We start from the raw sequence: 72,089 nt of genomic DNA on the forward strand, positions 1-72,089 counted from the left end.
TTTCCCAAGAGTACAAAATTCCCTATTTCTTTCTGACCTCTTTTTGAAAAGTTCTAGCATATTATTCCCATTCTTTACTCTCAAAATCCAAAGATCTCTCCAATTTATGATAGATTGGGAATTTACAGCAGAAAAAAGAAGCCTTTGCATGTTTTTGTTTCATTACTTATTCGTCGATTGATCCCAAATTCATCAACTTCTTTGGATGAATAAAAATCCCTGTTAGTGTTGTTCACACTCATAAAAGCTCCTACTTTGAATTCTCAAATGTCAAAAAACAGCAAGGGGGAACCAAGATAGCGAAATACATTTTGTACTTGTAAATATTCCTTGAAGAGATGAAGACTGATTCTTCTACCAAAAAAAAAAAAAAAACGGATTCTTCTTTCAGAATCCTTACAGATATAAAGAATGGTTTTTAGAAAAGTATTTTCTTGAGGAGTGGAGGAGTGGTATAGTAGCAGGGAAATCCTAAAACTACTCTGAATGTCCTTCCAAACCGATCTTATTAATCTTAATTTCCTTACTTCTAAAATCTACCACTACAATAGGCAGAGGGTATGGTATTAAGCTGTTTAGGAAGATATGTAAAAAAAATTGGTGAACGAAGATTGTACTAAAAGACGTGCAAACGAAGAGGTAAAATGGGGTAAATCAAACCACATAAACAGGCACATGGGGTAGGGGAGAATATTATTACAAGAAGGTGTGGAGGATGAGGGTGGTGACAGGTAATAAATACTTAAATCTTGCTCTCAGCAGAATCAGTTCAGAGAGGGAAGAACAGCCAGATTTATTGGGGTATAGAATCCTATCTTACCCTCTAGAGAAGTAGAAGAGTAATAAGGAAGGAGAGTGTGAGGAGAGGAGTAATATAGTGGAGGGAAAAGTTGAGGGGGGTTGATTAAAAGACATGAAACTGAAATAGGAGGGGAATAAGAAAGGAGGAGATGGAAAAGGGGAATAAAACAAAGGAGAAGAAAATGGAGACTGATTAAAAGCAAAACACTGATGTGGAGTGTAATGGTGGGGCAACAGGGATGTTGTTATTATTATTAAAATGTACCCTAAATGGTTTGTGGGTTCACATTGGGTTGAAGGAGAGACAGGATCAACCAGGATAGGGAGACCAGGGTTTACTGCCAAGCTTTTTTTTTTTTTTTTTTTTTAATATATTTTTTAAACCCTTAACTTCTGTGTATTAGTTCCTTGGTGGAAGAGTGGTAAGGGTAGGCAATGGGGGGTCAAGTGACTTGCCCAAGGTCACACAGCTGGGAAGTGTCTGAGGCCAGGTTTGAACCTAGGACCTCCCATCTCTAGGCCTGGCTCTCAATCCACTGAGCTACCCAGCTGCCCCCTACTGCCAAGCTTTTAACTGAAACAGGAAAGGCAGTTGGCCCAACAGTCACTCAGCCACCCTAGGCCAAGGTTTATGGAACCAGCAGGCAAAGGTAAAAGTTTATACAGTTTAATTGAGGGAAATAATAAAAGGACGGGAATAAGGGATTCTATACTTGAAACCTAAGGGCAAACCACAGGGGGCAGGGAAGGACTTAACTACACTATCCTATTGACTTAAGCCAGGCAGGGCCCAAAGGAAGCAGTACTAAAGTCACAGGAAAAACTCCTTCAAACCTGGTTTGGTCAGCTCAGCTAAAGGGCCAATTGGGGTCTCAAGGTAATCTAAGGATGGTCACAGGATGCCAAGAGCCAACTCTACCAGGTGTGATCCAAGGTACCCAGGTAGGGAGAGTGAGTTTGCAATTCTGTCCACCAGATCACAAATCACTTCCCCACGTGGTGCTGCTCTGCAGGTCTGTTGTCCACTTGCTGAAAGCCTTCACCTCTCAGGATCCCAGGGAATCTGCATGCAGTTTTTCCCTAATTCTAAGATCTCCCAGGGTTAGCAACAGTTATGTCCCCAATCACTAATGGAGTCTCTCTCAGAGCACAAGCCCCACTTTCTGCTCCTTCATTCCATTTTGGAATCCAACAGCCCTTTCTGCTAGGTCCAACACTAATACTATATTAATTGCTAAATAACCCTCACAGCAAGAGGGAAAGAATAAAAGGAGAAAGGGCAGGATTAAAAGAGGTAATCAAAATGATAGGGGGGAGTACATAAATAGTAATTATAGCTGTGAATGTGAATGGGAGGAACTCATTCATATAATGGAAGCAGATAGCAGAGTGGTTTAAAAACCACAATCCCACTAAATGCTGTTTTCAAGAAACACACTTGAGGCAGATAGACACACACAGGGTAAAAGTAAGAAACTGAAGCAGAATTTACTGGGCATCAACTGAGAAAAAGAAGGCAGGAATCTCTATCATGATATCTGAAAAGCTAAAGCAAAAATAGTTCTGATTTGAAAGAGATTTGGAAAATAATTACATCCTGATAAAAGGCAGTATATAGACAATGAAGAAATAGCAATACTCGACATGTATGTACCAAATGGTATAGAATCCACATTTTTAAAGGAGAAACTATTGGAGCTTAAGGAGGAAATAGATAGTTAAATTATACTAGTGGGGAACCTCAGCATTCCCCTATCAGATCTAGATAAATCTAACCAAAAAATAAATAAGGAGGAAGAGAAGTGAATAGATATCTGGAGAAAAATGAATAGGAATAAAAGAAATATACCTTCTTTTCAGCAGCACATGGTACTTATACAAAGATTGACCATGTACTAGGGCATATAAACTTCATGAATAAATTCAGAAAAGCAGAAATGATAAATGCAACTTTTTCAGATCATAATGCAATAAAATTATAATTAGTAAATGTTCAGGGAAAAGGCAAATTAAAAATTAATTGGAAATTAAATAATCTAATTCTTCAAAACTGGTGAGTTAAAGAACAAATCATAGAAACAATTACTGATTTCATTGAAGAGAATGACAATGAAATGACAGCATATCAAAATTTATTAGATATAGCCAAAGCAGTACTCAAGAACATTTATATCCCTGAGTGCCTATATCAACAAAAAAGAGAATAAGGAGATCAATGAATTGGGCATGCAACTAAAAAACTAAGAAAAGAACAAATTAAAAACCCTCAGATAAAGACCAAATTGGAAATCCTAAAAATCAAAGGAGAAATAAATAAAATTGAAAGTAAAAGAACTATTAAACTAGTAAAAAAGACTGGAAATTGGTATTTTGGGGGGAAAGAAAAACAAAATAAAGTATTGGTTAATCTAATTTTTAAAAGAAAGAAAAGAATCAAATTAATACTATCATGAATGAAAAGAGTGATCTCACCTCTAATGAAGAAGAAAAATTGAGGCAATTATTAAGAGCTATTTTCCCCAATTATATGACAATCTATGTGAAGTGGATACATATTTACAAAAATATGAAATGCCTAGATTAATAAAAGAGGAAATAGAATATTTAAATAATCCCATATAAGAAAAAGAAATTGAACCAACCATCAAGGAACTCCTTTAAAAAATTCCCAGGGCCAGATGGATTCACAAATGAATTCTATCAAACATTTAAAGAACAACTAATCCCAAAAAGAACTGCTTTTTGAAAAAAACTATTTGACAAAATAAGCAAAAATTGAGACTTACCAAATTGTTTTTATGACACAAATATGGCATTGATTCCCAAGCCAGAAAGACCAGAAATAGAGAAAGAAAACTATAGACCAATCTCATTAATGAACATAGATGCAAGAATCTTAAATAAAAAACTAGCAAAAAAATACAGCAAGTTTAAAATCACAAGGATTATTCACTATGACCAGGTGGGATATATACCAGGAATTCAAGGCTGGTTCAATATTAGGAAAACCATCTGCATAACTGACCATATCAGCAACCAAACTAATAGAAATCACATGATTATCTCAAAAGATGCAGAAAAAGCCTTTGACAAAATACAAAATACATTCTTATTGAAATTACTAGAAAGTATAGGAATAAAAGGAACTTTCCTGAAAATAATAAGGAGTATTTATTTAAAATCATAAGCAAGTATCATCTGCAATGGGAATAAGTTAGAAGCCTTCCCAATAAGATCAGGAGTGAAGATTATCACCACTACTATTTACTATTGTGCTAGAAATGCTAGCAGTAGCAATTACAGACAAAAAAGAAATTGAAGGGATCAAAGTAGGCAAAGAGAAAACTAAACTATCACTTTTTGCAGATGACATGACGGTGTACCTAGAGAATCCAAGAAAATTAACTCAAAAGCTAGTAGAAATTAATTAATAACTTCAGCAAAGTTGCAGAGTACGAAATAAACCCACATAAATCATCAGCATTTTTACATATTTCCAACAAAACTCAGCAGTAAGAGTTAGAAAGAGAAATTCCATTTAAAATCATTCTAAAAAATATCAAATATTTGAGAATCTATTTGCCGAAACAAACTCGGGAATTATATGAACACAAATACAAAACACATTTCACACAAATAAAACTAGATCTAAACAATTAGAAAAATATTAATTACCCATGGGTAGGATAAGCTAATATAATAAAAATGACAATCCTACCTAAATTAATTTACTTATTCAGTGCCATACCTATCAAACTACCAAAAAGCTTTTTTTTTATATAAAATTAGAAAAAAATTATAACAAAGTTCATCTGGAAAAACAAAATATCAAAAATATCAAGGAAACTAATGAAAAAAACAAGAAGCATGGTGGCCTACCAGTAAAAAATCTTAAACTGTAATATAAATCAGTGATCATCAAAACAATGTTACTGGCTAAGAGATAGAAGGGTGGATCATTGGAATAGACTTGAGTTAAATGACCTCAGCAAGCTGGTGCTCAATAAACCCAAAGATCCCAGTGTTAGGGACAAGAACCCATTATTTGAAAAAAACTTATGGGAAAATTGGAAAATGATACTGTTTTCTAAAACTAAATCTAAAAAAATTAGGTTAAACCAACATTTCACACCCTATACCAAGATAAATTCAAAACGGGTAAATGACCTAAATATAAAGAGGGAAATTATAAGTAAATTAGGGGAACATAGAATAGTATACCTGCCAGGTCCATAGGAAAGTAAAGAATTTAAGACCAAGCAAGAGATAGAGACCATTACAAGATATAAAATGAGTGATTTTTATTATATTAAATTAGAAAGTTTTGTATAAACAAAACCAATGCCACCAAAATTAAAAGGGAAGCAACAAACTGGGGGAAAATTTTTATAACAAAAATCTCTGACAAAGGTCTAATTTCTCAAAATTATAAGGAACTAAGTCAAATGTACAAAAAAATCAAGACATTCCCCAGTTGGCAAACGGTCAAAGGATATGAATAAGCAGTTTTCAGATTAAGAAATAAAAACTATCAATAACTACATGAGAAAGTGTTCTTCATCTGTCCTGATTAAAGAAATACAAATCAAAATTACAAATCAAAATTACTCTGAGGTACCACCTCACACATTGCAGATTTGTATGACATTAAAGGAAAATAATAAATGTTGGAGGGGATGTGGCAAAATTAGAACACTAATGCATTGCTGGCGGAATTGTGAATTGATCCAACCATTCTGGAAGGCAATATGGAATTATGTTCAAAGGGCTTTAAAAGAATGCATGCAGTTTGATCCAGCAATACCACTACTAGGTTTGTACCCCAAAGAGATAATAAAAAATTGTTTTACAAAAATATTCATAGCAGCACTCTTTGTAGTGGCAAAAAAAATTGGAAAATGAGGAGATGTCCCTCAATTGGGGAATGCCTAAACAAATTGTGGTATATTATGGTGATAGAATATTATTGTGTTTTAAGGAATGATGAACTGATTGAGTTCTAAATGAACTGGAAAGACCTCCATGAACTGATGTGGAGTGAAATGAGCAGAACCAGGAGAACATTGTACTCAGTAACTGAAACATTGTGAGATGATCAAATGTAATCAGTTTTGCTACTAGTAGCAATACAATGATCCAGGACAATCCTGAGGTGCTTATGAGAAAGAATGCTGTCCACATCAAGAGAAAGAACTGTGGGAGAAGAAACACAGAAGAAAAATATTTATCACTAGTTTATATGGATATATGATTTGTGGCTTTGGTTTTAAAAGATTACTCTATTACAAAAACAAACAATATGGAAATAGGTTATTGAGTGATAATACATGTGTATAATCCAGTGGAATAGATTGTCAGCTCTGGGAGGAGGGAGGTAAGAGGAGAGGGAGAAAGCATGGATCATGTAACCATGGAAAAATATTTTAAAATAAACAAACAAACAAATTCTAAAAAAGAAATACATTTTCCTAAAATGCTAATTTGCTATTTTAAAATTAGAATTTACATTTAATGTTTTTATTCTTCCTATTTAAGGGAGGCTGAAGGAAATGGAATTGAAGAGTCATCAGACAGCAATGGTGAGTTTCTTCAATTTCAGAATATGTTCTGAAGAAATCCCATTATAAAGATCTATAATTCCTAATCCTAATTAATCTGCAATTTAGGAATATTCAACAATGGAAAATCCAAAGTCCACCTTATTCTCTTAATACTACAACCCTTCCTCCCACTTGACACAAGAGTTTTTTCCTACTCAAGCCATTCCAAAACACCCCTCACAACACAGCCCCAATCCCCCAAGAAGCCACATTACCAACAACCAAGTTTCTATTTCCCTTCTTCCCTTTTCACAGGACTTGGTGTCCAAGGTTACACTGAAAAACTCCTCATCAGCAACACTATGGACTGAATTGATTTTTTCTGTTTTGCTCAGAGAACTGTCATTTCTATCATTTTTTAAACAAGTAGAATGTTAGCTGTTGGATGAAAACAGTTGTTTCTCTATTCATCTTTCCATAATTCATTCTTCCAGTAGAGAAGTTTTACACATATTTCTGACAATGATTTGAGTTCAATCAAGGAAATACACCAGAGTTCCAAATAGATGATACTGACACTTTCAAATTTCAGCCACTTTTAGTCAATATTTATGCAATTGACTTATTACTCATATGAACTGATCATAAATATTTTTAGAGTTGAAGAGGTTCTTAAAACCAATGTTTGCCATTAGTGTAAGAAACCTCCAGTTGCATCCTTTTCCATGGAATTAGCAAACTCACCGGAAACTTCTTTCCTTAGAAAATTGTCTGACTCCTAAAAATTATCCCTTTAAATACTTTTTGAGTATATATTTATACTCTTTGCATTTATAGATGAAGGGGGCATCTGGTTCACAGCACGAATGACAACATCAACAAGTAAATATCATCCAGGGTGAGCTTCCACTTCTGACCATACTTTTCTCTGTAGTGGAGATCTAGATAAGTTTTGAATACATTTTACAAAGTGGCACAATTCAGGAAAATATCTTATAGAAAGGATCTTTCTAAATAACTTCAAAAACATAGCTCTAAGCAACTAGTGTTTAAACTTTACTGGACACTGCTATACAGATACCATTTGCATATTTTATCCAAAATATTCTCTCTTGGTTTTTTTTTTCTTCTTACACACTTATTACATTGTTTGTTGATTTATGTATGACTAAATAGTAGAAGGCCTTGCCTACTATAAGTCACTCCAGGGAATCTAATTGATCTGCTTTGAGCTGTTTCTACAGTGTTTTGATTTCACTGAGGATATATGGAAACCATATATGTTATTGAATCTATTTTATTAGGCCAACTGTGACTTGGGAAGAAAATGTGTATGAGATGATAGAGGGTTAATTTTACTCCTTAACCAGTACTTAATTAGAGAATGGATTGACCAGAGAGGACACTTATAGATATGGATAGTGAAGGGAATTCAGTGTGATTGCATTAATAGAAGGAACTCTATCAGATCAAGAAAATTCCTCTATTGATGCAATTTGGGCAGTTTCTCATCATATTCTAATGATGGCTATCTATCATGTAGATGGCTTCAGGGACCAATACAGCATTTAAGTAGCAATATGTATTAGATTTAGAAATTTCTTTTTTCTTATTTATCAAGATGTTGACTCTCATTACCCCAATATTTTTGATTGAGTTATTCTACTTCTCTGAATTCCATTTTCCCAGGAATACAATAAGAGCATGAGATTAGATAGCCTCTTTCTTTCTGACCCTCTTTTCTAAAACCCCTTGCATATTATACCTATTATGAATCTCTCAAAATCTGAAGTTCTTCTCACTGTAACAGAGGGGAACTTCACAGCAGAAAAACAAACCTTTATCCTAGTTGTCATGTTTTTGTTTTGTAAGCTGTATTTCTTGGATTCACCCCAAATGTGTTAATGTCTTTGAATTTCTAAAAATCTCTGTTAGGGTTGTCTACACCCATAAAAACTCCTACTTTAATTTTTCACATCCAGTGGCAATCTAGACATGTGAAATATACTTTTAATGTGTAAATAATTTTTGGAGAGATAAGTATCAAGTCTTCTACAATAAAGTGGATTTCTCTTTTAGGATTCTTACAATGATTTTTAGAAAAGATTTTTTCCCCCAAATTGCCAATTTGTTATTTTACAAAGAAGATATGTAATTAATGTTTTTATTCTTTCCATTTAAGTGAAGCTGAAGGAAAGGGAGACAAAGACTCATCAGATAGCAGTGGTAAGTTTCTTCAGATTCAGAATGACATGCTTTGAAGAACTCTTGTTATAGATCTATATAATACCTAATCCTAAATAATCTCCAATTTAAGAATATTCAACAAAAACTATTAATGCAATAGAACATCCAAAGTCCACCTTATTCTCTTAATACTACAACCCTTCCTTCCACTTGACATAAGAGTTTTTTCCTTCTCAAACCATTCCAATACATCCCTCAAAACACAGTCCCAATATCCCATTGAGCCACATTACCAACAACCAAGTTTCTATTTCCCTTCTTTCCTTTTCACAGGACTTGGTGTCCAAGGTTACACTGAAAAACTCCTCAACAGCAACATTATAGACTGAATTGATTTTTCTGGATTGCTCAGAGAACTGTCATTTCTATCATTTTTTAAACAAGTAGAATGTTAGCTGTTGGATGGAAACAGTTGTTTCTTTATTCGTCTTTCCATAATTCACTCTCCCAGCAGAGAAGTTTTACACATATTTCTGACAATGATTTGAGTTCAATCAAGAAAATATACCAGAGTTGCAAACAGATGATATTGACACTTTCAAATTTCAGCCATTTTAGTCAATATTTTATGCAATTGACTTATTACTCATATGAGCTGATCATAAATATTTTTAGAGTTGAAGAGGTTCTTAAAACCAATGTTTGCCATTAGTGTAAGAAACCTCCAGCTGCATCCTTTTCTACGGAATCAGCAACTCAGCAGAAACATCTTTCCTTAGAAAATTGTCTGGATCCTAAAAATTATCCCTTTAAATACTTTTGAGTACACATTTATAATCTTTGCATTTATAGATGAAGGGGGCATCTGGTTCACAGCACGAGTGACAACATCAACAAATAATTATTATCCAGGGTAAGCTTCTATGTCTGCACAAAACTTTCTTAGAATTAACTCTGCAGCAAGGACCTAGACAAGTTCTGAATACATCCATTTTACAAAGTGGCACAATTCAGGAAAATATCTCATAGAAAGAATATTTCTAAATAACCTCAAAAACATGGCTTTAAGCAACTAATGTTTAAACCTTACTGGGCACTGCTACACAGTTACCATTGGCATATTTTATCTAAAACATTCTCATGCTTTTTTTAAAGGACTTACTACAGTTTTCAAGTAGGCCACGGCTACTATCAGCCACTCTAGAGAAACTAATTGTTCTGCTTTGAGTTGTTTCTAGTGTTTTGATTTCATTGAGAATGTTCGAAAACTATATGTTACTGAATTCAATGTATTAGGTCAGTTGTGACTTGTGAAGAAAAGTGTATGATATGATGGGAGGTTAATTTTATTCCTCAAGCAGTACCTAATTACAGATTAGAATGACAAGAGAGAACACATATAGAAATGGATAATGAAGGGAATTTTTCAGTGTGATTGCATTGATAATAAGGAATTGTTCCTGAAAAGGAAATATGATTTGGGCAGTTTCTTATCAAATTCTAATGATGGCTATCTAACATCTAGAGAGTTGCAGTGACTGATTCAGAATTCTAGGGGCAACTATATACATATTCTATTCAGAAATGCCTTTGTTCTTATTTACCAATATGTTGACTCTTATTATCCCCTCTGTATTGAGTTATTTTACTTCTCTGAATTCCATTTCCCCTGGAGTTTAACGAGAGAGAAAATCAGACTAAATGACCTCTTTCTTTCTGACCTCTTTTCTAAAACCCCTAGCATATTATGCCCATTGTGTATCTCTCAAAATCCAAAGCTCTGCCCACTATTCACAGCAGAAAAACAAGTCTTTGTGTTTGTTCCCATGTTTTTGTTCTGTAAGTTGTATTTCTTGGATTCATCCTAAATTTCTCAACTTCTTTGGATTTCTAAAAATCCCAGTTAGTGGTCTCCATACTAATAGAAACTCCTACTTAGAGTTTTCAGATGTCAAGAACACCCCTAGAGGCAGAGTAGTAATGTGAAATATACTTTGTGTAAATATTTCTTGGAGAGACAAGTACCAACTCACCTACAATAAAGGGGATTCCTCTTCTACCATCCTTGAATGGGTTTTATTTTTTTAAATTTTATTCATTTAATTAATTTAGAATATTCTTCCATGGTTACATGACTCATGTTCTTTCCCTTCCGCCCTCCCCTTCCCATAGTCAATGGGTTTTACATGTGTCATTGATCAAGACCTATTTCCATATTATTAATACTTGCAATTGTGTGATCATTTAGACTCTAAGTCTAAAGTCAGTGATTCCCAAAGTGAGCACCACCGCCCCCTGGTGGGTGCTGCAGCAGTCCAGGGGAGCGGAGATGGCCACACTTTTTTTGTATTACATTCTATTCCAAGTTCAATAAATAGTTTCATAATTTCCAGGGGGTACTAAGTAATATTTTTTTCTGGAAAGGGGGCAGCAGGCAAAAAAGTTTGGGAACCACTGGTTTAGAGTCTACATCCCCAGTCATATCCCTTAGAATGGGTTTTGGAAAAGTCATTTCCATAAATTGCCAATTTGCCATTTTATAAAATGGGCATGAACATTTAATATTTTTATTCTGCCTATTTAAGAAAAGCTGAAGGAAAGGACACCGAAGTTTCAACACAAAGTGCTGGTGAGTTTCTACAATTTCATAACAACATGCTTTGAGGATGGATATTCCTAAGCCTACTTAGTCTCAAATTAAGAATATTCAAGGAAAAAAATCAACATAATAGAGCATCCAGAGTCTACTCTGTTTTCATAACACTTATAACCCTTCCTTCCAGTTGATTTGTTGCTACTCAGTCCATTCATACACAAATTAGCAAGGCAACTGTTCCTAGGCTTATAAGACTTGGAACCAAAGAACCCAAATACTTGTGGATAAGCAACAATCTGAACAAATGATGCACTTCCTGCTGTCATTTTTTTTAGGTTACTTACAACTCTAAGAACCTATTTGGCTATTTGAGTTTTTGTTGATGAGTGGTTTGATTCTTCCAATTCAAGTTTATTGGTATTAAATTGTCCCTGGAGAGGGCAAATGTTGCCTTGAATACTATTCAAAGCTGGGTTTAGCTCCCCTCTCTGCTTATTTGTATAGGTGAGGAAAATAAATAACCAAGAGAATAATTTATTAGGTAATTACCCAGCTAAGCTGTTTTCAACTATTTCCTCCCAAGGTCCAGTCCTCATTTTTGAGGAAGGAGTAAGTCCTGCTTAATCTCCTTGAAGCTTCAATTTTTTCTCCAGCAAATAAATAGTCCTTGTGTATTTCCTTAAAGGCATTTACACACACTAGGATCTAATTTGTTTATATACCAAAGGATTAAACTGAAACTCTTCCTGCCCTATAATTCTTATGTGGCTTCTTGTTGTGGGTAGGTAACAGTTTGAGTCCATAAAATGTAATTCTCAGGGACTATCAGTAGTAGCAATTCTTATTTCCAAAGAATCCAATCTGGCATTCCAAGAAACTTAGAATGATTTATCAGTGCCTTTCTTCCCTATGTTTGCTGAGTTACCCTTTAAGACACAAAAGGAAGTTCTTGCTCTATAAGTAGATCATTCAGATTCCCAATAGTTCCCAAACTAGCCCTCAAAGCTGTTCATCTCTGAAAATCATTCTGGAAAAGTGTTGGGAACAAGAAGAGAGTATAGAAATCAACAATGTACCACCTAGCCACATTAATGAATTGTTGAGTTCTACCTGAAGTCTAGTAGGTGGTTTATTGGAGTGGCATCAAGTTTTGTGACTGGACCCTGGTTAAACAATATCAAAACAAAACAAAACAGAGTAGAACCTTCTATTTAAGAGCAGAACAACTAGGGCAGTGAAAGAAGGATTCTGGGAGGTCTGAGGTCTATTGTTAATACTGGAATTATTCTATCTAGGTTCAGTCCTTTGACTCTGATTCAATTCCTTCCCTATGAATTGATTTCAGTGTACTGAATCTAGCTAGTAAGCTGGGGTATGGGGAAGGTGAGGAGAGGGTGATAAATGGACCAGAATTAGTCTAGTTATCAAAGATGTCAATATACTGAGACTTCAGTTCTCTTGGCTCCCAATAAAGATATATTACTTATCCATCTCAGTGTTTGGTCCATGACAGAAGTCAGCTCCAAGAAGCTGCTGTCTTTTGCAGATACCATTAGGACATTTTTAGTGTTTCACACTTGAAATTATTCTTATTCCTAGACTCTATAAATTATGGTGGGAAAAATAACAGGAGGAAAAAATTTTCTTTCTTCAGGTAAGTTCTTGCTGAATAAAACAATTTTCTCCCTACTGAGTTTTGATAGTTTGGATACCTGTAAAACCATACCATTTCCCCTCTTGAGCATAAAGCACTCTTAGTCATAGGACGATTCTTGTATGTTTTCTTTTTTTTTTATGTTGCAGCTCTCTCTCCCTCAAGTTGTTTCCCTCCCTCTCTCTCTTTCCTTCTAAGTCTCTGTCTCTTTTTTTCCTCACCCTTCCTTCTTCCTCTGCACCCCCAAACACACATTCACATAAAACCATTTATAATGTGTAGACTTCCCTATATTCCTTTTTTAACTCTAGTTAGTAGATTAGATCTATCGTTTATATCTACTTTTACTTTTTTTTACATAAATTCAAGAGTGCATACTAAAATAATAAATTCTTTTAATTCACCTTGAATTTCAGATGTTTCCAGTGGATCTCTAAAAAAAAGGGGAAAAGCACTAGAAGAGAAGTTGGTGGTATCAGTTGCCAAAAGGTATTTTCATATTTATTTGTGGAATGTTAACATTACTTTTGCATTTTGAGGTTTTCAATGACTTCATAGCCATTGAACAATCACATGGATTTGTTTGGAAAATAAACATTTCCTACTTATGGAATACATACATGCATTCCTCTCAGATCTGTGAAGAAATACGTCTACAGAGGTGTTTTAGATTTTTGAAGTTGATGTCAGATTTAAAAGAAATAGAAGTAAACTAAATGATTGAACTATTATCAACATTTCAAGTAACCAAAACAATTCCAAGGAACTCATGATGAAAAATGTTATTCACTACCATAGAAGGAACTGAGGGAGGTTGAATGCAGATCAAAGCATACCATTTTCCACTTCATTTCCATCATGAGTTTTTTCTTCTTGTGGGATATTTGCCTACTTTCACACCATGATAAATATGGAAATAACTTAGAACATGTATAACTTATATAAGATTACTTGTCATCTTGGGGAAGAGAGGAGTAAAGAAGGGGCCAAGGGAGAGAGAAGTTGGATTACAAAATGTGAGAAAATAAGTATCAAAATTTGTTTCTATATGTATGGGAAAACTACAAATATATCTAGCAGGACCAGTATATCTATATCTATATCTATATACATATATAGCTATATATATATATAGATCTCAGAAAATAGTATACATGGAGGAGGGATTGTCTGCCCAGGCCTAGGTTGGCTATAGTTGGTGAGGGAGAAACACACACACTCCTCTCAAAATTGCTGTTGATATGCCTCTACTCTCTGACAGGCTTAATTGACTACGCCTGTCAGTTGTTCCCTTCTAACAGTTTGCCCAGGCAGGGAACCCGAGAGGAGGGGTGGATGGTTAACCTCTCTAGGTCCCAAACTGAGGTTGGATTAGATGTTGATAAGGGCTATTGAATGGCTATTGGAAATGTTATCTGACTGCATATTGATCTCCCCTTCCCAAGAGTTTTGGTATAATAACCACTCAAAAAAGATACTTGTTGGTAAAACACTACTATATTGAATCTATTGATGGGGTAAGGAAAACAAAGTAACAAGATTGAGGATCTAGTGGAAGGAGGAAAAAGGGGTTTTATGGGTTCAATATATTAAAAGGTGGTCGCCAGGGGAAATTTCCCCAATTCAGGAATAATCTCAAGTAAAAATTGACTTTTATGGGAGTTTATTTATTTACAATTAGGAAGGTTGAAGGTAGGGAGATTGAGAGAGAGAAACTCTGGCCTGGACCAGGTAAGAATTTAGAGACCCAGCAGAGGGGCACAGAGGTTAATTAAACAAGGCTTCTAGCCACAAGGCCTCCTCCAACAAGAGAGGCCTCCTTAAGGCTAGAGCCTCCAGAAACACGAAGGGAAGAGAGAGTGTCAGCCTAACTTACCCACGTGACAATTCAAAGGGAAGCAGTCAGAGGTCCCACCAGTCTCAACATTCCAACACTCCTCCATGAACCAGAAGAGGTCCTCACTCGATGCTGTCTTCCACCCAATCCCCCCAGCTGACTGAGGATCCTCTCCTTTTAAAGGGATCACTTATGTATCACTTCCTGCTCCTCCCTCCTAATTCACATGTCCAATCACAATAGACGCTTTCTCATAGAAAGTGTAGGGGGCGTTGCCTCAATTTTGATTGGTTACTCACTCGAGCACATGTGGGTGGGTTAGGACCTCCCAGAATTGGAAGGTGCTCTCACCTTTGTGCAGACTTAATTTAATTATCACAATAGGAACCCTATTGCTAATTGATTGGCTATTAATCTAATTGTTGATCAAGTCTGGAGATTGCTAGGCTTGTAGAAACTGGAGGTTCTTCACCCTCTCACTAACTCTGACCTGACTTGGCCACTGCCAAGCCAGAGATTAGGGAAGGCTATTGATGTTGTTGATAGATCAGTAAACTCTCTCAGCTCTAATATCAATGGTGTTGATTGATCACTAGCTCCCTCAGTAGGATAACAGGTCACAGGTTTCAGGCCTACCCTTCACCCTTCACCTCCCAGCTTCCCAAGTCCCTGCTCCAAAAGGAGCCCACTTGACTTGTCTCTTGTGGGTATTTATGGGGCTGGGACCAACTACTTTTTGCTCCTGGCTCATGACACCTGGGAACATTCCAAGCTTCTCAACTGCTGGTCCTGTCATTCAAAGTGGCATCCATCTTGTCCCAGATAATGATTTTAACACAATACAATACAAATTCCAAATATTGAATGACCACAACACAAATTCAAATAAAGATAAACCCACACATGCACCCACACACAATACTGAAAAAAAAAACCTATCCTGTTTCTTATACCTTTCCCAAAATTTCACAGGGAAACATGTTCTCACCATAGCGTCATCCTGACGTGTTCTTTGTTCATTGAAAATCTTAAAAGTTATGAAAATCTGTGCAATGTTTGTTATTCAGTATCATTCTGCATCAGAATAGAAGTTATTTTTTTCCTTATTTCTTTCTCTGAACCAGGAATGAATCAAGAGCAAATGTTGCAGAACTCACAACATCAAGAAGATTTTTGTATTCTTTTTTGTATATGTTTTACAAAATCTAAAAAGTAAAAAAAAAAATTGTCATCATGAATTTAACATGAAAATTTTATCTTGTGCATTTCATCCTCCAATTAGTCAGTCAATAAACACTTATTAAAGGCCAACTAAGTGCCAAGCACCATGCTAAGTAATTGCTGGTCATGTAAAGAAAAACAAAAAATAATCCCTGTCCTCAAGAAGCTCACAATATTAACCTGAACCCAACACACAATGATGAATGAAGAGACTTTATACAGGAAAAATGAGAACTACTTCACTGAGGGGAGGTACTAGATTTAAGGGCCACAAGGGAACGGGTTTCCTGAAGAAGAAGGTGTGCTTTTAGCTAGGGCTTGAAGGAAGCTAGGGAAGTCAGGTAGGAAGGAGAGGTGAGGAGAGAGAGAGCATTACAAGAATGGGTAGAGACAATCAAAAATATCCCAACCAAGAAGATGGATTGTCTTGTTCAAGGATATTGCAATTGCTGAGGCAAGAGGAAATGAAGGCCTTCATCATGGTGGGTCGGACAATATCTCAGAGGGGAAGAAGAGGCCATGGTATAGAGACATTGCAAAAATAGAGTTGACAAGACAACAACAGATTAGATTTTGGGGTAGGAGGTAGTGAGAATTTGAGGATGGCACTGAGGTTATGAGCAGAGGAGAGACTAGGAAGATGGTGGCACTCAGGACAGTAGTAGAGAAGTTTAGAGGGTGGAAGTGTTCATTTTTATACATGTTGAGTTGTAGATGTTTACAGGACATCAGATGCAAGACTCGAGGTCAGCAAAGAATTAGAATTAGATATATATGACTTGAGAATCACCAGTGTAATTGAATTGAATCCATGGAAACTGATTAGATCACTAAACTTATAACAGAAGAGGGCCCAGAGGGACACAAAAAATTATTGAGTATAACCTAGATATGATTGATGGTGCAGCAGAAAGAGTGGTCAGATTGGAACAGAACCAGGAAGGAATCAAGAGTCCTCAGTAAAACTAGAACGGAATATAGAAAAGGTTGTTAAAGGCTGCAGAGGGGATAAGAATGATGAAGTCTGAGAAAAAAGCCAATGGATTTGGTCATGAAGAGATGCCTAAGAAGCTTAGAGAAAACAGTTTCGGTTAAATGACGAGATCAGAAGCCAGACTATAGAGACATAAGAAAAAATAGTGAAAAAAGAGGAAATGAAAGTAGCTGTAGCCTGTTCAAGGAGTTTAGACACAAAAAGCACACTAGATAATGGACTAAAGTTAACAAAGAGGAATAGATTTGAGTTTTTTTGAGGATGGGGCACGGTGGTAGGCAACAAATCAGCCAGTAGAATGGGAGATTTTGCAGGTGAGGAGAGAAGAGATACTAAAGAGACCAATCTACTAAGACTACCTGTGGCCTGGGGAGGACTTGGGCAGGTAGAGGGGTCTGCCTTGGAAATCTTTGCTCACATTTTTATGGGAGATGTGAGTGGCAAAAGAGGAGACAAAGTGGCAGAAGAGTGATATGAGATGAAGAGGAAAGAGGAGGACCAAGTATGCAGAGATCTCAATACAGTGGGAGGACTCTAATTCCTGTGATATTTAAGTCAGGAGCAGCTTCTACAAAATTGTCGAGTAGCCAAAGCCTTGTTCTGACCAGTTTCGCCTGTCTTTGAACCCCTCAAACTCAAGGGGATTACTGCCTGAGTAGAAAAGGCCACTCCCTTTCCCCACCTAGGCCCCTCCTACCCCACATGCTTGTGACATCTAAGAGAAGACTTTCCTGGGTACACAACTCCTAGACTGATTCCAAAAAATAATTTCAGGAAAGGTTTATTTGTTTGTTTTTCATTCTATGCAGGATTAGGGGGAAAAAACAACTTCTAATGTCAGATTGGAACCTTACCTTTGGAAAATACTCCAAGGGAAAATTTAAGGATATACATTTATCTTCTGTGATGTGTGACTACGAATAATATAGAGGGGAAGGAAGGGGAGAGCAAAGCAGGTTTTCTTTCCAGGGGAAAGGTGCAATGTTATCTTTACAGCTTTGCTAAGTATGGTTAAGAGTAAATCAGTCCCCACATTTAGCCACTTCATTAGTCTTTCAACTGAGAATTTAATTTCCTGAACAGTAAATATCATTTATTAAAACCTCTACGCATGTAATGGGCATCACCTAGGCTCAATCAACATTAGTTAATTAATGGTGACCCACCCAGTTAAACTTCTTGGTCTTCTAGGGAGGAGAAGGGTGAGGGGCTAACGTTCTGAGGTAGATTTTTTTTCTCCCAATTTCTCTACAGGATGTCCCTTCATGCTCTATTTCCTACAAGTTTTAGCTAAGTGAGGAAATAAATTTTTGTTTTAACTAGAAGACAAAACAAGGGCTCTTCATACTTTGAAGATTAACATTTTAACTAGAAAATTATTTTTAAAAACTTAAGTTTGGGACACCGGGCACGCGCTCAGGGAGAGAGGGGAGCCCCGGAGACCGGGACGAAGCCCGAGGGGGCGGAGCGGGTTTGGACTGGGACGCCGCTCTCACTCTCCTCTGGTCGCGCGCAAGTCAGCGGCGAACCCTCACCGGAGGGTACGTAGTCTTTGTCTTCCTTGGATGACGAGAAATCCTCTGAGTCGTAACCATCCGTGGTGTCGCGACCCGGAGCCTGCCTGCAGGACCTAAGGCGCCACCACCGAGAGGCCGAATCCCAAGGGAGGAACCATAGAGAGAAGGGGGAAGCGCGTAGCTAGAGAGGCTTGGTGAACTATGTGCGTGCGCAGCACGAGCTGGAGTCGTTCCGATCGCATCATTTCCGGAGCGGAAGCGGATAGTCTGAGCGGTGCTGGAGGGACTATATTTGTGAGTTCTAGTGTAGTGTTTACCCTGCAATTTGTCGCCCTGTGTGGGTAAGGAAGGGGAAAAAATGTCAGGAGAGCACAGGTTTATGTATCGGTGGGCAACGTGCGTCATCTCCTTGGGCTTGATTGATCTAGTATGGTGCCTTCTTCAGGAGAATTATGGAGCATGCCACAGCCTGCCATCTACACATAACCCGAGTTAACTACTTAAAAAGCTGGAGGTGAAATTGGGCAAATAATAGGGGCTGAGATGGACCTGTGATTTCATTAGATGTAGAGGCCCCCCCCCCCATAGAATGCACCTCCAATTCATCCTGAATTGGTTCGGACATGGTAATTTTCTGCTGACTTTTCTGTGGTTTATAATCTCACCTAGGGCACTGAGAAGCAATTTGACCAGGCACTGTGGGAATACAAAGTAAGGTTAAAAAAGGAAATAGTCCCTGCCCTGACAGTTTCCTGTGAAACAGTGTGTAAACAATATACAAACTAGATAGAGACTTACGTTGTGTGTAATCTCTGAGGGAAGGTAGTAAGATTAAGAAAGACCAGAAAAAAATTTTTTTTTAAAGAATAAATTTAAATAAAATAAAGACCCGGAATGGATTAAGGAGCCATAGGTGGGACTTCCACCTAGATTTTCCTTGCTCCAAAGCAAACTCTATCCATATCATGTTAACTGATCACATAATATATAATTGAAATTTGGAATAAAAAGAAGTCCAGACCCATGATTTAAAACTGCCCATAATCACAAAGCAAGCTTGTATCAAATGTAGGCCTTGGAGCCAGGGCTTCTTTGACTTGAAGGCAGAACCTTTACACCTGTTCCTCCTGGAACACTCACAAGAGTAAGCTCAAACCCCATCCAATTTAGACCTTTTCCTATCCTCTAGCCCAGTGATGATAAACCTTTTGGAGATGGAGTGCTGTGCCCACCCATGGCCAGAGACAAGTGCCATGCCCCTCCCCCACAGAGTGCCAGATGCACCCTGTTCCCCCCAACCTACATAGGGGAGGGAAAAAGTCCTCCCATTGGGCTGTTGGGTAGAGGTGAAGTAAGGAATGTCCTCCACCTGGGTGGAGAGGAGGAGGAGGGGAGTGGTCCCAGCCCTCCACTTCCCTGGAGCTCGGCTGCCCTAGAGGAGCCCACCTTCTTTCCCCGCCCACTTTCTTTCGCCAGTGCACTCCCATTGAAAAAATGTCATCAGGCTGGTTGGAGAGGGGGAAGGAAGCAGCTCTGCCCTAGTCTCTCTGCCTTTCTACTAAGAAACTGGGGGAGAGGGAGGACAGCCCCGTGTCCTCAGAAAGCACTTATCGCCATCTTTGGCATCCATGCCATCACTGCTCTAGCCTCCCCCTACCTCTTCCCTCTGAGATATCTGTCCAGTTACATTGTATCTATCTTATATGTACATTCTTATTTGTACATTCTATCATTAGAATGTGAGCTCCTTGAGATTACCGAGTGTTTTTGCTTCTCTATCTCTTCGTGCTTGTTAACTGTCAGTATCCTTTGTTTTTAAAATGTTTTGATAATAACATAATAAATGTTTGCTATATGGGCAAAAAACAAACAAAAAAACCCCTTAAGTTTGTAAATTAGTCTAGCTGGCTTATAGAACATTTTAACACCCTTTTATTCTTATGCCTATATATCTCCCCTGTGAAATACTGGGAATCAAATTTCCTGGGAAGATTTAGGGGCATCCTGCTTTCTGACATCTTGTTAATAGCTCACCCAATACTTGAAATCAAGATCATTTATTTCCAGCTGCAAAGGTAAGCTTTCTTCTTTAGGGTATATTTGCATAAGCATATATACTATATACGTATTTGTATGTGTAAGTGTACATGTATACATATGTGTGTATACATATACATGCATACGTATAGGATTAGCAATTAAACAGGTAAAAGGAAGGAAAATTTTCTGTATCTCCCTCTCTCTCACCATGGAAGCAAGCAAGAGAGTAGGGATATAGACACATTCTTTGGGTGAATAATGATAAATTTATTCAGAAGTAAACTGGTAATCTGCATGGAAATTTTATATCACTGAGGAAAATATTGGTAAGCAACTAAATTTTTTAACATCATTTATGGACTAAATTTTTAAAAAATATAATTTACATTTAAGCAGAGGGTGAGATATGAATAGAAAGCAAAAAAAAAAAAGGAAGATATGGAAAACTGAAGCAGAAAAAGAAGCAGTTTAGCAGAAGAAATAGTGAAGGAAATAAGACAGGTGAGGCTTCAGGGCTACCTGAGGAATCATTTCAAAATTAAAGGAGAAAGTTATATTAATAGTTACATTATCTATCTCTTGTTTGTTCACAAATTCTTCCCTTATCCATAGATCTCAGAGGTAAACTATTCCATGTATCTTTAATTTTCTTATGACGTCATCTTTAGATCTAACTCAGATACCCATGTTGACCTGATCTTGGTATAGGATTTGAGATGTTGATCTATTCCCATACTATTTTCCAATTTTCCCAACAGTTTTTATTAAATAATGAGTTCTTGTTCCCAGAGGTTGAATCTTTGGATTTATTGAATACTAAATTACTAGTGTCATTATACAATAGATTCTGTGTAGCTAATCTATTCCACTGATCCAAAACTCTGTTTCTTAGTATCAGATTGTTTTGATGTTTTGATTACTGCTTTGTAATACACTTGGAGATCTGGTGCTGCTTAATCACCTTACTTCCCTTTTTTTTAAAATTGATTCCCTTTATCTTCTTGAACTTTTGTTATTCCAGAGGAATTTCATTCTTCTTCTAGCTCTATAAAATAATCTTTGGGAGTTTGATTGGTATGGCACAGAGTAAATAGATTGGGGTAAAAGTGTCATTTTTATTATATAGGCTCAGGCAACCCATGAGCAATTGCTATTTTCCTAATTATTTAGATCTTTTTGTGTGAAAAGTCTTTTGTAACTGTGATTGTAGTTTCTGGATTTGTCTTGACAGGTAGACTCCCAAATATTTTCTGTTCTTTACCATTAATTTAAATGATTTTTTTTCTATCTCTTGCTGTGGGGCTTTGTTGGTAATATATAGAAATGCTGATGATTTATGTGGGCTTGTTTTATACCCTGCCATTTTGCTAGAGTTGTGAATTATTTCAACTATTTTTTTTATTCTCTAAGTGTCTCTAAGTATACTATAATATCACCTGTGAAATGAAATGGTTTTTTTCACTGCCTATTCTAATTCCTTCAGTTTTCTTTTCTTCTCTTATTGCTATTAACTAAAATTTCTAGTAAAATATTGAATAACAGTAGTGATAATAGGCATTCATGCTTTACTCCTAATCTTACTAAAAAGGCTTCTAGGTTATCCCCCTACAAATAATACTTTTACTGATGGTTTTAGGTAGATACTACTTTTCATTTAAAGCAGTGGTTCCCAAACTTTTTTGGCCTACCACCCCCTTTCCAGAAAAAAATATTACTTAGCCCCCTGGAAATTAATTTTTTAAATTTTAATAGCAATTAATAGGAAAGATAAATGCACCTGTGGCCATCACCACTCCCCTGGATCACTGCAGCAACCACCAAGGGGTGGTAGTGCCCACTTTGGGAATCACTGATTTAAAGGAAAGCTCCATTTTGTTTATGCTCTCTAGTGTCTTAATAGGAATGGGTCTTGTATTTTAGCAAAAGCTTTTTCTGCATCTATTGAGATATTCATATGATTTCTGTTGGTTTGGGTACTGATATAGTCATTTGTCCTGATAATTTCCTAATAATTAGCCAGCCTTGAATTCCTGGTATAAATCTCATGGTCACAGTGAATGATCTTTGTGATATATCACTATAATCTCCATGCTAGTATTTAATTTAAACATTTTTATCAGTATTCATTAGGAGAATTTGTCTCTAGTTTTCTCTAATTTTGTTCTTCCTGTTTTTGCTCCATATTTGTGTCATGAAGGGGATTTTATAGGACTCCTTTTTTGCCTGTTTTTTCAAATAGTTTATATAATATTGGGATTATTTGTTCTTAAAATATTTGGTAGAATTCACTTTTGAATACATCTATCTGGCTCTGGGGATTTTTTTCTTGGGGAATTCATTGACAGCTTGTTCAATTTCTTTTTTCCAGGATGGGATTGTTTAAGTATTTTCATTCTTCCTCTGGTAATCTGGGCAGGTTATATTTTGTAAATATCCATATTTAGCTATATTTTACAGAACATTATAGAGATCTTTTTAAATCTCCTTGTTTGCATGAGAGTCATAACAGCAAGTGAAATCTTATCCCCTTCTCCATTATAACTACTCCTTGATTAGAGAGAATAATGAACAAAGTGGAGATTATATCGGAATTGCTTATCTTACAGATCTATTTTATTGTGAATTGTGAACTTATATATGTAGTGCAATTATACTTGGTAACTATATGCATATATAGATGTCAAGACAAAAATATCTAGTTATGTCTACATATAGTCTGGATATTTATAGCAACTAGCCAATATATCAAGTTTTGAATAAGCTATAATAAATATATTCTCTCTTTATGGGAAATTCCATTATTTATTGACATCTATAGATAGATTTTATACCAGGATGTGCCTAGCTTCCAGTAGAATGTACGGATAAGATTTTAAGGCCTGGTAGCTTTATTGTTGCAATGCTATGTAAGAAAAAATAGTTTAGCCCTCTGAGATCAAAATCATCAAGATTCTTCCGAGTCTGATTTTCTAGGTATGATCATCAAGAATCACTCCAAAATCAGTGATTCCACCATTCCTTTCAGATGATATCTGTGAACTGACAGTAGTGGAGTCCTGTCTCAAGGGAAAAGCTGGGAGAGTTATTTTGGCATGGGCTAAGGTAGGACTCTCTTGATTTCCATGATACAACATTTTTTCTGTAATGAAAAATATTCTCTACTAGCTCATTCTGAGTTTAGTTTATTGAACTTTTGCTTGGAATTGACATAAGGCTAAGAGACCACTTCTCCCTTACTAAAGCCATTCCACTCTTTTTTTCATTTTATAGCAACTTTCTATAATCAGGGCAAGTGGTCAATAAAAGGAATTACTACAATATTAAATCTTTAATAGACTAAGGTTGAAACACATTTAAAGCCACTAGTCCCTGATGACAAACCTATGACATGCATGTCAACACTGAATCACGTAGTCATTTTCAATGACACATGGCTGCATGCAGCCTCATACGGAGAAGTATGTTATTTAAACTATAAATATCAAAAAATTATGCTTTTTTCCTTCAAAGTGACACATCACCTGAGCTATGCTCGGATTTTTGGTGAATTTTGACACACCAAGCTCAAAAGGTTGCCTATCACTGCACTAGTTTGTGAGATCTAAACTATTCACCATGAAATTATAGCTCTTTCCAGACCCTAGGTCCAACTAAGTGGATGAACATCTGGACTTGCTATTTGCAAGTTAATTACATATACATTTATAAAGAAACCCTTCAGATATCTCAGAATGTATAGGAATAATTAGGCAATGAAATGACAAAATGTAAAACTAGGACACAATTCTACTATTTAGTCAGGTTAAATAAGAAACATTTTGTGTTGTATGTTAAAATAATTTTTGTACAGTGAGAGTAGAATGATTTTTAGTCTTATCTTTTGTTCTCTCCAAGAGACATCTAATTCTTCTTAAGATCTGTTATTAGACTAAAATTTGTATATAGGATATATTCTTTAATGTAAGCAAATTACATGGGGGTTTGGAGAGGATCTAAGAGCAATAGTCCATGTGAGTATATTATCTAATTTATCGGAACATGGTTAGTAATTGAACATATTTTACAATGGATAACTTATTTGATACAATGTGGAATAAATTGTCTAGGCTTTTTACATATCCCATCCTAAATCTGTTTTTACATTATGAGGTAAGCAGCATGTGGCCATCAAGTCCTAGGATAGCTAGATTGAATAGTTGGGGGTAGGTACCCATTACCTTCATTTCTTTCCCATGTGCCATTGTTTTGTTTTGTTTTTTATTTGTAAGACCCTCTTTACCCAGAGAACTATAAAACTCTTTCCTTAGACCCTACAGTATTAATGCTGGGTCTATTTCAAACTACAGAGATAAGGGGAAAAGGAAAAGAATCTGTATGCTCCTAAATATTTTTAGTACCTCTCTTTGTGGTAGCAAAGAAACAGAAACCAAGGGGATATTCATCAATTGGGGAATGGCTAAAAAAGTATGGTACATGATTGTGATGGATTATTATAGCTCTGTAAGTAATGATGACCAGATTAATTTTTTAACTTGTAAAAAACTAAATGAGATAATTAAGAGTAAAATAAGTAGAATCAATAGAACATTATGTACACATTATGATTTAACATTTGGGAAAATGCTTGTACAAAAATATTTAAAGCCTCTGAGGTGGCAAAAAAATTGTAAAATGAGGGGGTGGCCATCGATTGGGAAATGGCTGAACAAGTTGTGGTATCAGAGGGTGAAGGAATATTATTGTGCTGAAAGGAATAATGAACTGGAGGAATTCTATGTGATTGATCTCCAGAATGATCTCCAGAAATTGATTCAGAGCAAAATGAGCAGAACCAGGGGAACATTGTACACAGAGACTGATACACTTGGGCACAGTTGAATGTGGACTTCTCAACTAGCAGCATTGAAATGATCCAGGACAATTCTGAGGGACTTATGAGAAAGAATACTACTCACCTCCAGAGAAAGAACTGTGGGAGTAGAAACACAGAAGAAAAATACCTCCTTGATCACATGGTTCGATGGGGACATGAATGGGGATGTAGACTCTAAATAATCACTCTATTGCAAATATGAATAATATGGAAATAGGTTTTGAACAATGGATACATGTATAACCCAGCTCCTGGAGGGGGGAAGGAAAAAGAAAGTGGATGGAAAGAACATGAATTATGTAACCATGGAAAAATATTCTAAATAAATTAATTAATTAAATTTTAATCAATAAATACATTTCAACTTCTTCAAAAAAAGATTTAATATTTGAAGAATAATTTGTGAATGTTCACCTCCAGAAAATGAAATAAGAGGTGGAAATGCTAATGTTATAATCTATATTGTTTTCCAGATGATACTTTCAATGATGTGATGAAGGTAGCGGACAGACTACATAGAAAAATTAAAATGAAAAAATACACCCCCTTGTCTGAGAAGAGTGTCGCCAAATGGCTCTTTTGTCAATATATCTATCAGTCACCTTTTATCATCATGTTAAAAGCATCCATGTCTCATGGTTAAACCCTCTGTGAAACATATAGTACTTTCATGTCTATTTGGATTCTGGTGAGTCAATCCTGAAATATATAAATGACAAATCTATTGATAATTCATTGAAAAGACTATGTCCCAATGAATCAGAGGGTAAAAGAGAAGATCTATTTCTAGCTTTAAATTGAATTTAGTATCTGTCCTTCAAACTTCTTTCCCCATTCCTTTGTTTCCAACATGGAATGCTTTCCTCATTGCCTATACCAGAGTATTTTCTATTTTAGGGACATTGAAAAGTGGGTTATGTCCTACCTAATAAATAAAAACCGGGTTGGACCTGGTGTGTTTACAGGCAGCAGAAGAATGTGTTCAAGTCCTACATTGGAGTGAATGGACAATGTTACTCTCAACTGGGTATGATCTAATTTCTTCTTAATGACATTGGAAACCTAGGACAGCACATGATGGGATTTTTCATCTTCATCAAGGAATTGGGGAGGGACTGAATGTTGATCCACACCTCATCATTAGGTATTCATCAAACAGAGACCTTAACAGGAGAGATGAATAATGGGCTTCCAAAATTGTATTTAATGACCCAAAAAACTATATATCTTTGATTCTGATTCCCAAAAGAGATGACTGGTCAATTAATTTGCTACTTTATTGCTAGCCTCATAAATGGATTTTCTCACCCAGAACCCAGTCTCTGGGAATTTTTCATCGTTATTATTACCTTCATCCCACTGCATGGCTCTCACTGGCAAGGAGTATTAAAAAAAACAGGAATGGGAATGGTTCCCATTTTGCAGTATCCCACTCTTCCCAAGGATTCAAATTCCCACTTACCTCTGTGGCCAAATTTTTTCAGTCTTTCGAATCACGATTGACTCTTCTTGACGCTTTTTGGGGTTTTCTTGCCAGACATAATGGCAGTTTGCCATTTCCTTCTCCAGCTCATTTTAATGATGAGGAAAGCACACAGGGTGAGGCAATTGGCCCAGAGTCACACAGCTAGTAATTGTGTCTAAGGTCAGATTGCAACTGAGGAAGATAAGTTTTCCTAACTCTAGCCCTTGTACTCTTTTTACTTCACTACCTAGGTGCACCCTGTGATTCAAAGCCTCCCCTTACTGCTGGTGGAGGCTAAACTAAATAGAAACTGAAAAAGAATAAATTAGTATCTTGAGTTTAATAGTTTCTTCCAAAAGCATTATGTACAGTGATATAGACAAAATCAACAGACTTAAAAACATTCATTATAGCACGTGCTCTCTGCCCAGATAAGGAATCTAACATTACCATGAAATCGGGAAGCAACATTTTTCACCTGGTTGGAGCCATTTGTTTTAATGAAGACTTTAGAGGTAACACTAGTTCTCTGGTTTGGAATTCGTGGTAAACGAATCAAAACAAGCCTGAATTTTTGGCCATTTCATTTTCTTTTTTTTAAGATTTAAATGTTTTATTTTTTTAGAAAAATTTTCCATGGTTACATGATTCATGTTTTTACTTTCCCCTTCGACCTCCCTTCATCCCCCCTCGTATCCAAAGCACATTTCCACTCGTTTTAACATGTGTCATCAATCAAGACTTATTTACATATTATTGATAGTTGCATTGGTGTGGTCCTTTCAAGTCTATATCCCCAATCATGTCCGCATTAACCCATGTTTCAAGCAGTTGTTTTTCTTCTGCGTTTCCACTCCTGTACATTTTCCTCTGAATGTGGGTAGCATTCTTTTCCATAAATCCCTCAGAATTGTCCTAGGTCATTGCATTACTACTAGTACAGAAATCCATTACATTCAATTTTACCACAGTGTATCAGTCTCTGTATAAAATGTTCTTCTGGCTCTGCTCCTTTCACTCTGCATCAATTCCTGGAGGTCTTTCTAGTTCACATGAAATTCCTCCAATTTATTATTCCTTTGAGCACAATAGTATTCCATCACCAGCATATACCACAATTTGTTCAGCCATTCCCCAATTGAAGGGCATACCCTCACTTTCCAGTTTTTTTACCACCACAAAAAGCGTGGCTATAAATATTTTTGCACAAGTCTTTTTATCTATGATCTCTTTGGGATACAAACCCAGCAATGCTATGGCTGGATCAAAGGGCAGGCAGTCTTTTAGAGATCTTTGGGCATAGTTCCAAATTGCCATCCAGAAGGTTGAATTAATTCACAACTCCATCAGCAATGCATTAATATCCCATTTTTGCCACATCCCCTCCAACATTCATTACTCTCCCCTGTTATCATTTTAGCCAATCTGCTAGGTGCGAAGCGGTACTTCAGACTTCTTTTGATTTCCATTTCTCTATTATAGATTTAGAACACTTTCTTATGTGCTTATTGATAGTTTTGATTTCTTTATATGAAAACTGCCTATTCATGTCCCTTGCCCATTTCTCAATTGGGAATGGCTTGATTTTTTTATACAATTGGTTTATCTCCTTGTATATTTGAATAATTAGACCTCTGTTAGAGTATTTAGTAATAAAGATTTTTCCACAGTTTATTGTTTCCCTTCTGATTTTGGTTGCATTGTTTTTGTTTGTACAAGACCTTTTCGATTTAATATAATCAAAATTATTTATTTTCCATTTTGTAATGTTTTCTAACTCTTCCTTGGTTTTAAAATTTTCCCTTCCCTATAGATCTGACAAGTATACTATTCTGTGTTCACTTAATTTACTTATAGTTTCCTTCGTTATATTCAAATCATTCACCTATTCTGAATTTATCTTAGTGTAGGGTGTCAGATGTTGATCTAAACCTAATCTCTCCCATATTGTTTTCTAATTTTCCAACAGTTTTTGTCAAATAGTGGATTTTTGTCCCCAAAGTTGGGCTCTTTGGGTTTATCATACACTATCTTGCTGATGTCACTTACCCCAAGTCTATTCCACTGATCCTTCTGTCTCTTAGCCAGTATCATATCATTTTGATGACCGCTGCTTTATAGTATAGTTTAATATCTGGTACTGCTAAGCCACCTTCCTTCACATTTTTTTTCATTATTTCCCTTCATATTCTTGATCTTTTGTTATTCCAAATGAACTTCGTTATAGTTTTTTCTAATTCAGTAAGAAGTTTTTTGGTAGTTCTATAGGTATGGCACTAAATAGGTAAATTAATTTGGGTAGAATGGTCATTTTTATTATGTTAGCTCGTCCTACCCATGAGCAATCAATGTTTTTCCAATTGTTTAGATCTAGTTTTAATTGTTTAGAAAGTGTTTTGTAGTTGTGTTCACATAATTCCTGTGTTTATTTTGGTAGGTAGAGTCCTAAGTATTTTATATTGTCTAGGGTGATTATATTTGTTTATTGTTATTATTATTATTATTATTATTATTATTATTATTTTTAAAACCCTTAAATTATGTGCATTGGCTCCTAGGTGGAAGAGTGGTAAGGGTGGGCAATGGGGGTCAAGTGACTTGCCCAGGGTCACACAGCTGGGAAGTGGCTGAGGCCGGGTTTGAACCTAGGACCTCCTGTCTCTAGGCCTGACTCTCACTCCACTGAGCTACCCAGCTTCCCCTGTAGTCTTTTTGCTAATATTCTGTTTAAGATTTTTCCATCTATGTTCATTAAGGAGATTGGTCTGTAGTTTTCTTTCTCTGTTTTTGATCTACCTGGCTTTGGGATCAGTATCATATTTTTATCATAAAAGGAGTTTGGTAGAAGCCCTTTGCTTATTATGTCAAATAGTTTGTAAAGTATTTGAATTAGTTGTTCTTTGAAGGTTTGATAGAATTCATTTGTGAATCCATCTGGTCCTGGGGACTTTTTCTGAGGGAGTTCTTTGCTGGCTTATTCAATTTCTTATTCTGATATGGGATTATTTAGGTATTCTATTTCTTCTACTGTTAATCTAGGCAACTTATGTTTTTGTAAATATTCATCTGTCTCACCTAAGTTGCTATATTTATTGCCATACAATTGTGCAAAATATTTTTTAATGATTGCCTTGATTTCCTCTTCATTAGCAGTGAGGTCTCCCTTTTCATCTTTGATACTAATGATTTGGTTTTCTTCTTTTTTAAATTAGATTGACCAGTACTTTGTCAATTTTGTTGTTTTTTTCGAAGTATCAGCTTCTAGTCTTATTTATTAATTCAATAGTTCTTTTGCTTTCAATTTTATTGAATTCTCCTTTAATTATTATAATCTCTAATTTGGTCTTTAGGTGGGGATTTTTAATTTGTTCTCTTTCTAGTTTTTTAATTTACATGCCCAGTTCATTTAATTAGTTCCCTTTCTAGTTTTTTAATTTGCATTCCCAGCTCATTGACCTCTCTAATTTTGTAATACATGCACTCAAGGACATAAATTTCCCCCTGAGTATTGCTTTAGCTACATCCCACAGAGTTTAGTAGGATGTCTCATCATTGTCTTTCTCTTCAATGAAATTATTGTTTCTATGATTTCTTCTTTAACTAACTGGTTTTGGAGAATCATATTATTTAATTTCCAATTTGTTTTTGATTTGCCTGTCCATGTGCCCTTACTAATTATTATTTTATTGCATTATGATCTGAAAAGGTTACATTTATTATTTCTGCTCTTTTGCATTTCTTTGCAATGTTTCTATGCCCTATTACATAGTCAATCTTTGTGAATGTACCATGTGCAGCTAAAAAAATATGTATTCCTTTCTGTCCCTATTTATTTTTCTCCACATATCTATTAAATCGAATTTTTCTAAGATTTCATTCACATCTCTTATCTCTTTCTTATTTATTTTTTGGTTTGATTTATCTAGATCTGAAAGAGGAATATTTAGATCTCCCACTAGTATAGTATTACTATCTATTTTCTTCTTGATCTCTGCCAGTTTCTCCTTCAGGAATTTGGATGCTATACCATTTGGTACATACATGTTGAGTACTGTTGTTTCCTCATTGTCTATACTGCCTTTTATCAGGATGTAATTACCTTCCCTTTCTCTTTTAATCAGATCTATTTTTACTTTGACTTTGCCAGAAATCATGATCGCCACTCCTGCCTTCTTTTTCTCAGTTGAGGCCCAAAAGATTTTGCTCCAACCCTTCACCTTAAACCTGAGTATGTCTACCTGCCTCATATGTGTTTCTTGTAGACAACATATAGTAGGATTTTGGTTTCTAATCCACTCTGCTATTTGCTTCCGTTTTATGGGCGAGTTCATCGCATTCACATTCAGATTTACAATTATCAGTTGTGTATTCCCCAACATTTTGGTATCCTCTCCTAGTTCTACCCCTTCTTCTTACGTTATTTCCTTTTAAACCAGTGGTTTGTTTTAAACCAGTCCCCCTTGTCCCCTCCCTTAATTTACTTTCCTTTCCACCCTCTCCATTATTCTTTTCCTATTTTTATTTTTAAAGGCCTAATGAATTCCCTCTTCCCATTCCTCCACTCCTTTTTTTTTACCTCCTCACTCCCCTGCTTCCCTTGGTTTATCCCTTCTGTAGGGTTAGATTTTCTCTTTCTCAGTAGGGTTAGATAGAATTCTATACCCCAATGGATATAGCTACTTTTCCCTCTCAGGGTTAATTCCACTGAGAGTAAGGTTTAAATATTACCTTTTAATGCTCTCTTCCTCTCCTTCTTATAATAGTATTCATCCCCTCCCCTTCCCATGCCCTCTTTTTGTGGTATAGAGTATCCTATTTTTCTTATTCATTCAAGTTTCTCTTGGTGCCATCTACTATTGACCCTCCGCTTTTCTTCCCCGCACCCCTTATCATCTTAGACCATTTAATACTCCAACCTCTCCCTATGAATAATTCTTCTAATTACTATAATAGTGAATACAGGTTTTGAAAATTACACATAACCTTTCTCCATATAGGAATACAAATAATTTGATCTTATTGAAGCCCTTAAAGAGGCAAATTTAAAAATAAGAGTTTTCTTTCTTTCTCCTCTGTTTCTTATTTATGTTTTCATGTTTCTCTTAGTTTTTGTGGTTGGATATCAAACTTTCCATTTAGTCCTGGTCTTTTCTATGCAAATACTTGGAAATCATCTATCTTGTTGAATGCCCATACTTTCCCCTGGAAGTATATAGTCAATTTTGATGGGGAGGTGATCCTTGGTTGTAGACCCAGTTCTCTTGCCTTTCTGAATGTAATATTCCAAGCCTTTCAGTCTTTTAGTGTGGAGGCTGCCAGGTCCTGTGTGATTCTGATTGCTGTTCCTTGATATCTGAATTGTCTCTTTCTGAATTCTTGTAAAATTTTTTTCTTTTACTTAGAAGCTCTTGAATTTCGCTATTATATTCCTGGGGGTTGTCTTTTCAGGGTTTAGTGTAGAGGGTGATCTATGGATCCTTTCAATGTCTATATTGCCCTCTTGTTGAAGAACTTCAGGGCAGTTTTATTGGATAATTTCTTGTAGTATGGAGTCCAAGTTTCTATTAAATTTCTGCTTTTTCAGGAAGACCAATGAATCTCAAATTGTCTCTTCTAGACCTGTTTTCTTGATCTGTCAATTTCTCAGTGAGATATTTCATGTTTTCTTCTATTTTATTAGTCTTTTGACTTTGCTTTATTTGTTCTTGCTGTCTTGAGAGATCATTGGCTTCTACTTGCCCAATTCTGGTCTTTAAAGACTGGTTTTCTGCTATAATCTTTTTATTTTCCTTTTCAATTTGGTCTATTCTGTTTTTCATGGTTTCCTCCATTATCATTTCATTTGATTTGGGGGCATCTCTCTCTAATTGGTAGTTTCTGTCTTTTAACCTGTTAATTTCCTTTTGAGCTATTTCCCACTTTGATTGCCAAGTCTCTTCCATCTTTCTCATGATCTCAGATTTGAACTCTTCAAGAGCTTGTGACCAATTTTCATTTTTGGGGGAAGATTTGGATGTGATTTTTTGTTCTCCTCTGCTGTTTGCTCTGTTGTCTGGATTTTTCTGTGTAAAAGTTGTCGAATGTTAAAGATTTCTTCTTGATCTTTCTCTTTTGTGGTTCTTGTGCCTGGCTTGCCATTATTATTATTCTTTCTCAGTAAGAAGTCTGGATGAGGCGACAGGCTCTCTGCCTATCCTATGGAGTTGTGGAGCAGTTTTCACCTGAGTCACAGTGCCATACGCCCTCTCAGCTTCATCCTCATGCCCAGGGTTGGTCTGTGCTCTTTAGGCTCCTGAGGTCTCAAGTCTAGTTGTTCTCAGGGTCAAGCCACCTGGTGGTCCCCTTGCTTTCTCCTCTGCCCAGAATTCCTTTAACAGTCTCAGGGTGCTGCTTTCACAGTTATGCACCCCTCTGCACTGGGTCCCCACCCAAGGTCCGCGCCTGCCCTCAAGGTCCTAGTCCGTGCCTGCACTCAATATCTGCCCCTGTGCTCAAGGTCTGTGTTCAAAGTCCAGTTCCTTAGCCTCTTGGGGTCTTAAGTCTTGCTGCTCTCAGGAGCAGATCGTGGTGATCCCCAGGAAGCTGCCAAGAACTTAATGAATTCTCCAAACTTGCTCTATGACTCGTGCGCTGGCTTTGGCACTATGGGTGGTGTGGGGGGAGGGGGTTGTTCAGCTCACGTTTTAGCGAGAGCTATTTCACCCCCTTATAGCATGGAAATGCCCCAATCCCACGTATCTTCAATGCTGTACCCTGTTATGGGGTCCCTTTGTTCATCTGGATTTGTTTTTATGTCTTCTTTAGGAGACCTATATGTATGGGTTAGGAGAGGTTAAGCACTGCTTCTACTCTCTGGCCATTTTCAAGATGGAATTTTCTGTCCATTCTCAACAATCTTATTGTACTTTTATAGACTGTCGATAAAATACATTTCTCTTCCTATACACATAGTTTTAATCTCATCTCACTTCAGTTCATATTTTCAAGACATACAAGCTCTCTGAAGAAACCCTGTATCTTGGAACAGCTATATAGCACAGTGGACAGAGTGCCAGGCATGGAGTGGGAAGGATGTGGGTTCAAATATGACCTCAGGCACTTCTTAGCTGTGTGACCCTAGCCAAGTCACTTCACCCCTTTTGCATAGCCCTTGACTTTCTGTCTTAAGAGTTTTACTAAGACAAAGTAAAGGTCAACTAAAAAAAAGCCACTATATCTATCATTTTGTGATCTGTTCCAATATGCCATGCCTGTAGACCTAAATATGAACTTTTATTGAAACAAAATAAACTCCTATTTTGGGCCTGGATTCCCCAATGTTTATTTTTTTGGAAATACAATCTATCCACAAGCAAGCGAATTCCTTACCACCTTGAAGTACATAAAGCTATTGTTTTGATTTTAATTGAAATTTTTCTTAAGAATTTTCTAGAATGCTATCCACATCCAGAGAAAGAACTGTGGGAGCATAAACACAGAAAAAAAAATCATAGGATCTATCATATGGTTGGATGGGGATATGATTGAGGGTTTGGCATTAAAAGATCACTCTACCACAAATATGAATAATATGGAAATAGGTTTTGAACAATGATACATGTATAACGCAATGAAATTGCTTGTCACCTTTGGGAGAGGGGAAGGAAAGGGGAGTGGATCGTAAATCATATAATCCTGGAAAAATATTCTAAATTTAAAAAATTAGTATTTTTTTAAAAAAAGAATTTTCTTGTTACTCCTTAACTAAACACAAGGCATTTTAGAGTATCTTCAGTAGTCTCAGAAATAACTGGTACAAGTGAGGGAGTTGATTACAAGTATTTATTAAGTACTTATTCTACTATGATGCAGTCACTGGGGGTACAAAGACAAGGTGAACCAGTCCCTGCACTCAGGTAATTAATTCTCTAACTAAGGGAGACATTTAATTATTGTGCTCTTTGGGATCCCATTTTGGGTTTTCTTAGCAAAGATATTTTTGCCTCCAGCTCATTTTATAGATAAAGAAACAAAGACAAACGGGGTTAAGTGACTTGTCCAGGGTCACAGAGCTAGTAAGTGTCTCAGTCCAGATTTCATCGTGGGGAGGTGAGTGTTGCTGCCTGCAGGCCTGGCACTCTCTCACTTGTGCCACCTGGTGTAATGCAGGATTATACTGGCTGCCCTAAAGTTGACATAGAAGTCTTTCAAACTAGAGGCAGATGTTGTTCCATGGTTAGAGCACTGGGCCTGGCATCAGGAAGATGTGAATTCAAATCTAGACATTTCCCATCTGGGTGAGCTGCGGCAAGTCACTTAACCTCTGACTGGCAGAATGACCCACTTACTACACTTGAGAAGGAAATGTGAAACCACTCCAGTATCCTCCCCAAGCATATCCCATGGAGAGCAATAGTCCAGAACAGTGATGGGCAAACTATGGGCCATGGGCCAGATGAGGCCCCCTGAAATGTTCTGTCAGGCTGTGCAACATTATTCCTAATCTGATGAATACAGTGAGTAGGTTACAATACAACGAAACTTCGAAAGAGTTGCCTTGGAAACAGACTGACAGACGAGCATTTCCTTTACTTTGACCCCCTCTTTAAAAAGTTTGCCCATCACTGGTCTAGAGAATCACAAAGAGTCAGATAAAACTGAGAAACAACAGTTTTCAAAATCAATACAATGCTATTTTATTGGAGGGAGTGGGAAGGATGGGGAAGAAGGCACTAGCAGCTAGGCAGATCAAGAGTTCAAGAAATAGATTTTGAGCTGAGCCTCAGGTCAGAGGGTTGGGACATTAGAGGCCATAAGAAGTCCAGTTTGGATAATAAAAATAATGATAACATCAGTACAGCACTTACCATAGGCCAGACTCTGGGCTAAAAGCTGTGTAATTCTGTGTTTATGCCTCAAAGAGATCATTGGGGAAAAGACTTATACAAAAATATTTATAGCTGCACTCTTTGTGGTGACAAAAAACTGAAAAAGAGGGGATACTCTTCAATTGGGGAATGGCTGAACAAATTGTGGTATCTGGTGGTGATGGGATACTATTGTGCTCAAAGTAATAATGAACCAGAGGAATTCCACATGAACTGGAAAGACCTCCAGGAATTGATGCAGACTAAAAGAAGCAGAACCAGGGAGAACATTATACATGGAGATGGATACACTGTGGTAAAATCAAATGTAATGGACTTCTCTACTAGCAGCAATGCAATGATCCAGGAAAATTCTGAAGGACTTCAAAGAAAGAACACTATCTACATCCAGAGAAAGAACTGTGGGAGTAGAAACACAGAAGAAAAACAACTGCCTGATCACATAAGTTGATGGGGATATGATTGGGAATATTGACTCTAAACGATCACCCTAGTGCAAATATCAATACTATGGAAATAGGTCTTAATCAATGACATGTAAAACCCAGTGGAATTGTTGTGTAGGCTATGGGAGGGTATGAGGGGAGGGGAGGGATAGAACATAAATCCTGTAACGATGGGAAAATGTTCTAATTAAATAAAATTTCAAAATTAAAAATAAATAAAAGCTGTGTAATTATGATTTTATTTGATCCTCACAACAACCCTAAAAGATAGCTGTTATCCTTATTTTACAGATGAGCAAACTGAGGCAAACAGACCAATAGTGGCATTTCCAGGGTCAGAGGGAGTAAAAATCTTAAGTAAAATTTGAACTCAAGTCTTATTGACTCCCTGCCCAGTGCTCTATCCACTGTACCGCCTCACTGCCCCCAGGCTTAAACATTTGTGTATGTGAATGGAAAAATAATATGGAGAGAAGAGTGGACGTGGAGGGGGGTGGGTGTCAAAATCACATTGTGAAGGACTTTCAAAGGTTTCTACTTGTTCCTAGAGGTATTTAGAAAGCCACTGGAGTTCCCTGACTAAGGGACATATTGGAAATGGGAATGATCCCTGTTTTTCAGACTCAGGTGGCTCCATAATGCTCTCTTTTGTGACTTTTGGGGAACCACTTAATTTTTCTGAAGTCTCATGAATCCAACAAGGGTATCAGATTCAATGGACCAATTCTGACATCAAGTCCAACTCTAGCACATCATTTCTATTATTCTGTCTTTAAAAATCCAAAGCTCTCATTATTCAATGACACACTGTTAACTCATCACAGAAATACCTTTTTTAATTTTTTCCCATGAGTTTGTTGGTGGTTAAAAGGCCTTCTTTGGATATTATTACATCATCAGGCCCAGTGGATTTCTAAAATCTCAATTTGTTTTTGAAATAACAGACAAATGCAATATTTCCAATGTAATGGACATCTACATAAGATATATGTTGAGAAGTAAAAATCATTGGTGGAGACATAGGGAAGGATTCTCTCCAAATCAACAGTATACCTTTGGAGCAGAATCAGGAGAACATTATACACAGAGACTGATACACTGTGGCGCAATCAAATATAATGAATCAAATATGTAAATAGATCTTGATTAATGATACATGTAAAACCCAGTGGAATTGCTCATCGGCTACAGGGGGAGGGGTTGGGGGAGGAAAAGGATATGAATCGTGTAACCATGGAAAAATATTCTAATTTTTTTAATCAAATTTAAAAAACAGTGTACCTTTGTAAGGAGACTTTGAGAGGTAATAAGGGAGATTTATGTAAAAGATCCTTATTTCAAATATTAGTATTAAATATATACTCTTTTAGGACAAGGATTTACATTTAGATGTTTTGGCATTTTATTCCAAGGCACATGTCTCTGAGGAGACAAGATCAGAAAATCTTCGTCAAGACTTCAATTTTCCAACTAATTGTGAGTTTATTGAAATTATTTTAATTTTATAACATATAGCTATGGGAGAAAAGTGTAGATTAATTTATGTCAGAGAAACAGATTTTTTTTTTTACCATCACTAGCCCAATTTTTAAAATAAAACCTTTTTAAATGGTTTAGGATCTCCCCTTGCAAATGAATAGTAGTAGATAATGCTAGCCTCCAATTAGCCTCCAAAAGGTTAAAAAAAATTTAAAAAGAATAATTTATACACTAGTCTAGTGACTAAACCCTTCAAATTCAAGCCATACTGATATCAGGAGAACCCGTCCCAGTTACTCAAGGAGGAGTGTTGTGATGCAGTTCCTGATCCACACTAGGGGCCAAAACTACCACTTTCAGAGCCCTTGTTTTCCACTTTACTTTATAGAATCAGTGGTGTCCTAGAGAACTGTACATAATTATAAGGAACAATATGGATCAAGAAAAAAATGTGTATATTCAACACATTCTTATTTATTCCTTTTTTGTGCCAGTGGAGTAAATAGTGTTTGATTACAAAGGCTATGATCCTAAAACATTGTTCATTCCATACCTTCCCTGACTACAAATGTAACTTGTCAATATTTGATAAAGGTAACACAGTGATAACATAAAAAGTTGTAGATTTCTCAGTGCTCTCTGCATACTGCAAATTGCTTGATTGAATTTGCACTCATAATTCATGAGAAATCCTTTCTTATTACTAGTTTTGATCTTTTCTTAAAGACATTGAGGGATATCAATGTAAACAACTCCCAGTATGAAAAATTCCTCTATTAATTCATTTAATGAATGAACAAACCTGTGCAACAACCTTAGGAAGTGGCCTGAAATTTCTTATTTCTTTAACCAAGTTTGAAGAATACATTTAAACTCTATATCATTATAGATGATCATATATTGGGAAAGTCTCCAATAAAACTGATAAGGACCACTAGAAAAAAAAGGTTTTTTGCTAAAGGAGGCAGTTGGTGATGGGGATGATTATGTATGGTGAAATTCAACGTTAGACTATAAGTAAATTTGAACTAAATTCAGAAGCCTGAGATATATATCATTTGTGGCCATTTTATACAGGGTATAGTTATATCATGCAAAAAAATTAATTAAAAACACAAATCTGAAGTAAATATCTAAGTGAATTCATTTTAAAACATCAAATAGTGGGAAAAAACATAACTATCATTTAAAATTGAATAATCATTGCTGCAAAAATAGCAAATGACACTTTACTCCATTTCTTTCATACTCTTTCAAAATTAGCCTCTGTTTTCCTATTGAGCAATTAGAAAAACTTTCCTATTGTCAGTTTCTTCATGCATTCAATCTGTTCTGTGTCAAGTTATTTTCAAAGTACTTTGAGTGTTCAATACAAATTTTTAAGATTCATGTCACTCAGAGCATTGATTGAATCAAATGCTCCATAGATGGGCAGGCTGAGGAGATGAATAGGCTAAAATTATGTTCCTGAACATTATATTCAAGAAATACTATCTACGTGGAGTTACTATACAACATCTTGAAACATCTGCTTTATAAAGGGTTCCATGTAACATTCCCCCCCAAAAATATTCATATAATCTGGCTATAAAGATATTTAGAGGTTACTGTACACAAGGGACATGGATTGAATTATTGTTATTTTATGTTGATGTTCAAGAAAGCATTCCAAACCCATTAAAAGAAAATCACCACTCCCCAAGTTTGGTCAATAGAATAAGTCTTTGAAATGCAAAAGAAAAACATCATGAACCCTGATCTTCTGTTCTCTAACTTTACATCTGAGCTCCAGATTTATCCCAATTCTCAAGTACTAAAGGACCTCTTCCAGAATTGTTACTCCTCTTGTCTTCTTAAGTCTTTTTGCTACCTTACTCTGATTGATGATATACATTTCAGCATAGAAGTTACTGAAGATTTCAGGATCTTTAACCTTTAATTGGTAGAGAAGTATCACAAAGTCAAAGTATATTGCAAATAATTTTTCTCGATGTTTGCTGATTCAGGATATTTTTCATCATCAGTACCATTGTTTTTAAGAAGTCAAAATCACTGAGTCCTGCACACTTTGTAGGAGTGGACGGGTGATCTAAGGGGGGAAAGGTCTAGGTACTGAATCAGTTGTGTCAAAAGAAAGGAGGAGCTTGGCAACCAAGAAAAGGTAAAAATTTGACTGAAGTGGTCACTTGTAATACAAAAACTAGTAAAGTGATAGCCATGATATCAGGAACTCCCAGATCAAGAAATTCCTTCAACCTGTGTAGTTTGGACATCTTTTCTCTACATGACACTGAGAGACCCCTGAAGCACAATACAGGTGCAATGTTGAAGCATCAAATGTGCCTATTAAGATTCAGGACTGCCCTCTGTTCTTCAAAATTAGGAAGTTGACTATCGCTTCATTCTTCTGAGATACTGGATGTGTGACTTAAGTTTTCTGAGCTTCAGTAGTCTCAAAAGTCCAACTGAGGCATTTAGACTGTGTGATAATGAAATTAAATCTGCCCTGCCCATCCTTAATCTAATCACCAAAGGTGAGAACATGCCCACTTAACTCACAAGTTGGGAGTGATGAATCAAAATCTACTGACTGTCCCCTGGGCAGTCCTAAGAAAAGCATCTGTTGTGATTGGACACATAAACTAAGAGGAAGGCACAGGAAGTGACAAAAGAAGCCCCTTTAAAAGAGAGAGACAACTTCCAGTGAGTTGGAGTTCAGTTCAGTTCAGCTCTCTTCAGCCTGAAACTGGACCTGAAGAAGCTCTGGTTAGGACCTTGGACTTGGTGAGACTGTTCTTAAATCTTTCTCTTAGAACTACACATGGTGAGTGAAGTAGGCTGACTACCTTAGCCTCCCTGGAGGTACTAGCTTCCTGGAGACTCCCTTAATTAGGAAAAGCCCTCATGGCTAAAACCCCTTGTTAATTGACAAAAGGCTCTCTGGCTGGGACCTCTGGAGCCCTCCCAAAGTAAAGCCAGGGATTGAGTATATAGTCTAGTTCTTTAAGCTAGCTCTCTTACTCTACCCTCTTATCATCTCTCTACTTCCACTCTCTTATATTTTGTAAATAGATTACTAAAATCATTTTAGAATTGAGATTATTTCAATTCTTGCCAACCACAACTTTAAATATTAACATCCAACCAAAAACTCCCCTTTTTCCCTTTTACATTTGATGGCTGACCACTTAGGTTGTAAGGAGAATCCTCTATCTTCTTAAATTTTCTTAACTTTCCTTTACTTTTGCTACTATCCCCAAGTCAGCTTTTCATAGCTTGTTTTGGGTCATTTTTTTTTCTTTTTCTTTAAAATAATTAGCACACAACTGTTTTAATTTTAGCAGCAGGGCCCTAAAGCCCCACCTGGGGAACTGTTTCCAAATGCCTTAGGTGAAAAAAACATCCCAAAATTAACCAACCCTTGGGTTTTTCACCTGGGGAAGGATTGGCTGGTTTACCTTACCATCAGCAAACAAAAAATCTCCGGAGAAACTGGAGAAAGTCACTGACTTAACTAGTGTTGCTTTTAATAGAGAGAGTGGTTAAGTTGAAATTAACTAAGTATTTGCCTTGTTTTACTCCTAAAAAAATGAGTTTCTTTTTTCCAAGCCCCACGTGTCTCTAGAATTAGCTTAAGTGAGAAGTGAAACCTAGGAAAATTATCAGGAGAAAAAAACTCATACTTTTTACCCTAAACGGCTTTTAGAGCCCCCAAAAAGAAAAAAGCAATTTATAAAAAACTCCTTTTGCTCTAGACCTAGAGCACCTACATCCCCAATAATATCCCCATCAGTACATGTGTTCAAGCAGCTATTTTTCTTCTGTGTTTCTACTCCCACAGTTCTTTCTCTGAATGTGGATAGCTTTCTTTCTCATATGTCCCTCCACATTGCTGCTAGTAGAGAAGTCCATTATGTTCGATTGTACCACAGTGTATCAGTCTCTTTTCATAACGTTCTCCTGGTTCTTCTCCTTTACTTTGCATCAATTCCTGGAGGTCTTTCCAGTTCATATGGAATTCTTCCAGTTCATTTGAGCACAATAGTATTCCATCACCAACAGATATCACAATTTGTTCAGTCATTCCCCAATCAACGGCTATCCCCTTATTTTCCAATTTTTTTGCCACCACAAAAATTGTGGCTATAAATATTTTTGTACAAGTCTTTTTCCTTAAATTTTTGGGGTGAAAACCCAACAGTGGTATGGCTAGATCAAAGATTAGGTAGTCTTTTAAAGCCCTTTGGGCTTAATTCCAAATTGCCATCCAGAATGGTTGAATCAATTCAAAACTCCACCAGCAATGCATTAATGTCCCTATTTTGCCACAACCCTGAAAGAGGAAATTATTGTAGTGACATATGATCTCTTTTCCCCCAAAATTATTATAGCCTTTTCTCATGGTCTATTGTAGGTGATAAAATATAATTATGAAAAATGTTCCTTATGCCAAATAATATTATTGCATGTATATAATTATAAAAAAGAACTTTCTATCCTAGGGATGATCATGATGATACTCCTATATGTGAACAAAATGAATGATTTTTTTATGCCTTATTATGGTGAGTATATTTACCTTTAATTTCTTTTTATACATGACATGGCATATGTTATCTTAAGAGCAGTGGTGAGATACAACCATATTAACATAACCAAATCCTTGCCAATCTAAGACCAATAATGAAATATGTTCACAATGATATACTGGTGGAAGTCCTTTTTCAGAGCACCAATGTGTAAATAGATTCTATGAGAATCATCCAACCATGGGAACTTCCAGATGTCACTATCATCTATAAGAGGAGAACCCATCCTGGGTGCTAAAAAGAGAGTTATCCAATCTCTAATCTATCCCAGTGGCTCAAACTTCCATCAAGAGAGTTCCCTTTTTCAACCCCACTTTTCATAGCAAATGTTGTCCAAAGTAAACGTCAATTATTAATATGTAGATATGGTGTGGATTGATTAAGTAGACCTTTGTTGGTTTGGCAAGAGTTAATGTAATGATTCATGCCACACTATAAGAAAACAATTTACCAGAGAACATAGATTATGTCTATAATCTTTTCATATTCATTATCATTCATAACCAAAAAACAACAGTTGTTGCTATTCAGTCCTTTCCAATAATACTCAAGCCTACCAACAAACCTCCATTGGCCCCAAATAATCAACAATCAAAATTCCATTTGTCCTCTCCCATTTCCCTTGGACTTGATGCCCAGAGATACATTGAACACAATTTTTAAGCTATAGAAGCAATTGGATTGTCTGTTTTGTATTACTTGGAGAACTTTTATTTGAATCATTGAGTAGAAAGTTAGCTGCTTGAGTACAAAGCTTGTATCTTTATTCATTTGTGCTTACTTAGCATATATCTGGTAGAATGAACATGTTTGATTTGACACATTCAATATGAATCGATGTTCATTTAAGTAGAGAAAATGAGCCTGAATTATGTCATGGAAAATTTAGAATTTCAGATAATTTTTTTATTCTGGGAATTTTTATGTATCACTTTTTTACTTATAAGAGTTGGTGATATATTAACCAAGGGTTATACAAATATGTGCCTGCTCTGGTGAAAGGAACTTGGAATCAGAACCTTCTCCACTGATTCATCACATCAGAAAGTCATTAGAAATTTTGTTTCTTACATGACAACTTGCAATTTTAAAATGAGGATTTACTAAATCCTAGTTAGTCTCCAATTTAAGAATATCCAACAAAAAATTATCTATGTAATGGAACATACAAAGACTACCTCATTCTTATAACCTTTCATTTCAGTTCACAAAAGAACTCAGTCCATTCCAACACACCACTCTCACCCCTCCCCAGTCCTACTTTGAACCACATTACTGACAACCAAGCTTCCATTTCCCCCATTTTTTTTAGGGACTTGGTGCCCAAGTTTGCAATGAGTCACTCCTCTCCATTTACACTATGGATTGAGTTGGTTTTTATGGATTACACACAGAACTGCTGTTTGTATCAATGAACAAGTAAAATGTTAGCTCCTTAATGCAAAGGTTGTTTCGTTATTCATCTATGCATTATCAGCTCACCCTGCAGAGGAGAAGTTATATACATATTTTCTGCAATAATTTTAGTTCAATCAAGGAAATACACTAGAGGTCCAAATGGTTGAAACAGAGACCTATAAATTTCAGCCTAGTTTTACTTTGGGAGTATTTGGGCAATTGACTTATATGGCCTGATTATCGATAAATATTTTGAGAGTTAAAGTGGTTCTTAAAATCTGTGTCTGCCATTAGGGTAAAGTTATTTCCAATTCCATTACTTCTCCATGAAATCAGCAACTCCCCAGAAACCTGTTACATTAGAAAATTGTCTCACTCTTAATAAATGATCCCTTTAAATGACCTTAAGTAGATATTTAAATTCTTTGTATTTACAGACAAAGGTGGCCTCTGGTTCACTGTTTGGGTGACTTTGCCAGGAAAACATGAACCATCTAGTGGTCACACAAATCAGTATCATCAAGATTGAGCCCTTCTTCTGCCCATCCCTTCCTTAGAATTACCTCTGGAGTGAAGACCTAGACAAATTTTGAATACATCTATTTTACAAAGTGGTATAATCAAGGAAAATATCCCTTTAAAGACTCTAAGTAACCTCAAAAACATGGCTCTAAGCAACTAGTTTTTTTTTTTGTTTGTTTGTTTGTTTTTTTAAACCCTTGTACTTCGGTGTATTGTCTCATAGGTGGAAGATTGGTAAGGGTGGGCAATGGGGGTCAAGTGACTTGCCCAGGGTCACACAGCTGGGAAGTGGCTGAGGCCGGACTCTAAGCAACTAGTTTTTAAACCTTCCTGGGAACTACTACACAAATACCTTTGGCATTTATCATCCACCATATTCTCTTATGTTTTTGTTGTTGTTTTTTATAGGAAGCTACTACACCATTTATTGATTTATGTACTGACCAAATAGAAGGCATTGGCTAGGCTACTGGCTGCCAGTCCAGAGAACCTAATTATTCTGGTTAGAGTTCTTTCCATTGTGTTTTGATTTTAGTGAAAATGTATGAAAGACACATATATTACTGAATTCAGTATATTAAGTGAACTCTGACTGGGAAGAAAAGAAAAATGTTTGAGATAGTTGGGGTTTAACCATGCTCCTGAACCAATACCTAATTAGAGATTAGATTGAACAGGGGAGACATATATAGAGGATCCTCCTACGTTTTCGTTCTGTGTTCCACCAAGAGTACACCACTCCTATGCTCACTGCATTCACCAGGGCAGCTCAGGACAGCTGTCTTAAAATTGCAGGAGCAGGACAAGATGTTTCAAAAGAAGGGGACAAGAATTCGCTTAGGCATTTCTGATTGATTTCCTACTCCTCTCATGGCTAGAAAGGTACCAATTTAGGGTCCTAATGAAGCAGAATCCTAAAAAAAAAAAAGAACTTGGGAAGCAGAGAAATGGGGCAGGAATAGGCCTGAGGAAAAACATCCTCTGTATCAAAGTAGTTCAGACACCTTTCCAAAACAGTGGCAGATACCTAAAGTAAAGAGAGGAAAAGTGACACCTCAGTATTCAACCAGCAGATGCATGTGCTGAGTGGACTTGAGTTTTCTCATGATTACAATGGAGGTCATCAGACTGGGTTATCCCTTCCTGGCATGTCTGAACAAACAAAACTCTTTCCAGTCTCTGACAATGATATATTCCTGGGATCACAAAGGGTCTTTTCTTTGGTTCCATCCTTGTATATGGTTAGTTGTACTTCTTGGGCTATTTCCACATTGTCAGTTTCTTCAGATTTTAAAAAATCTTAATATTCTTCAACCTCTTTTATCTTTAATCTGTCTTTCTCTGTCTCTTTCTCTCTACCCTCCTCTACCTCATCATGCAAACTTACATACATGTATATGTCTGTATACTGATTATACAACAAATTGCATTTTTTTCACATTTTCATGTTTCATATGTTAAGGACAAGTCCGATGGAAGGTTGGGCTTATGAGATATACTCAGAAAGTGAGAATGATTCTTAGAGATTTATAGATTGACTTTTCCACCATCAACTAGATTCCTCTTCCAGGGACTATCCAGATGGAAAGAATGATGATGGAAAAAGTCATTTTCAGAAATTTCATATTTATCCTTTTAAAACCAGGATTCAATTTTAAAAGTTTTTATTTGCTATTCTAGGCAAGTTGCTAGGGCTTATGCAGATGAAAATGATGTTTTGTTGAAGGACAAATGTGAGTGTCTTCATTTTATTTTGGTTCTTGCTGATTTCTTTAAATCTACTCATAGGAATTTATGTACATACATATCGATGTTATATAGATATATACAAACATAAAACAAATATATATCATTATTAGAGGAATGATGAGGTTCAACCCTGTTTTAGTGAAAAAGATTTTTACCAACAGCAGCCTAATTTAGAGAATGTTTTTTTAAATGGCATAATTTGAAGAAACCCCTTCATTAGCTAATAATTTTAATTAGTCTGTGATTTAGCAATATTTAGCTACTACAGTCCATGAATTGGGACCTCTAGAGGCTACTCTAGTACCATACCAGTGGATCCTTCCCTGCAGCTGACACCAGAGTGACTGCTATACTATTCTCAGTTTGATCTGACAGATTAATTAGCCAGGCAACTGTACCTAGGCTTTTAATGCCGGGACTAAAGAAGCAAATGCTGGTGAATAAGGAATAGTATGAACACAAATTATGTACCACCTTGGCTGGTATATCTATCTTTGCATCATTACTATGACAACCATAAAACTAAAATTAGGCTGCTTGAGGTTTTGCTGATTGAAAAGTGTTTTATTTCTTCTTGTTATCCAGCTTTATTGTTGTTCAACTGCCCTTGAAGAGGGCAAATTTTTTCTTGAATATTGATCAGAGCTAGATTCAGCTCCCCTCTTTGCTAATTTGCATAGGTAAGAAAAATACAGAGCGAATACACAGCTAGCTAGTCATCTCTCTGAGTCTTCAGTTCTCCTGGCTCCCAATACAGGGATATGGCTTCTCTACCTTAGTTGTTGGTACTTAACAGAAGCCAGCTCCAAGAAGCTGCTGTCTCTTGCAGATACCATTACAATATGTTTAGTATTTCATTCATGAAATTATTCTTCCTCCTAGACTCTATAAAAATGCTGAAAAAAAGAGAATATTTTCATTCTTCTGGTAATTTCTTAATCTAGTAATGAAATTCTTATTGAATAAAATGATTTTCTCCCTATAGGTTTTGAGAGTTTGGGTACTTGTGTACTTTTGCCTCTTTGTCTTAGTTGTAGAATGATTCTTGGGAGTTTTTCTCTTTCATGTTCTATCTCCCTCCCTCAGTATGTTTCCTTTCTTTCCCTTCTGTCTCTTTCCTTCCTTGTCTCTGTCTCTTTCTTTCTTCCTATCCTTCCTTCCTCCCCCCCCCAATCCCAAACACACATTCACGCAACAAACATTTGTAAACTATGGGCTTCCCTAACTTTTTTTTTCCTCAAGTCTGGACAAATGCTTAGATCTAATGTCTATACTTAGTTAGATTATATTTTGCACAGACTCAAGAATATGCACTAAAATAAATGCTATTAATTCACCTTGAACTTCAGATATTTCCAGAGGACATCTAAAGAAAAATGAAGGGAAAAAATCCTAAAATCAGTATCAGTTGCAAAAAGATGTTTTCATATTTATTGAATGTTAATAAAATGTTTAGCTTTTTGGGGCATTCTTTGGCTTCATAAGGCATTGAACTATCACATGGTTTTGTTTGGAAAATAAGCACTTCCTACTTATGAAATCTATATGTTTATCCCCTCAGATCTGTGAGGAATTAATGTTCCCAGAGGTGGTTTAGATTCTTGGAGTTGATGTCAGATTGAAAAGAAATAGAAGTAAATTGTAAATGATTGAACTATTATCAACAATGCAAGGATCTAAGACAATGCCAAGGAATTCATGAAGGAAAAAGCTATCCAGCTATCCACCCCCATAGAAGGAACTGAATGCAGATTGAAGCATGCCATTTTCCATTTTATTACCTTCATGAGTTTCTTTTTGTATGTCTTCTTTCACAACATGATGAATATTCAAATAAATATGTTTCAGGTTACTTGCCATCTTGGGGAGGGGAGAGAAGGGGAAAGGAGGAAAGGAGAAAGAATTTGGATCCCAAAATGTGAGAAAAAAATATCAAAAATTATTTATACATGCAATTGGGTGAAAAATATAAATATATATGAATGTACATATATATGTATATGTAATAGGAATAGAAGTAACAGTACAAATTCCAAATATTGAAAGACCACAACACAAATGCATATAAAAATATGCCCAGATTAATAATATACAGACACATATAATACTGAAAAGGTTTTCCTGTTTCTATACCTCACCCTGGATTTCACAAACACGTTATGTTCTCATTGTGTAATTAGAATCTGTTACCCTAAAAACTATGATTCCCAGATTCCCACTCTCCTCCCATTCCATGCTGACTTAGGGAGGTTATAAATTTTGTGTAGCCCCCCCCCTCGCTCTCTTGATCTGATCAATTTGGTGGAGGAGGCATGAGGCGAAAGCCAGGAGGCTATTGCTCACAAGGTCTTAATTTTGTTAGATAATTATTTTTTCACTTCTATTTCCTTTTTATTCCTTCTACTTCAAGTGATTATTAATAAACTCTATAAAATATAATTCTTGGAGTGTTTGGACATTAATTTAAATCCTACATGACCATAATTTCATCCTATTACATGTTCTTTGTTCTTCATTACAAATATTAAAGTTGGATATTTTTGTGTAATGCTTATTATTCAGTATCATTTTACATCAGAGTAGGAAGTATTTTTCCTATTTTTTCCTCTGAATGAGAAATGAATCAAGAGAAAATGTAGCAGCAGATCCAACATCAACAGGAATATGTACTGTATATCATGTTTTACAAAATGTCAGAAAAAAATCTTTAAAGTAAAACAAAATATTTGTCATCATGAATTCAAAAGCATTTCATACTCCAGTCAGTCAAAAGAACATTCATTAAAGACCAACTATGTGCCATCCATTATGCTAAGTATGCTGGGCTTTTTATTTATTTCTTTTTATTCAAATGAGTCATAATACATTTTTTATACTTTGCCTGAATTCTGCTTAGAGTCAGAACTAAGTAGGTTCAAGACCTACTTTTGATACATACTTGTGGCAGAACCCCAGGTAAGTCATTCCATGACTCTAATGACATTTAATAAGCATTTAATCTCTCAGTGTCCCCAAAACTCTCTAAATGTAAATTGCAGAAGAGACACCAAGCTGCTTTGGTAAAGGGAGTTGCCTCCCTGGGAGCTCAGTACATAAATAAAATCCCAAGGTCCAGACAAAACAGGCCATAGCTATTGCCCTAGGGGTATACACTACCCAATGGAAGCCAAATGTTGGAGAAACAGTGAGAGCAAAGTGATGTAGTAAGGAAGACAAGCTATCCAGTTCAAAGGGCATGTATCAACACTGGCTTGGTCTGGTGACAAAGGCCTTTGAGAACAACGTGGACCAAGGCTGCTGCTGAAGAGACCACAAGAGTCAAAAAAGTATTGCACATACTTAGACAATGCCACAACTTTAGGAATAGAGAGTAGGGTGTGCACAAAATAATACCTGGCTGACCAAGCACCTGAAGAGGAGAAGGAAGTTTGGGAAAAACTTCTGAGGCTAAAGAAACTGAATCACTAGGTTGTGTCAATAGAAACCCTCTGGCTATACCTTATTCTCCTCCTTACTGGAAGATCATAAGAGTGATTCTAACTTAAAAGATGCCTCTATTACTTTAGAGATTTCTAATCCCTGAGAAATGCAGTTTCCTAGAGGAATAAACCTGATCTTTATCTACTCTCAAGATTCTGAGGTCTTCACATGCCTCCTTCACTACCAAACCCTGGTTTTGTTTTTGTTTTTAAAGAAAAGTTTCAAGTAGTTTCAAGTTTTCAAGTAATCTGCTAACCCCATTTCTTTTCTACTGTATAATCCCACTGATTAGCTGGGTATTTTAAGCCAGCCTAAAAATCTATCAATATATACCCTAAGAAGCTAAAGCCACTACCAACACAAGCGGACTTTATTAGTTCCCCATTCACTTTCTTTTCCCTCCAATGTGGTTTCTCATCCTATTTGACCTCTCTCTTCTTATAAGTGATGGAGGGATATTTTTCCCTGGCCTTTCAAAGAACCCAGGTTGAGAAAATCTATGCTGTTTTGGATATTTCTTTCAACTAAAAATGCTTGGACTTAGGATAATACTAGATTAAATTAAATTGTTTCCAGCAGTTATATTTCAGATGCTGAATACAGTATCCTTGTATTGTTCTTAAAAAGGAATGAATTATCAAAGACCAAGTGTACAAAACACTATGGATAAGCTAGCCCTTGCCTAGTTCTAAATTAACCCCTTTTATGTCACCCAGTCATGCTGGTGACTTTGAATTCTCCTCAATTCTAAAATGTCTTTCACTGATCAGATTAGAAGAACAGGCACCAGAGTATTTCAAACATCCTCAAATTGGAGAAGTCCATTTCCCATGAACTTGGCAGCTTGTTTTCCTTAGCAGAGAGACTAAAACACTTAAGTAACCAGTAGAAACAAAAGAACAAGAAAATAATTAGTCTCCAGAGAAATAGATTCTCCTGAGAGGATTGTGTCCTGGGATCCAAAGAAAACAAGATGTGCTTCCTCATACACCTATAGCAAGACTAAGCCTTTTGGTATCAGACCACATATAGAACACAAGGTCACTGAGACATCCTGAGTGTCTGTTGTCCATTAGCATCTTGGGCCAATTGGTATAAGCAGAAATGTAAGAGATGATACTTATCTTTCAGACTCTCCTAGCAAATGGAATAAAAAGAGCTTGGATGTTTAGCTTTATAATAGAATTTTATGCTTCACAGGTGTTTTTGTTGTTTCCTCACATCCTTTCAGCATCACACTCATTATTTTTCTTGACAAAGGACAAAGAATGACATTCTATTCCATTGTGGTTCACATCATTTTTATGTGAATGTTACCTTGTCTATCGTTTCTCTGAACCCATTTACTTGCAAATCATGGCACTTCATATTTCAATATAAAGAAATACATTTAAAGCCAGGTTTCTTTTTCTGTTAGGCTATGGAACCTAGATCTCTATTTTGGGGTCTTGGGAGCATTAAAAAGGGTTCGGTAAGTGTATCTCCAAAGGAAATTCTCTCACTGAGCATTTTAGGTAATACTAAGTTGATAAAGGATATCTCAGCAAGAGGATAGAAAGTAGTGATAGAAGTGCCTTGAAGTAAGAGCAAAAGGGTAATTAATTGGGTATATCCTACCTATCTATATCTCTACACTTGGGAACCTCTGAGATCAAATATTTGGTGTGGGAGTGCTAATATTGGAGTAAAGTACAATCCAGCAACCCTGATCAATTGAGACAGGTAATAAAAATTTCCCTGATATTAGGACATCCGATGAGGCCAGTCCTACTTGAAAAATGTTATCCTGAAAATAAATACTATCTTATACTGCCAAGGTCTTAGAAGTAATTAAGGGAGCAGTCTGAGAAACCATGGAAATGAGATGATAGTTCCTACCAGAAATTGATCTCAATACTTTCTTGTAGTCTAGTAAGAATTACTGAACATGTGAATGAAAGTCCCTCAATCGTTTTATGAAATGGAAATAAAAAACTGCTAAAGTCATCTTGTGGATTTGAGATTCACTATTTTTTTTTGTTTCATTTGGTATTATCCCTGCCCCCAAACCCAACATGTCAATCCCTTATATCCTCAAGATATAAAACACTGTTATCTCTATTTAAAGAAGTATTAAGGTTTAGTTTTGAAGTTGAGACTTTCTTGAGCTCCATTTGGGCTAAACTGAAGCCACTTTAGCATATGTGACACCTAAGGTAGAGGACCATTGGTCTAGATTACCAAGTCCTTTTCACTAAGTCATTCCAGTACAGAATCTTGCCTCCCATTCTTCTTCCCTGCAGAAGTTGATTCAGAATCTCTCTGCTGGGTTTACAGGGAGTGAAAAGGCAACTGTTCTGTCATTTTATGGAACTGGAACCTGAAGGCTGCCATGGGTGACTTAAAGAATATGTTCCTCTCACTGCTGAGCACAGATCCTTCAAAGCCTTCCTTCTCCAATTCTTGGCCCCATGAGAATTACTTATATTTATGATTCCTTGGCACATCTCATCCTTACCCCAATCTACTTATGCCTGCAACTGTCACTGACAACGAAGAAAGAAAAAAAGGAAAAACAATAAGATAACTAACCAAGTAGAAGTCTAACTGTGATCTTGTTGGTTATAAGCTTTTCTAAGAGGCTAATTGCCTGGTTCTCCAAAACATATTAACTAAGAACAAATAGGTCAATCCAGAAATATAGCACTCTTGCCTGAGAAGACTTTGTCCTGGGATATAGAAAAAAACAGATTATTTCCTCAGATGCAAATAGCAGGATTAAGTTTTAAATCATCAGTATCAGAGAGAGGATCTGAGATTATCCAGACTTATTAAGTAGTAGTTGCCTTTTATCCATATGTAGTCATATTTGGTGATCATTTCTAGGAGTCTAGCCAATTCTGGGTTATGGGATGGTGATGGTAGTACTTAGAAATAGTATCCTCCTACATTGTACATAAGCAATTCTGCCTTGAAGCTATACCAAACATTAAATTGTCAGCTGCTATTCACCAACCAGATGCCCCCTTCCTGGGCCCTTTGGATGGAGAATTTGGTAGTTTTTGGTAAGAAGAAAACTCATGAGTTTTTAGTTTTAGTCTTAGTTCCTATCCTTCGTCAGACTGCATTTGTATCCAAGTTTTGGGTGGGTAAGAGGAACTATATGTTCTGTTCCTTGGAGATTTGAAACCAAACTTAATTAGGAAAGAGGAGATAAATACAGTGTTGGATTCTTCTTCCACCAGTAAGGCATTGAATCCATATGACTTTTTTTTTTATTTTATGAGTTTAAAATGGCATAAATTTTAAAATCTCCCAAAATGTTTTTTTCTCTTCTCCTGTCTCCTTTTCCTCAAAACCCACTCTTTTCCACCAACTCAATTTCCCCTACCTATGCCTTATTCTCACTAGAAAAATTACCAATTTGATACTACCTGAAACCCAGAGCAGTAACTAGCAATTTTGGTGCCTGGGACAAGTATTAAAAAGATTCCCTCAATAGTTACATAGGGATTAAAATCTCAGAAATGTAGATGAAAGAAGTCATTCAATTCCCTCTGTGAGCTTCAGGGTCTCTTCTCTTTTCTTATTCCACCAAAGAGGCTTCTCCTTAAGGATCCCTTCTGGACAATATGCAGGAGGAAAGATGGTACCAATATAATTCATTCTTATCTAGGTTCTCTTTTTTATCATGACTTTCAAGTTGTCCAGTAACTCTTTAAAAATTTTTTTTCATATCAATACAATTTTAAGTAATTATTTTCTGACATTTTGCAAACCATAATCTCTCCCTCTTCCCCAAGATAGCAGGTAATATGATATAGTTGGCACATGAGTTATGTTATCATATAATGCATATTTCCAAGTTCATCATGTTTTGAAAGAAGACACATATTGCTTACAGCAGAGGAAAATTCATGGAGGAAATATCAATAATTCTTAAATTACCTCCTCTCAATCAATTTTACATATCATTTGCTTTTCTGAGATATTTTACATTTTCTTTCATTTTTTCATTCTTTTGATTTTATTGTTTCTTAATGTCTCATTGAGTCGCTAGCTTCCACTTATCAAATTCTAATTTTAAGACATTGTCTTCAGGGAGCTTTTACATATTCTTTTCCATTTGGCCAATTCTACTTTTTTAAGATGTTCCTTTCTTCAGTGAATTTTTGTGCCCCTCTGTAACACCAATATGGCCTTTAAATCAAACTCATTATTCTTTCAGTCATGTTCTTTTGGGATAAGCTCTTTTTACCTTCTTCCTCTTCTAGTTTCATTCCTTGGGAAACAAACCTTGAGTTTATTATGTTGGATCCATAGTGCATTTGTCAGAGAAACAGAGTTTAAATATCTTATCAGCACTCACTGTGGAAAGAGATCCAAAATATCTCCTGCAGCAACGTTTTCTAACCTTTTTAACCTCACTCAAAAGAATATCAATGTTCATTCCATTAACAAAAATTTCACTCCACTAATAATAAAAGAAGCATACATCCATGAAGAAAAGGACTTGGAGCTGAAGGGAAACCCAAAGAAATCAATTCTTAAGGATTGAATTTTAAGTTCTATAGTAATTATTTGAGGAAGATAGTTTTAGGGAAAAAAGCCCTTAAATCTCAGCACTTAGGTGAAGGCAAATGCATTTGCCTATCTCTGACTCTGATAACTCTCAAAAAATCATCTATAGAGAATGAAATCCTCATTTTGTAATATGCCTAGAAGTGACAATGATGCAAAAGTCAAGTGACTCTAATTTTAAGTTGTATTTCACAAATAGTTCTAAGGATATGAAGATGAGGGATGGAGGTAAAAAAGTATGATGGGAATGGAGTAAGACAAAGATAGATAGCTAGGAAAGACGAGTTAGTCTTTACACATTAGAATACCCTATGGGAAGTGAGAAGACTTTGTAGCCAGATCCAAGGAGGTATTCAGTAAGAGTCACATGAAATATTGATCAGATGTGGTGGTTGCAATTCAGAAGCTTCAAACTATGGATATAGTTAGAAAGTTGTTCCTAGTAGAAGTTGTACATTCCTTCATGAGCTTTTATGGGAAATCAAGGTATGAAGCATTAAATAGGTTAGCTAAATTTTGTTGTACCATATTTAAGTATTCATTTCAAAGGCTATTGTATTGTTGTAAATATACAAAAGTATGTAATTCTAGTATTTTGTACTCCCACAGAACAGTAACTCAGATTAGGTCTATTGCCTGGTATTATATTTGTTCTTATGTCAAGCAAGTACTGGTTTATTCTGTACAATACCTGTTTAAGCGTAAAGGGAGTCTCCCTGACCCTGTTCAGTAATAATGGCCAAGTGCTATCAATCAAATAATCATATCAAGGAATTATGTGTTTCAGCCAGCATGAGAGGGTGCTTTGAGGTAAAGCAAATTTTCCATGGCTGTTAAGAAACTCATTATCTCTCTTTCCAGCCTCAAACTCTCATGGGTGACAACACTCCTCTAATTTTCTCAATGGTTTAATGCCTATAAATATATCCTCTTGGATTACCTAAAGTTTAGTCATTACCTACTAGAAAAATCCTGTTCCTTTTCCTGGTTCTATTGAGATTTTTTAAATTTCATTTTTATTTTTAGTTCCAAATCTCTCCCTCCCACTTCACCATCTCCCCAGTTGATTGAGGGCACATTAGCATTGTATAAATATAGATAGATAGATAGATAGATAGATAGATAGATAGATAGATAGATAGATAGATAGATAATATTTCTTTAATCATGACATTAAAAATGGAATAAGCTCAAATTCATTATGTACTTAATATTAGCTGGCATTCCTGTAGCTATTTCCCAGACCAATGAACCTTTCAAAGTTTCTTTAGCCTACAAGTAAGTAAGAAGCTCAAAAACAAAAAATGAAATAGTTTGTGTTCTCAGGGAGATTACAAACAAAAACAAAATACAATTTATCCATGTTCATGACCCAGAATTCTGTTTTTCTCTCACACCATAACTACTTTTATTTTTTTCATTCTCTTGACTGTAAACTTATTCTTTGTACCATCATGACCCTTAATCCCTCCCCCTTTTCTTTTCCAGTCCTTCATGCATACTCTGTACTCACTTTCTCCCCTTTAAAATATTGATCCTGTAGTTAACTAAAAATGCAACACTTTTTCTATGATGAAGGCACCAATGAATAGAGCATGGAATGTCATCTTGGCCCATTAGTCCAGACATAGTAAAAGACCAGCTAAGGATCTGGGCCAATATTTTTGGCTAGATGATTAGAACCAGATAATGGCAGTAACCTAGAAACTCTCTATAAAGATGTAATTCTGAACCTAAAGGCAAATATGTTGAAATTTATGCCAATTCAAATCTATTATCTTCTGTGGTAGTTAAGGCATCATAACAGTAAAAATGTTTCCCTGGACATCAGTAAGAATGTGAAGTCTTCCAAACTTTAACTTTGACCCAATGATACACATCTGATGTTGTCCCTGTATAACAGTGGATAAAAATAGTAGTCTGGATAAAATAATGAGGAAAATATGAGTCTCTCCCATTGACAACTTGACAGAGAAACTATAGACCTAGAACTATCCCTGTTCTTTGTTGAAGCTTCAGACTGGTATCTCATATATATTCTCATATATATTAATGGAACAGCTTTGGGCTAAGATTAGATATTGAGTTTCCCAATGCCTAGCCTATTTTTTCTTTTAAGTAGGTTACTATGCCTTCCCAGGACCTCACACTTCCTGAGGGAACATTTTTGAATTATGTATTTTGTGATTTAGTAGATGTCTAGACCTCTCAAAAGGATTGAATTGAGGGAAATGCAGCCCACTGAACTCATAAAACAGATATAACAACCATAGAATGTGACAGTTGGCAGCTGGGTTCTGTGACTGTTGGAGTGGAGTCTAGAGAAAGGCAAGGTTCCTTTAGGAGACAAACAACCAAGAAAAAATTGAGCTCTCATTCACAATTATTACATTCCTAAGTTTTTTGAAATAAAAAGAGAATAAAGTGCCTAGTCTTTGCATTAAAATTTCAAGGAGTTTACTTCAGGAAAGATCAGTAATTTTACATTTTAAAGATGGCTTTAGGGAAAAATGAGTAAGGCAGGAAAGAAACATTAACATATCTGGCTAGAAAGAAAGTTGTTTAGGTCTAGTTTTGTTCTGGATTCAGACTCTTACATATGTCCCTTTATGAAAATGAGACACTTGCTTCTCGAGGAGTCCCACTAATGTGGAATTTAAACATTTCTGTGTGGAGTGGAAGCTTGGGGGAGCTTGCACCCCTAGAAATCACTCTAATGAGCAGATAGGAGACTTGATAAGATGCTGGCAGAAAAAAAAAGTGGCTTTATTTGGAGAAAATAGCAGACAGTGAGTAAAGAGGGTGAGGGAGAAGGGAAGTGCAAGGAAAAGGGATTCTGCCCACACAAGTTTCTTGCTCTGGGCAAAAATATCCTTCTCTCTATGTGTAAGCCCAGACTTTTATAGTAATATTCATGAGAGTTTCCTCCTTCCTTCTGGGGAGGGGAGGTTGTGACATTTCAAATCCTGAGCATATGATTTTCAATATTATGTACCCTTAAAGACCACCATGATCAAAACACCCATGACTATCATGGGATTTTCAGCCTGGGACAGTAAAGATACAATTGAAACACCCTATTCTTTCCTCTTTTTGCCTATCTCATAGTTGGCATTCTTCCCAGACTACAAGTAAATTCTTCTCAAGGTTTTGAAAATAGGTCAGGAAAACTAAAAAATTTGTGGGGTGGGAGGAGCAGTTTTAGTCTAAGGAATAGTAATACTCAGTGGTCTTAAAAATTTGGGTTACAAGTCAAATAGTACTCTGAGAATTACACAATGAATCTCATCCCACATAATCCTCCCTCTTTTAATTTCAGAATTGCATAATTCTCACCTGCCTCAGTATGCAACAACAACGAATAACATTGATTGAGCATAATTGGACACTTCATCTTCATCTTCTTCTCTCCTGACATTTATTATCTGAGCTTGCTGATGTAATTCATCAAGAGGTTTTATCATCCATTCTTCTATCCTGTTGTGCTTTTTATGTATATCTAGTCATGAATTGGTGACATTATAGCTCTTTAAGAGATTTTGGCCACCAGGCTCAGTCAGGTCAATTTCAGAATACTTGCTAAATGTCTTTCTTAATCCATGAATAAACTCAGTTGAAGTCTCATCTTTTCTCTGTTTGGTCTCTTACATCTTATACATATTCTGACCTTGAGGTACTGCTGTCCCCATCCCTTAGATAATCATCTTTCTAAGATCTTTCATATTCATTAAATGGGTGGGCTCATTATTATCCCAACCCAGGATCTCTTATTGGATATTTGATCTTGCCACTGGGACCTCCTTCCTCTTCTGGGTGTTCATGGTCCCATGCTCTCATAGCTGTTCTTCTGATCTGACCTCTTCTTCCTCAGTGAATAACTGTCTCAAAATTACCATCATCTCAGACCATGAATATAAATTTGGCCCTAAGAATTGATCAGCTTGCTCAGCAACACCCACAGGATCTTCTAACAGAACGTTCATGTCTCTTTTAAAGTTCTGAACCTCAGAGGCACCGAGAGGGCTTTAGACTTCCTGTGCTTCAAGTTTCTAGTTCTGTAAGTCTTAAAGTTGTTGTTGATGTGATCCTGAGAGAGGTATGGTCACTGCTCTCCTGGTCTCTACCCAGAGAGAGTTCCTGGTCTCATGTAGCCACAAATACTGGTGCTCTCTTTACTTTGGTGATCAGGGCTCCTGTTTCCTTGGGACCAAGCAGGAGCACACCTCTTTGTTCTGGCAATGCAACCCAGGACTATGTAGGGGTAATAGAGTGTCTAGTCACTGACAGCTGTACCAGGTTCCATTACAGGGTCCCATATATTTATTTTCTGGCTAGTTGTCCAGCCTGCTTTCTACCTTTGGTTTGAGAGGTAGCTATTACTATTGCTGTGGCCGAGGCCACTGTTGCTACTACCAAAGCATGTATGGGCTCCTCCAGATTGGCTTCAATCCTGTTTTCATAAACTTCTCAGGCTGATCTCTTAAGTTTTCCTAGGGCACAAAAATGTGTCACCTGGGCTCTGTTACTCTGAAATTTGATTCAAGACATTATTTTAAAGTTTTTTGGAGAGAAACAATAGGAGAATTCAGTTGAGTTGACTCTAATCTGCCATCTTCACTCTGACTTACTCCTCATTTCTTTTAGCACAATAGTATTCCATCACAATCATATGCCACAACTTGTTCAATCATTCCCCATTTAATGAGTATCCCCTCCATTTCCAATTTTTTACCATCACAAAAAGAGCTACAATAAATATATCTGTAAATATAGGTTCTTTTTTCCATTTTCTTTTATCTCTTTGTGATGTAGACCTAGTAGTAGTATTGCTATGTCAAAGGACATGCTTAGTTTTAGTGAATTTCTTATATATAATATTTTGATAACTATACTTCAATACAATTTGTTTCCTTGGAAATTCAATGTATGTTATTTTGTAGATTTAAAAACATTGTTCTGACAAGGGTTCCCTAGGCTTCACCAGATAAGTCCATATCCAAAGGATCTATAAAAATATTTAAGAACCCCTCTAAGTAGTCACCATAGCTTCAGTTTCATTCTTGACTCCTCATTTTCCCTCTTCCCAATTTTGCCAAAAGTTGACATTTTTATCTTCACATGTCTGACATCTGTCCCACCTTGGATTAGACCCTCATAATCTCACCTACTGTTGCAACAGTCTTCCTGTCTCAAGTCCCTTCCAATAGATGCCAAAGTGATTTTCCAGAAGCACTGGCTTGACCATATTTTGAATCCTTCCTAAGGAAATTCCAACAGCTTCCATAGCACTTCTAGAAACAAAGCAATATAAAAATTTTTAAGTCTTTCACAACATGGTTTCAATGTGCTTTTTCTTGCCTAATTACTCATCACTCCTTTTCATATACACTAAGGTCTAGTGAAATTGGACTTGTACAACAGTTCCTCAGACATTGCACTCCATCTCTTTTCTTTGCCCTTTCTGTTTCCAATCCCCATGAATACATTTCCTGATCGACTTATCCTTTTTGAGTTAATGGGCATCAGAAAACAAAAAGTGCAGAGCAACTTGCTATGTGAACACACTGGTTAACCATATGTGCTCCCTGTGCTTCACTTTCCTTGATCTGAAAAATTCCATCTCTAAATCTATAATCTTTGGACCCTTGTAAAACCCAGTTCAAAGATAACATAAATCCTTATCAGCCTAGTGGTTGGTGTCTTTCCCTGTACCCACTCCAAAATTATCTTCCATCTATTGTGCATGTGTTTATGTGTCTATGATGTCTTTGTAAATCAAATGATAAGCTCCCAGAGGGTGATGAATTATATTGCTTCTTCAAGACTTTCAGCTCTATAGTGTCAAACACAGGAGGTACTTATAAATGTCTGTAGTTGATTTGATTAATTATTCCCAAGATTATTCGATATAGTCTAAAATAGCTTCAGTTTAAGTGGCATCTAAAAAGTTCTCAAAATGTGAAAAGGTGCTCTTCAAATTCCAGTAACGGTTTTGTTTTTGTTTTTGTTTTTTGTTTTTGTTTTTTATTGGAAAAGGGAAAGGTTTGGCATGCAGAGATGTATTTTGTTGCTAAACAATGGGGAAGCCTAACTCCAAAAGATGTTATCATCAGTTATATTCTCAGGTATGATTTACAAGTTTTGTAGGCCATCGGGCTTGGTTAAGACTGGCAGAGATTAAATAAAAAGCCAATGCTTGTCCTAACAGAGCATTTACATACTTTGTAACTATTATCTCAAGTGGGATAGGAACTAACACTATGCCTCTGAAGAGGAATATTGAGTCTTGTATTAAAGAGACAATTAAATTGCTAAGAATCACCAGGAACCTTTAAACATAAGGATATAGGATGGTTTTCACCCATTAACCATGAAAGTTCACAGGGCTAGTGTCACCACTTAAGTCCCCATTACACCAGATGACCCCTGGCAACAATGGGACAAGTGGTGCTCTGTGATGTCAGGCCTCTGATGTCAGATGCCCTGTTTAGGCTGGGACCCTAGGATTCAATCCCAATAAGTGTTTTCAAAAGCATATTGCTGTATATTCCTTGTATCTCTCTATGTAGTTCACTTAGGAAGAACTGTTTATTTCTCTGAAGTTACTAATTTATGATTGCTTTGTATCTGTTTAGTTTGTCTACCACCAATTAGAGGAGGCTTCTGGCCCCTGGGAATTTACATGATGCAGTGCCCTCATATTTGGATATTTAACCAGCTTTGATTCTTGCTTCTTTTGTTGCTCATCTTGGTAAGAGATATTTCAGGGGTTAAGTGAACTGGAGAGTGGTGGTGGGGTGGGAGAAAAAGGGTCTAAGTGACCAAATTTGTACCATAGGCTACATTTATTACAACCCTGTTTTTTTCCAATTTCCCAAGTAAGCAATACAAAATTTTCTGTAATTTCAAAATAAAATTTTGTGTCCTTGAATTGAAACCATAAATGAATGAGTTTTTTTAAGTAAAGGACTTTTTAAAGCTATTGCTACTAAAGTTTGAACCTATAGGCCCATGGGAAATTTTTGTGAGAATTCTTGCAATGCTAATCATAGAAGCCAAGAAAAGAATACTTATCACCAAAAAAAATGATCATAATGATTAAGATTCATGCTAAAAAAGATATATGAGGATAAGGCATTTCTTCACCCTTCTTTGTATAGGTGAAGAATTCTAGATGTGGAATAGTGTTCTTCATATCTGCCTATTTTAATATATTATGTTACTTCTGAAGAACAAAAGAGGTCTTTTTCATTCTTTGTAACAAAGTAGATGTTTCTCAGAGGAGGTGGAGTGAAGAATATATTAAAAATTTGGGTGATATAAAAAGAACAGATAATAATGATTTTAAAATAGAAACTGAGATCAAGGAGGAAAGTGAAAATGCCGTGGAAATTATTGGCTAATATTTAGGATTCCACCTTAAAGTTTCATTCTTTTAATTTAGAGCTACTATTATAGAAAAAAATGACCCACAAAAGCTAGGGATTTTTCTTCCTTCCATTGCTTATATCTTTGCAAAAGTTTATATATCATTCCTTTTTAAAATTTTAATGAGGGAAGGGAAATAGGCAAGATGAAGAGAGATGAGGATTAGAAAAAGGGAAGGAACTAAGCAGGCCATGACTAGCTCCATATATTGAACCAATTGTATTGAGGATTGATAAAATAAAGATATATAATACCTTTCTACATATTAGCAATTCCTCCATATAGGGACATTAGGAAGTTGTTTTGAAACAGGAATTCTTAACATATAGTCTACAGACTGCCAAAAGTTCAATGGATAGTTTTCAGGGGATCCATAAAATACATATGTATTTTCACTAAACACTTAACTAAAATTAGCAATCATATTCTGAGAAAGAGGTCTGGATAGCCAAAGTTGGGGGGGGGGGTGTTCCAAGACAAAAAAGTTTAATGCCTTGTTTAAAAACAGATGTGGATAGCTTAGTGGATGAGAGCCTGACCTAGATAAGGTAGGACCTGGGTTCAAATTTGTCCTCAGACACTTCCTAGCTGTGTGACCCTGGGCAAGATACTTAAATCCCCATAGTCTAGCTCTTACTGCTCTTCTGCCTTAGAACCAAGACATAGTATTGACTCTAATACAGGAGGTAAGAGTTTAAAAAAATTATAGATGTACCTGGGCAGTAATAGTTCTATGAGGGACTGTCTTTTGCTACTTTTTTTAGAAGGAACAGAATAATTATGATGCTTTTTTAATATTTTGTCTTTTTAAAGGAAATTCATTATGGAAAAAATGGGGAAAAACTTTGCGGCATTTCCAAGAGGTAAGAATTTATTTTTATTGATTTCAATTGGACTCCATCCCATCTTTTTGTGAATACGTGTGTGTGTGTGTGTGTGTGTGTGTGTGTGTGTGTGTGTGTGTGTGGAGAGAGAGAGAGAGAGAGAGACAGAGAGAGACAGAGAGAGACAGAGAGACAGAGAGAAACAGACAGAGAGAGAGAGAGAGAAAAAGAGAGAGGGAGAAGGAGAGAGACAGAGAGAGATACTTTCCCACCTGAACCTGACCCTGTTCTTGGGACCAATGTCATTTGGAAAGAGTTCATGGTTCAGGAAATCAGAAAAGCTGGGTTCCAACCCTGTCTCTGCCACATATCATGTTCTTGTGGGCAAATAAATCTCTTAACCATTTTATGTTAATATACTGGCTTTAAGTTCTAGATTCACAATTTAAATATTAGTCATACTTTTGATCTTGTAAACAATTCTATGTGCCTCATTTTTCCCTTGTACAAGCCAGGGCAGCTGCAGAGTACTAGGCCTAGAGTCTGGAAGACCTGAGTTCAAATCTGACCTCAGACCCTTATTAGCTATATGACCCTGTGCATTATTAACTTCTCTTTGCCTCAGTTTTCTCAACTATAAAATGGAGATAATAATAACACTTACCTCTTAGGGTAGGTGTGAGTATCAAATGAGATAATATTTAGCTTCACACACTTTCTATAATATAGTAGGTGCTACATAAATATTTTATTGTTATTAATATTAACACTACCTCTACTTCACAGTTGTTTCAGGAAAGCACATTAACTGTTAAAGTTCTTATAGTTTAATACCATCTCTTTTCATATCTGCCAAATGGAGATAATCATATGTAGCTGCTTCAGATGCTAAGGGTTTCTGGTGTGGCTCTAATGGTACAGTATAGGTGAAAATACCTTGAAATGCTTTAAATTGCAATGTAAGACTTTACTCTTGCTTGATCCCTGACTTCATCCCTTCCCCGATCCCTATCCCACAATTACTTCTCACCTCACTCAGTGGGTACGATAGCTCCTTCCCCTCACTCTCACTGTCTCTTCTTCACCTTCAGCCTTGGTCCTGGTTCCTCCAAAAAGCATTTCTTACCAGACCCAATCAGTGCTGATACCATGTCCACCACATCGGATTGCACCATTGTCAGTATTTGGTGAATCTGACCATAAGTCTGAGGCTAAGCGGCTGGTTTGCTTAAAACAACAAGGTGTCACACGCAAGTCCAATATTCATCAGCAGGATGCAAACCCAGACTTATCTGAGACTTACAATCAGGAAAAAACTTTGCCTTGTAAGAATATGGAGAGCTCAGAAAAATCATACCAACAAAACTACCCTGAAAACAACTTGACCTTATTCTTCAGAAATAAAATTCCACACACTTTTAGAGATCCACGCTGTAAGCGTCGCAAGACCAAGATCTCCGTAACCGTAAAGTCTGGTAGCACTAAGGACCAGGCCATAGATGAATCAAAAACCTCCAGCCGCAAGTCTACAACTGGGCCAAATACCAGTGCCTCAGGGGCAGAGAAGGCATCACCCCAAGTACAAGGCAAAAAGATGACCAAGGGCACAGTTAAATCAGCACGTGGTTCCGATCCTTGTACCAAAGATACATCTAGTAAAAATAAGCAATTAGTTCAGATCCCAGTAGGTAGTCGCCAAATTTGGGAGGGATTATGTCACCAAGGTAAACATCATTTGGGCTCAAGCAAGCAACCCAGATTTGAAGTCATTTGCCCACATCATACTAGAATTCATTTCCTTCCTGATGACCAGTCCACCTATATCCTCAAAAGACCCCTAAAGATACCATCATCAGCCCCTGAAGTTGAAGCACAAAAGCAATGGGAAAATTTTTCTCATGATTATAAGCATCAAATAATTCCAGTGTACCATCAACAGCAGGCACAGGCAGCCCTGGACTTTGTCTCTAGGACCTTAGTGCCACTCTACCAAAAAGCTATAAAATGTGAGGAATCCATGAGCAAAGCTATAAGAAGACAATTAAATAAAAGAAACTGGGAGAATTTTTTCCATTGCCATGATCACCATCTCGCAATTCCACTGTGTCATCAAAATCAGGCCCAAACAACTGTGGACCTTATCTCTGAGGTTTCACTTCCACGAAACCACCTACATCTAAAATCGGCAGGACCCCCATGCGTGAGAAAGTCCGCTAAAAAACAATCACGGAAGAGAAGCTGGCCAAAATGTCCTTGTGACTGTGATCACCACGTCACAATCCCACTGTGCCACCAACATCAGGCTCAGGACCTTGTCCCAAGGATGTTACTCCCACCAGACCACATATATACAAAGTGTGAGGCACCCTTCAACATGAACATGATCTTTGAATGTCAAAGAAAATGTCAGCCCTTTACCAGGCCCCTACCTGGTCCTCTCTATTCATCCAGGCCTCTGCTGATAAAGGCTCTACCCACCCCTGATTGTTGGAGCCCAGAGAGTGTATCAATTTCTGAGCGCCACTCAAAGACTCCATTTCATCTCAGTATCCAAGACATGCCAACACCTCAAAAACTCGCCTTATTAACCAAGGCTCCAAAATGCCATCACTATCAGTCTAAGACTTCACGGGCCTCTGACTACCAATCTGGGTACTCATACAAGATCTCTCCTGAGCAGATTAGAGGCAGAGCCAGGTGTTTATATGACATCAAACCTTACTCCATTAAGGGGCACACTTACCCTACAAAATTTGTTGATGACATCACTAGGTCCATCCCCAAGAAAAAAATAGAGAGTGACCTCTATAACCAGGTTCACCTGAGGCAGATGAGGCAATGTCCCCACCCTACCCATTGGCCTAAGCGATATATATCTCCTAATTATAACACCTGTTTATTTTGTACCTCACTGACCTCAGATGGTCATCCTCATGTTGATAGAATGAAACCTTCTCCTCCAGTAAAACTGGTCACTGTACCAACATCCTTGCCTGTTCCAGAGAAGATGCATGTCAGATATTTTCACCATGTGCCCCAGTCAGAGGCAAACCCTAGTTCCAAACCCCCAGGTATTCTTTCGCGTAAGCTCAGGCCCTTACGCCTTTCACCAGTTTTTCCCTCATGCTCTCACTCAGATCCTGCCTCCCTGGCTCCTGTGAAACCCAAAGTTACTTGGCTTGACCTCATCCACGGCAAATCTGAGCAGCTGAAGGAGAAGAAAAGCTTTCCAAGTCAAAAGCCAATTTGGAAAGAAATGCCCTTCACAAGCAAGAACACTAAAGAAGAAACATCAAAGAGGCAAAAGATATGTTCCATGTCTCTGTTAGATAAATTTGAAAGTAGGATAAACAGTTAAAATACAATCTTTTCTTTTGTATATCAATCGAACCCTTGTATATGTCTCTTAAGCTTGGCCCTAAGCATGTGTCTACATGCTATTTTAAACAGGAACTCATCGGGCCTTTCCTTTCCTTGGGAGTTAATGAGGGAAACTAACTATGGATCCTCTTAATCAACAAGTACTTATTAATGCATACTATGTGTCAGACACTGTGCTAAATGTGGCAATACAAAGTCAGTCAGTAATTAGCATTTATTAAACACTATGTTCTAAATACCACGTTAAGCAATGCAAATAGAAAAAAGCAAAAAAAAAACAGTTCCTGCTCTCAAGGAGCTCACAGTCTTATAGAGGAGACAAGCAAACAACTATGTACTAATGATTATATAAATATAAATATATATGTGAGATAAATTGGAGCAGGCGCAAAAGAAGGAACTAAGATTGAGGAAAGATTTCTTGCAGAATGACTGTTGAATGTTTCACTTTGTTCCAGTATTAAAATAAACTACTAGGGGCGAGCCTAAGGGGGAAAAAAAGCACTATATGCAGTGAATAATATGTAATTAACATGGAAAGATGAGTCAAGTCAGATTATCCATCACTTTAAATACAAAACAGGAGAGTTTGAGTTCTATTCCAGAGTTACCTGGCAGCCACCATGCTGTATACAACAGAAAATTCAGTTGTACTTTGTCAAAAAAAAAGCATTAAGTACTTACTATGTGCCAAGCACTGGGCTAAATGCTACAGAAATAAAGGCAAAAAAAAAAAATCCCTTTTCTCAAGGATCTCATTATCTTGCACAAAACTATAGAAACAAAATGGTGCCTATTCCCTGAAAAATAGTTGCACAAATTAGAGTATAGGAATGTAGTAGAATACTATTATGCCATAAGAAATTATGAATTATGAAGAATTCATAGAAACATAACCCTTATAACTAATGGCCCAGGGCCCTTCTCGATCTGGGATCATATTGTCTAGTATAGTCTTAGTGAACTGAAAATAAAGTGTCTTATACCCTAAAGGTATTTATTTCCTCATTGCCCCTCATATAGAGTTTTTAAAAATCTCCAAATATAACACACCTTTAAGTTTCCACAAATGTGGAGAAATGGTAGTGTTCTCATATAAATACAGAAGATAGAAATCCATGTGGGTAAAGTTCAGCTTTTATTTCAACTTAAAGTCAATGTTCTAGCCCTTACCACTCTTCTGCCTTAGAACCAATACCCAGTATTGTGTATTGTAAGGGTTTAAAGAATAAACAAACAAACAAATAAAGTCAATGCAAAAACTCTGAAAGGCTGCTGGGAACCTAATAACATGTGTGAGGAAAAAGCCAAAGCACTCACAGTTTCCCTTAGAAAGAATCGAACTTGAGGACACCTTTAGAATAACCCTGACAGTCTTATGGTTCCCTCTCTCCCGTAGGATTCAAACAGAGTCTTTCTTTGATTCATAGTGCCATCCTAGGCTTTGAATTCTTCCCAAAGGCAGGTATTCTCAGAAACTCAGAATTTGCATTCCATAAAACATAAATATGATAGTCTATGAGGATATCACATGAAATGAGAAGGATGCAAATAAGTAGGATGCCACAAATAATATTCACACCTGACTAAGAGGTGATGAGAATACCAAAGTTCAATTATTATTGACTTTAAGCATATGTTTTTAACTAAATAGGTCTAAAAATTCTCCTTAAAAAGTACATATGTGTGAAATTATTCTATGCTTTTTGACAAGATAACTTTGAAGGTAACTTGGCACCAAGGATAGAGGGCTAGTTAGTCTTGAAGTTAGGAGTCTGTGAATGTTACATAGAGTTGTCCCCAAATATCATAAAAAGATCATCATTTAAAATATTGGCCTAACTATCCACATCAGAAAAATAAAATGGAGGAAATCAGATATTGCTCCAGTTGACAACTAGGTGTCTCCGTGGATAGAGAGCCAGGGTTGGAGATCCTGGGATCAAATCTAGGTTCAGGCACCTTCTACCTAGATGATCCTGGGCAAGTCACTTAATTCCCATTGCCTAGTTCTGACTGTTCTTCTGCCTTGGAACCAATACATGTATTGATTATAAGATGGAAGGTAAGGTTTGAGGGGGAAAAAAGCATTTGTTGACTAGGCATTATTCTGAGAACTTTACAAATGTAATTTCATTTGGTCCTCACAACTATTATTATCCCCATTTTGCAAGTAAGGAAACTGAGGCAGAGAAGTTAGGTGACTTGCCCATGGTTGCACAGCTAATGTCTGATGTCAAATTTGAACTCAGATCTTTATGTCTTCATGCCCACCATTCTATCTACTGTGCCATCTAGAAGCCTGATACAACAAAATTAACTTTAAAAAGTAGGGGGAAAATAAGAATTTATCTGGTCAGAAAATAATAAGATACTTCTTGTTCTTTTTCTCATATAATACATATTTCTGAATTCATCATGTTGTGAAAAAGACACATATTGCTTACACTAGACAAAAATCGTGGCTGAAATAAAGTACGACATGTTTCAGTTTGCATTTGGACTCTGTTCCTTCTCTGGTGGAGGGTATACATCTTTTGTCATGAGTCTCTTGGAGTTGTCCTGGATTCTTGCTTTGTTGATAATAGTTAAAGTCACTCATACTTGATCATAGCACATTATTATCATTTCTGTGTTCTGCTCATTTGTTCTTCTCACTTCACTTTGCATCACTTCATAAAATTCTTTCCAGGTATTTCTGTGACCATCTTGTTTGTCATTTCTTAGAGCACAATAGTGTTCCATTAGAAGTAGATACCCCAGCTTGTTCAGCCATTCCTCAATTGACAGACATCCCTTCCTTTACTCAATTGTTTGCCACCACAAAAAGAGCTGCTATAAATATTTGTGAACAGGTAGGTTCTTTTCCCTTGTCTTTAATCTACTTGGGATACAAGTTTGTACTTTTATAGTTGCTGTTACAACCCAAATATAGAACTTTGTGTCACTGATATAAGTATATATGTGTGTGTACTATGACTATATAGTGTATTGTGTGACAGTACTTACACATACACACACATAATCACATACAAAATATATGTTATGCATATATATACATAATTATGCATAGTCACACAAAGCTTATATTTCTATATATAGACACATAAAACAATAATTTTATATATGTCTATAAGTTACATTTTCTTCAGTGATAAATATTGTTCTAAGCTGAAAAGTTATACTTGGATTCTAGTGCTGTGATAAAATGTGTTAGGAATCTCCCTTCAAGATTAAATTATCTGAAAATCTTATTAACTTTATATTCTATGCTTTCATCCAAGTACCTAGTAAAAATGTTGGCCTGAAAAGGGACAAGGACAAATTCCTATAACAGTATTTATTCCTGCTCTGACTAGTGAACTCCTCATCTCAGTGTCAGCACATTTAATCAATTCCTGTTCTGTGTATTATCATTTAATCTTTGTCAAATTCAACATAGGTTCTATCTCTAACTTCTCTTTCTACTAAGCTGGTTGTGTGTAATAAGTAATTTTTATTATTTTTTTCTTTGTCTCAATAATATTCTAATTACACATGAAAATAATTTTAATATTCATTTTTCAAAGCTTTTGAGTTACAAATTTTCTCACTCATTCACCACCTTGGATGGTAAGCAATTTGCTATAGGGTTTATATACGTGCAGACATAAAAAACATATTTCCATATTAGTCGTCTTTGGAATAATACATATATTTTTTAAAACCATGAGGAAAATAAAATGAAAAATAGTATGCTCTGATTTGCATTCTAATTCCATCAGGTTTTTCTCTGGAGGTGGATGACATTTTTCATTATGAGTCTTTTGTCTTGGATCACTGAGTGATTTTTATTTTCTAACAGTTGTATTCTTTGTAAAATCATATTGGTTGTTCATAGGTACTATGGCTGAATAACATCAAATAGTTTAATGTGGCCATTTTTTTAGTTAGACTGGCCTATAACTATAGCTCTGGTTCTGAAAGTCACTGAAAGTATTAAACTGAGTAATTAAAAAGCAAAACCAAACCAAACAGTATTTATCATCCACAAAAGGTATTCTAAGCCCACGTTTCTATTCTCAAAAAATAGGTCACTCAAATATGCTATATGACATAAGATATACTCACTTGCTACCTCAAAAGGCCAGAATAAAGATTCTCCATTTACAGTGACACCTGTCCTATTGTCTATATCCTTTAGAGCTATGATCTTTTGGAAAAACCCATGCATTTCTGACTCCTTTTTATCAATTAAATAAATGACAAAAAGAGATTACCTGATTTGGAAGTCTTTGCTGTTCCTAGTTTACATGGCGTTGCCACTTTTATAGTTGCTGTTACAACCCAAATATAGAACTTTGTGTCACTGATGCATAAACACAAACACAGATATGTGTGTGTACTATGACTATATAAGATATCGTGTGACTGTACTTACACATACACACACATTATCACATACAAAATATATGTTATGCATATATATAAATATACATAATTATACATAGAAACACAAAGCTTATATTTCTATATATAGACACATAAAACATTAATTTTATATATGTCTATAAAAATTACATTTTCTTCAGTGATAAATATTGTTCTAAGCTGTTTCCACTTTGTTTCCATTTTGTTCTCTAGGTTCCATTTTAGTATTCATTTTCATTTTGTATTGTGCTATTTTTTTAAGTTCTTCATCCTGAAAGTTTTAAAACCAAAATAATTCTGTCATTTTCACAATATACTATTGGATTTTCCCCCTGATGTTCATGCCTCAGATTCCTGAATACTTGGCTTAGGCCTGCCAGTTCTGTCTGTGTACCACCTATTCCCAAACTGATGTTTACAATGTTTTCAATCAACAAATATGTGTATGAATGGTATTTTTCTAGGGGGTTAGAAATATAAAAAGGTGGAAAGACACAGTCTTCATCTTCGAGGACAAAATAATTCAGTTCAGGCCTGCAGAGTTGGAGGCAAGCAGCTAAAAGAAAACAATATGAGACTGTCTTATCTATTAACTCTTCTAAGTTAACTGTGGGAGAACAGCAGGAAGCGCATCACTGACTCACCTCTGAGAGGACTTCAGAGAGGCTTTATAAAGGATCTGAAAGTTCAATCTGGCCCTGAAGAAAAGATATGAAATGGTAGAGAGAGAATGAAAAGCAAGAAGAGGAACCATTTGATAGCTCTGGGTCAATTGCCCAAGAATGGAGAGAAGTGATTGTGCTTACAAGGGAGGGAGGGGCCCCTAGCTGCATAAGGGCCAGTGTGTAGCCCAGGAGGGTAAGTGGCCAGACTGCACCCCAGAACCCACCATGTTAGAAACAACCTCAGAGCTGTGAAAACAGCAGAATGGCACAAAAGGCAGAAGCTTAGAAGAGATATCTCCAACATCTCTGGATATGAGCAAAGCCTAACTCTGACATAAAGGCCAAAGTCAAAAAGTAGGTTGGAAAAATGAGCAAACAACAAAAAAGAATCTGACCATAAAAATCTACTATAGTGACAGAGATGCTCAAGATGCAAACTCAAGACAAAGATAATGACTTGAAAATATCTAAAAGAAGACAACAAAAACAATATGGCAGAAACTAGGCACAGGCTAACATTTCACATCCTATACCAAGATAAAGTCAAAATAGATACATGATTTAGAAATAAAGGGTGATACCATGAACAAATTAGGGGAGCATAAAATAGTATACCTGTCAGACACATGATGAGGGAAGAATTTATGACTAAATAGAGGCAGACATAAAGAGCATTATATGATGTAAAATAGATAACTTTGATTACATTAAATTTTTTTAAAAATTTACACAAAACCATGGCAAGCAAGATTAGAAGGGAAACCAAAAAATGGGAAAAATATAGCTAGTGGCTCCAACAGTGTCCTAATTTCTCAAAGAGATAGAGAATTGACTCAAATTTAAAAGGATACAAAGTACTCCCCAATTGATAAATTGTCAAAATATATGAACAGGAAAATTTTAGATGAAGGAATTAAGACTGCCTTTAGTCATATGAAAAAATGGTCCAAATCATTATTAATAAGACAAATACAAGTTAAAACAACTCTGAGATACCTACCACCTCACATCCATCATATTACCTTATATGACAAAAAGAAGAAGATAAATGTTGGAGGGGTTGGGGAAATTGGGACACTATAATACTGTTGGTGGAGCAGTGAACTAATACAATCATTTTGGAGAGCAATTTGGAACTATGCCCAAAGAGTCATAAAATTGTGCATATCCTTTGGCCCAGCAATATCACTACCAGATCTGTTCCCAAAAGTGATCAAAGATAGGGGAAAAGGGTCTACGATACAATGACATTTGTGATGGCAAAAATTGGAAACTGAAGGGATGTCCATCAATTGGAGAATGGCTGAACAAATTGAGGCATATGATTGAAATGGAATATTATTATGCCATAAAAATGATTAATAGGAAAATCATAAAAAACCTTGAAAGACTTAAATGAAAGGATGTAGAGTAAAGGAGGCAGAACTAGATTAGCACTATATGTAGTAATAGCAATAATTTATGATGGCCAACTATGACTTTTATAATCAATGAAAATATCCAAGACAATTCTAAGAGATTGATTAGGAATAAAGCTATCCAGAGCCATAGAAGGAACTGATGGAA

General features: G+C 36.3%; 1 long non-coding RNA gene across 2 annotated transcripts; it reads left to right on the forward strand.

Moving 5' to 3' along the window:
- Positions 1-18,600: 18,600 nt before the first annotated feature.
- LOC123239557 lies at positions 18,601-25,354 on the forward strand. 2 transcript variants are annotated; one of them, XR_006505734.1, is made up of 3 exons: positions 18,601-18,641; positions 23,413-23,489; positions 25,179-25,354. It is a non-coding gene; the product is annotated as an uncharacterized LOC123239557 (long non-coding RNA). The 2 variants fall into 2 exon arrangements; XR_006505733.1 differs by lacking the exon at positions 18,601-18,641 and adding an exon at positions 20,101-20,422.
- The last annotated feature ends 46,735 nt before the right edge of the window (positions 25,355-72,089 follow it).

This window comes from Gracilinanus agilis, chromosome 3 (assembly GCF_016433145.1).
Source record: "Gracilinanus agilis isolate LMUSP501 chromosome 3, AgileGrace, whole genome shotgun sequence".
Lineage (NCBI taxonomy): Eukaryota > Metazoa > Chordata > Mammalia > Didelphimorphia > Didelphidae > Gracilinanus > Gracilinanus agilis.